This window comes from Diabrotica undecimpunctata, chromosome 2 (assembly GCF_040954645.1).
Source record: "Diabrotica undecimpunctata isolate CICGRU chromosome 2, icDiaUnde3, whole genome shotgun sequence".
In the NCBI taxonomy this organism is placed as follows: Eukaryota; Metazoa; Arthropoda; class Insecta; order Coleoptera; family Chrysomelidae; genus Diabrotica; species Diabrotica undecimpunctata.
This window is the reverse complement of record NC_092804.1, coordinates 12,040,957-12,113,045: the sequence shown is the minus strand read 5'-3', so window position 1 is coordinate 12,113,045 and position 72,089 is coordinate 12,040,957. Positions and strand designations below refer to the sequence as shown.

General features: G+C 33.6%; 5 protein-coding genes across 9 annotated transcripts in view; 2 read left to right on the top strand and 3 right to left on the bottom strand.

Moving 5' to 3' along the window:
• LOC140434195 (oxysterol-binding protein-related protein 9) overlaps window positions 1-29,771 on the top strand; it is a 249,344-nt gene extending 219,573 nt beyond the window's left edge. For both annotated transcript variants that reach the window (XM_072522278.1, XM_072522279.1), the window contains 6 exons: window positions 4,460-4,596; window positions 17,099-17,288; window positions 19,862-20,121; window positions 20,201-20,595; window positions 23,486-23,713; window positions 29,283-29,771. In XM_072522278.1, coding sequence (XP_072378379.1) covers window positions 4,460-4,596; window positions 17,099-17,288; window positions 19,862-20,121; window positions 20,201-20,595; window positions 23,486-23,713; window positions 29,283-29,369 — 1,297 coding nt within the window. In that variant the 3' untranslated portion in view covers window positions 29,370-29,771. The remainder of the gene's footprint in view (window positions 1-4,459; window positions 4,597-17,098; window positions 17,289-19,861; window positions 20,122-20,200; window positions 20,596-23,485; window positions 23,714-29,282) is intronic.
• A 2,644-nt stretch (window positions 29,772-32,415) lies between these two features.
• LOC140434194 (A disintegrin and metalloproteinase with thrombospondin motifs adt-1-like) lies at window positions 32,416-52,957 on the bottom strand. 2 transcript variants are annotated; one of them, XM_072522276.1, is made up of 11 exons: window positions 52,683-52,957; window positions 50,063-50,237; window positions 49,564-50,001; window positions 46,242-46,453; window positions 45,935-46,126; window positions 44,030-44,158; window positions 43,585-43,840; window positions 37,572-37,796; window positions 37,387-37,504; window positions 35,186-35,361; window positions 32,416-32,722 (listed from the first exon to the last, which is right to left on the bottom strand). In XM_072522276.1, the coding sequence occupies exons 1-11, from the start codon at window positions 52,925-52,927 to the stop codon at window positions 32,471-32,473; spliced, it is 2,418 nt and encodes an 805-aa protein (XP_072378377.1). In that variant the 5' UTR covers window positions 52,928-52,957; the 3' UTR covers window positions 32,416-32,470. The 2 variants fall into 2 exon arrangements, with proteins under 2 accessions (XP_072378377.1, XP_072378378.1); XM_072522277.1 differs by having other exon boundaries at window positions 43,585-43,837.
• Window positions 52,958-59,784: 6,827 nt separating this feature from the next.
• On the bottom strand, window positions 59,785-61,415 carry LOC140433195 (AN1-type zinc finger protein 1-like). Its single transcript, XM_072521235.1, has 2 exons — window positions 61,035-61,415; window positions 59,785-60,215 (listed from the first exon to the last, which is right to left on the bottom strand). Exons 1-2 carry the CDS (start codon window positions 61,413-61,415, stop codon window positions 59,826-59,828), a joined length of 771 nt encoding a protein of 256 aa, XP_072377336.1. The 3' UTR covers window positions 59,785-59,825.
• A 45-nt stretch (window positions 61,416-61,460) lies between these two features.
• Window positions 61,461-61,994, bottom strand: LOC140433196 (anaphase-promoting complex subunit 13). Of its 3 annotated transcripts, none has more exons than XM_072521236.1 (2): window positions 61,885-61,994; window positions 61,461-61,670 (listed from the first exon to the last, which is right to left on the bottom strand). In XM_072521236.1, exon 2 carries the CDS (start codon window positions 61,668-61,670, stop codon window positions 61,461-61,463), a length of 210 nt encoding a protein of 69 aa, XP_072377337.1. In that variant the 5' UTR covers window positions 61,885-61,994. The 3 variants fall into 3 exon arrangements, with proteins under 3 accessions (XP_072377337.1, XP_072377338.1, XP_072377339.1); XM_072521237.1 differs by having other exon boundaries at window positions 61,779-61,922; XM_072521238.1 differs by having other exon boundaries at window positions 61,806-61,917.
• A 1,081-nt stretch (window positions 61,995-63,075) lies between these two features.
• On the top strand, window positions 63,076-71,800 carry LOC140433194 (uncharacterized). Its single transcript, XM_072521234.1, has 5 exons — window positions 63,076-63,446; window positions 63,707-63,886; window positions 66,371-66,496; window positions 69,668-69,969; window positions 71,454-71,800. Exons 1-5 carry the CDS (start codon window positions 63,303-63,305, stop codon window positions 71,695-71,697), a joined length of 996 nt encoding a protein of 331 aa, XP_072377335.1. The 5' UTR covers window positions 63,076-63,302; the 3' UTR covers window positions 71,698-71,800.
• The last annotated feature ends 289 nt before the right edge of the window (window positions 71,801-72,089 follow it).

Below are 72,089 nucleotides of genomic sequence, written 5' to 3'. Positions count from 1 at the left end.
CTGTTTGATAGAACTACTACGACCTTTAAATTTCACCATACATTCATCAATATATAATCGACTTCCAGGATTGGCTAGTTCTTTGAAAATTTCATTTAGTCTATCTGTAAATGGTCTTATCTTATACAGTACTTCAAAGTTAGGTGAACCTCTCTCTGCAGCTGCTGAATTATCATTTAGATGGATAGTTTCTATTAATTTTCTGAACATGGTTATTTTAAAAGCTTTTTAGATAACAGGATTATTCAAAAAAAGATCACTTGGCCAATATAAATCTTTGTCTGGTAAAGGGTGCAGTCCTTTTAAAATAAAAACACCTAGCAATGCCTTTATATTTCTTCTTAGCTAGTGTTTTTAAAATTTTTGCTGTCTTTTTGTATAGCATATAAATTCGTTTGAGCAACAAGTTGTTCTATTAGATCACAAGAGAAGAAATTCTGGTATTTCTGGAACATCTGTTCACAGGTCAATTGTCCAGTAAAATTATTTAGCGTAACCGCTGAACTCTGTTCTTCCAAGACACTTAGATTTTCTTGTGGGTCATTCTCAGATGTTCTTTCAGTTGTGGAATTTACATGAACGGATGTAGAAGGAACAGTTTCATCAGCTTTGATGAAGCAATTTCTTCAAGCAATTGCCCAATTCTGCTATCAATAACATCTCCATCGGACGTACCGGACTTACAGAAGTAGATGAGGATGGTATAAAAATGTCATCATCATCATTAGAGTCGAGATCAACATCAGACCAAACTTCTTCTAAGACATCAAAGAGTTCACGTTCTGATAATCCCCTTTTTGAATTCATAATGTTAAAATATAACAGAAATTTTAATGTTTCTGGCGCACGACTTTTGCGTTTTTTTTTTATAGAATTAGACAAGCATAATAATTTTTCCACCAACTTCAAAGACAAAAATCACTATCTTTTCATAAATTTGTATAACAAATTAAAATGTATTTATTATTATTAAGTACCGATTCGAAATACATTTCTCGCTTTCTATAAAATCGTTGTCTTCATTCTCGCGTTGGTCGTTGAAACTTTCCTGTTCCAAGTGTTCTTTTCAACAATTCATTTTTTATAAAATACATTCATAATAAATTCATAAAAACATTCTCCAGTCATCCACGCGGAGTCTGAATGGCCAATACCCCAACGCAGAGGTATTTTCAAATGAATACTGGCTGGTACTCTTTTATATGGAAATATACAACTGTCCTTCTGTCGAAACTGTCAAAAGTACCGGAAGGCATTATTTTTCGTCATTAGATATTGTGGTATATATTGTTTTCGAACCTTTTCTTACGATTACACATTTTTCTTTTGGTGAAAGAAAAAAGGTGACTGGTTGCAATTAACAATTTTTTGATTCTGATAGAACTTCCTCTAAATTATTTGCCTTTCAATAGTCGGAAAGTTTATCCAACCTCTTTTGGTTGGTCTATCATACTTTTTTCTGTTATATTATTTGCTCGAGGTTGGTCAGATTTTGACATACTCGATGAGAGAGCTCCGGATGCCTGACGAAGAAATTTTCGTACCAATCACGACCTGGAATTCCGTCTTTAAATTTATTTGCTCGTTCTAGAGGGCGAACTAGTTCTGCAACATATCCCAACAGTTGATTTTTTGTTACAGAGAAACCAACAGTTTTTAAATATAAAATCCAATTTACTATGGTTTGTTCTTCAGCTGCAAACAGGACACAGTGGGCTCCACTTTTAGCTCATTTTTCATATTTGTTATGAATTTTACTAACTGGACAACGTAGAACGAAACACATTATGTTAAACTTACAACAAATTTCCACTGAAGAACAAGTTGCAGATGTAATGACCAAATCTCTAACGAAAATAAGATTCCAGATCCTTCTTTGCAAGATGAGACTGATGTAGATGTGACAAACCTTTTTATAAGGGGAAGTGATGAAATTTAGTATTAATAAGAATTTTTACATTGTATTCGTATTATTCTAAGGTCACTGTCAAGTTGGTGTGCTGTACGAGTTTAAAATCTATCAGAACGGTATTCCAATATTTTTGAGCATATATACAAGTATTCGCATAAATTCTCGTAGTATTTAAAAGTAATGTATCCTAGTATCATTTGTTTTACAGTGTCCTAACCGAATGATAACAGATAAATGGAAATAGAGATGATATTTTTTCACTCATGTGGATATTGATTTTATCTTTATTTTTAGTATTTATTATTAACATTCACTACAATATACCTGTAGTGCTTTAAAATGTGGGTCACTAGAAACTGCTATCTTATCAGAAAACTAATATTTTGTAATTTGCTTCAAACGAACATAAACAAAGTTTTTTATAGTTGGCCAAGCGTAAAAGAATTCTCTACGTATCGTGCGGAATTTGGGGTAACTGTGTTCATATATATTGTATTAATTATAATATTCTAGGGATGTATTTTCCCTTCGATTAATATTTAACAAGAGCAGAATAACACAAACTACATAACATAAACAGATCCATTTCCCAGGTGCTGCTATTCTCCCAGTATTAGTTAAAATGATCAGTGTGATCATTTTAATTAATGGACACAGGTTAATTAATTTTGCATTATAGGTTCCATATACAGTGTTCTCTATACAGGAGTTTTTTATAGAAAATTTTGTTTTTTTTTTAATTTTTGTAACCAACTGACTGAGATATGGTCTTCTTTGCAAGAGATTTACAAGGACAAATGCAATTAGCTTCCTTAATTGGATTTGTCCATAACTTTCTATCTTGGGTCTTACCAATATCGATACCAGACATGTCCTTCCTAAGTTTTTCTTACCAAGTCTTCTTCGGCCTCTTTCTCCTACTCCTTCTTGGAAGTTGGAACTGAGCAACTCTTGATAGTGGGTCAATATTATTTCGACGTTGAAAATCCCTAACCATCGTAACCTATGTCTTCTAATTTGGGCACCCTAGATATTTGTGTGCAGTCTCTTCTTTTTCATCTCTTTAACATGTTTTGACCATCACCAGTTCCCTTTATTTTTAAAACTTCATTCTTGATTCTATAGATAGATATATCTTTAGACTGTTTAAGTAACATTTTGAAACAAATTAATAGAAACGCTAGAATGCGAAAAAGAATTCCAAGTGCCAGAAAAAGTAGTAAGATTGGTGAAAATGACGATTAGACAAACCATTTGTGCTGTGAAATGCAACTTTACAGTCTCAGAAGAATTCGAAGTGAAAAAGGTGTTCGCCAAGGAGACCCGTTGTCTACATTGCTATTCAATATAGTTCTAGAAAAAATTGTAAGGGTTAGTGGGATAAATCCGGTACTATTGCGGTATATATAGCAAACGCTGATGCGGTTCTCATTGCAAGAAATGGAAAGTAACTTTCAAATATAGCAAAAAGACATTCGGGAAAGCTCTAAAATGGGACTGAAAGTTAATATTAATAAATCGAAGTACATGGAAATCTCGAACAAAAAAGAAATAAACACCAGGGGATCCTTTAAATTGGAGGTGGAGGATGGATCAATTATAGAATTTGAGAAGATGGATGAATATATGTACTTAGGTACTCTTATTGATCAGACATATAAGGAAGAAACTGAAATCAACCTGAGACTGACCAAGAGCAACAGGTGTGCTTGAGCCATGAGCAAAATAATTAAGGCCAAAGATATATCTCGTAATACAAAAATAACAGTATACAAAACTATAAGTAGACCCACAATACTATACGCTGCCGAGACATGGACAATGAACAAAACCATACAGAACAATTGGGAGCATGGGAAAGAAAGATACTTCGCAGAATGTTTGGTGGAAAAGTAGTAGAGGGAGAATGGAGAAGACGAACTAATGCAGAAGTGTACCATTTGTATGCTAACCCTACAATAAGAAAAGTGGTGAAAAGACTAGAATGCTTTGGACATCTAGAAAGAATGCACGGTAATATATTAGTCAAGAATATTGCTTGGAGAGTACCTGAGGGCAAAAAAAAAGATAGGAAGACCAAGAAAAAAATGGAGAGATGTAGTGATGGAAGATATCAGAGAAATGGGAATCAGAATATTGGAAGCTGATAGCTAAGAACAGAAAACGATGGAAATTATCCATCCAGCAATGGGCCTAAAAGGCTGTACATACATAACTCAATTCCTAGTGTTACTTTTCCCTGCATACCATAATTTATATTCTTCGCCTAGTCCTTTCGCTGTTTATCCTTTTCAGTTCCAAATGCAAGCAACTTGTACTCCGTTCTTTTAAGTGCATCTACTAATGAATGGAGAAGACACCACACTCCCACTTGTAAGAGTTGCAAGATTACAAGACCTATCCTGATCTTTCTTATAAAATTAGAAAAAAATATAAATAAAATACATTTCTATAAAAATTCGGATTTTAATATTTCATAAGAATATAGATTATAAGTTACCTAATTACTTCTTTTTTATAATGATGTATTTGTTCTTTTTCTTGCAGTAGTATAAGATCATTCGACAATGACGCCCAAACCCCAGTTCCTGTTAATAAATCTCCCATCGACCCAGTTGGAAACAGCATTAGACAAGGTAGTATTAGAAGATCTAGATCAATTATGGAGGACCTCGATTATGATGGTAAGTTGGTATAATTGTAGAAATAATTATAGGTTTCACGAAGATTGTTCATCATAAATTAATCTACTTACTACTTAGTATAAATAATACTAAAATACTAGATTCTGCAGTAATCTATTGAGTTAGGTTTCCTTTATAAGATCTCCTGTATGACACACATCATCATCATGCAACCACTTCTGTCCACTGCTGGACATAGGTCTCTCCCATTTTTCGCCACTCTTCACGGTTCTGTGCTTCTTGTTGCCATTTCTTGGATATTCGTCTAATGTCGTCCATCCAGCGTGTTGGTGGTCGTCCTCTGCTGCGTTTGTCTTTTCGTGGGCGCCAGTCAATTAGTTTTCTGGTCCATCTTGTGTCTTTCAGTCTCGCTATGTGACCTGCCCAATTCCATTTCAGCTTAGCTATACGTTCGACGACATCACTGATACCTGTTCTTTTCCTTAAGGAAAAGGAAAAGAGTATGACACACATTCACAATGAATTCATCCACATTTTATTTCATACAGTTCAGGTAGAGTGATCGTAACATATTTATCATTATCATTTTTAATCCTACGAGAGTTAACAAACTTGATCAAACCCAGGTCGCCAAGGCGAAAAGTTGTTCAAATTTTTTTAAACAAATTGTAACAATACATTTTTTTGGCCCGAGAATAAGTTTTTTGGATCATTATGAACAAAAAAGGTCTATTATAAATAACTTAAAACTTAAAAAAACGTAAAATGACGATTTCCGAGGCTCAAAAACACAAGTAAAAATATTCTTTTTGAAATCATCGAGTGCTTTAATTCAAGTTCAAGCCTTTTTCTATCAGCTCTCGGTATCAGTAAATACACCTCAAAGGTTGAATTTCTGGTGGAGTAGTCATGCTTAGGTATTGCTAGAAAAACATGTAGGTGTTTACGAATTAAGCAAACAGTTTCTAAAATATATAAAGAAGGAAGAGTTAAAATCCCGTGATTTTTAAAGTAGCTTCTGCAATGTGTTATTCTACTGAGGCCAAAAAGATACCGTATTGCTCTTTTTTTGTAATTTAAAAATAACATCAGATTGAGCAGCTGTACTGGAACCCCAAAAAGGAAGACTATATCAACAGATCTTATTGCATAACAGGTTGAGGCTAATTTTTTACTTAACATATCGATATAAAGGTACTATTTAAGATTGCTGTCTATAAAAATGCCAAGAAATTTTACAGAATCAACGATACTGATCTTGCTGTTATTAAGAAGCAAATGCTGAAGAGCTCCTTTATAGGATAATGCTACTGGGACAATTAACATGCATTGTGAAACCATACGATTCGAATATATTGACCAAGGATAATTGGGTAGCACAAGCAACAGCGTAATTAATATTTAAGTCACCGCATAGAATTTTTCTGCTTTTATTGGGTAGGTCGTCTAACAAATTCAGCAGGTTCTGAAAAAAATAGATCCGTAGAAGAATCAGGTGATCTATAAATGCAAATAATGTATAATTAAGATTCTGGTTATAAACCAACGAAAACTCAAAAAAGGCTTCATTTAACAGAGAGATTTTGTTATATGAGAGAAATCTTTATTTGTAAAAAGAATTAAGGTGCCACCATGGGCTGAACTTTCTACAAAAAATGCAAATCCTAATTCCTCTAGAAACAAAAATAATTCATATTTAAGAAAGGAGATAGAAAACGATGCGAAAACTGCAGAGGAATAAGCGTAATATCATCAATAGGAAGATTATATGGGAAGATACTGCGAGAAAAGATAGAGCAAGCGATAAAAGGCAAAATCGGGGAGGATCAGGCAGGCTTCACGGCAGGAAGATCATGCATAGACCACATATACATACTGGAACAACTGTTGGAAAAGAAAATAGCAAAAAATAGAGATATACACTTGACATTTGCGGACCTGAGAAATGTACAAATTAGAAATACAGACGGAACTTATAGAAGCTACAAAGCTCTTTATAAAGAAAATAAAGTGTCCATTAAAATGGGAACAAGAATCATAGGAGACTTCACCACAACAAAAGGGCTCCTTCAGGATTGTTCCACATCTCCAACCCTATTCAAAATATACTTAGAGAAAGCCTTGACTACATGGAAAAGAAAATGCGAAGGCATGGGAGTACCGGTACGGAACGAATACCTATATACGTTAAGCTTTGCAGACGATCAAGTAGTGATTGCACAAGACCAAGACGACCTCAGCTACATGATGAAGAAACTACAAGAAGAATATGCCAAGGCTGGCTTAGATATTAACCTCGCGAAAACAGAGTACCTATCTACAAGTGAAGAAGACATAGAAGATCTACAGATTGATGACAACGTAACAATCAAAGGAAAGGATAAATTCAAATACTTGGGGTTTATAATCACGAAAAAGGTAACAACAGAGGAAGAAATTACACAAAGATTAGGACAAACAAGAACAGCAATCCGACAACTTAACTCAGTATGGTGGGATAGACACCTAAATATGAAGACAAAAACACAGATTTATAAAACATTAGTGCGAAGTATTATGACATATGGGGCTGAAAATTGGATCATAAACAAGAACAATAGCAGTAAGATAGTAGCAACAGAGATGGAATGCCTGCGAAGATGCTGCAGAGTAACAAGAATGGATAGAAGAAGTAATGACGAAATAAAGCAAAGAACATCAATAGAAACAGACATACTAACATATATAGAACAAAAAAGACTAAAGTGGTATGGACATGTAAGAAGAACTAGCGACAGCAGATAGATAAAGAGAATAACCGAATGGAGCCCCATAGGAAGGAGGAAAAGAGGACGACCCCGAAAATCCTGGAGGAACGGAGTAGACGACGCCGTAAGTAAGAGAGGCCTAAACGATGGAGTATGGAACAACAGAGAGAGATGGAAACGGTTGAGTGAGGGAAGGCAGCGAATACTGTAGAATCCCTAAATATTTATATACAAAAATAATTCATCTGTTTTATATCTTATAGAACGAATATTAATCAGAACAATGCTAAAGTTGTCATCACTAAAATCATTTGAGGTTTCTAGTCCCACAGAACACGTCGTATACAAACAAATTAAAACGGAGAACTTTATTATTTATTTCGTTGTTACTATTTACTTTGTATTCTTCCATCCTAATACATTTTTTAATAATAGAACTATGTATTTGTCAGAAGTTGTAAAACAACAAGATCCCTTGTTAGTTTAGCGTTTGAACGCCTTGAATATTTTTCGGTTACAAATTATTTTTTTTAAGTTTTAATTATATTTATTTCACTAAAATAATATTCATACTATCTAATTTCTGTAATTTACTGATAAGCAAAACTATTAGCCATTAAAAATACTGTTTTTATGTTAATTGATGTACTAGTGTAATATTTTTTAAGGTAAATACTTTGTATGGTTTTTTTTTAAATTGAATAATTTAGTTTTCGCGATATTTTATCGACAGAAAGTTAAACAGCGAGAACGCTCGGAATGATTGTATGCATAATTAAGAAACCATTTATTGATTAGTTTCATAATATGCGGGATATTTTAATATTACTATAAACTTACATAATACGTTTCATGTATAAGAAGTAGTAGTGTTTTCAATGCCATTTACGATTATTTCTTAGTTGAAATTATGGGCAAAAATTTAAACGCGTGAAATATGGCGGAGAAATCGTTCTTTTTTTATGTGCTATCTCTATATCTTCGACGGTTCTTAACCTTTATGTCCTTCTTCGTAGATTTGTCTACCTGGACAGTTATGATCTTTTTATCTTTACTGAAAAGTGCAGATAGTGCTCACCTATTAATTCAAACCATCTCCAATTATATCCCAGTATCCAATTTAATAATTTTTCGAAATTTCATCATTTTTTGTAGACTGTTTAATTTGCTAAAACGGGTATTTGTTGAAGAATAAAAAATACTGAAGCTTCGGGTCCTGATCAAATACATTTTTTTTATATAAAAAAAGCATTTGGGTGTCTTGGTTATTTACAACTAGTCACAAAAGATTAGCCTAACGAGAAAATTTTCTTTATTAACAATATTTTACTAATATACGATTTTAGTAATTGATTATGTTCTGTAAGTAAAAATAGATCTAGTTTTTATACTAGCTCATCATGCCAGACTTTATTTTAAGTCTGAGCACAGAATAATAAAACAATTAGAATGCCCACATTGCCCATTCTGTTAAGCGCATTTCGTTCGCGCTGACAGAATCAGCCATGTTTTAAATAGAATCAGTGTTGTTCAGTAAAATTTTATCTGGTGTGCGTTAGAGAGTTCAGTGGTAGCGTGTGTTAGGGTGTTCACTGTTTTGGATTTATGTCATATATAAATAATGTAAATTTAAAATAAATATATTATTGATAATATGTATAAATTATATATAAATATAATTTTTTTATGTTAATATTAAATTGATTCTTAAAATCACGAATTTCATATTTTAAATTAGAAAATAGTCGTACTCGAGTATATAACTTTAGCAAATATCTTCTTTTCATGACGCCATCGCCTTTCGAAGGTTTGCGATCCAAATGGCACTTGTAGTTTTGAAAACTGCTGCGCGAAAGATTTATGCGGATGAGCGGTCGAACCATCTCCTTAGGTCTTTCAGCCACGAGTTCTGGCGTCTTCCAACTGATCTTTTGCCCTGTACTTTTCCTTCCAATATGACTTAAGTAATTCGTATCTTTCGCCTTTCAACACATGACCCAAGTATTGCATTTTCCGCTTTTTAAATATTCTTAGTAATTCTTTTTGTTTACACAAGCGACGAAGTACCTCAACATTAGTAACTCTTTGTACCCATGGAATTCTCAACATTCGTCTGTATATATACATCTCAAAGGCATCTATTCTTCTTTCTATTTCAGAATCCATCGTCCAACTTTCACAGCCATACAGTAAGACAGAAAAAACGTAACATCTGATCATTCGGATTCTAAGCTGCAGACTAAGGTCTGTTCTTGTTAAAAAATATTTTCATGTCCATGAATGCTTTCCTTGCTTGTTCGGTTCTTGATAGGATTGCTTTTTTTGGATTACACTGACTATTGATATTTGCTCCCAAATATTTTATAGAATTTACCTGTTCTATTATTTCACCCTTGGCATACACATGTACTTTTATTGGTGTCTTTGAAAATACTAAAGTTTTAGTTTTGGAAACGTCTAGAGGTAAACCGAACATTTCGCTGTGAACTACCGCATTTATTATTATATTTTGTAGTTCTTGTGCGTTGCTTGCTATTAAGATGGTATCATCAGCATATATGATGTTGTCTATGCTGATTCCGTTAATCTTAATTCCGCCTTGGACCTCGTCTAAGACTTCTCTGAATATAGACTCCGAATACAAATGAAATAGTAGCGGTGATAAGACGCAACCCTGTCTCACTCCTCGTCGGATTTGTATATCTTCGGATGTTGTGTGCTCTATTTCAATTGTTGCCGTTTGGTGCCAGTATATTATGTCTATGGTTGCTTAACAAATATGAAAGTGTAAAATTTTTACAAGGGTTAAAACGATTTTTTAAGCATCTGTATAAAATTATCAACGACATTATTTTGCAATATAATTTATTCAAAATTTGCTTGAAAACTTACTTCTATAGAAAATATGAAAAATGCATAATTATTTTTTGGCATCCTTAAGTTGCCATGTATAACCAAGGAGCCTATTTTCTACCCTATATTTTAATTCAGTATACTCCAAGTATAATATATCCAGGAATAGAAAAACTAACCTGGTTTAATTTATTTACGACAACCATAGACATAATACGCAATATTTTATGTCGTACTTTTAGTTGAAACATAGATTAAATTATTTCAAATTTACTAGATTATTGACCTCTTAAAATTTAAATTACGGTTCTGTCGTAGTTTGTCACAAATTTCTTAATCCAAACCTGTGTTTTTCATTTTAAATATGGCGATCGCATGCTGACACACTTCAAAGGCGGCATCTGAGAATGGGCATTCTGATTGTTATTTATTCTGTGGTCTGGGCAACATCCAGAAAAACTGCTGGACATACTTTTTTTCCTCTATAGCTTTTACTATTTGATAGTAATTCTGAGGACCTGGTCTAGGTATTTAGTGATAAAAAAATCAAACAACTAAAAATATATGTTGACTAGCTGATCCGGCAATTTTATTTTATTTTATTTTGATCGATTGGTTAATAATTTATAAGATTTAAAATTATAAAAGATAAAACGTTCATGTATTTAAAAAACAAAAAATGTCTTCCCATTGGAGATTCGAATTCTGGTCATTCGCGTGAAACTTAAAAAAGTAAATAGATGTGAACATAGCAACAATCGTCGAGATAAAAAATATTCTATTAACCCAGTCTGGTTAAAAAAAAAAGGTCGAAACATTTTTCGCAGATATCTGAAGCTTTTAAGACATAGGTGGGGGTTACTAGATGACGAATAGATGAAAAAGTACTCGTATTTTTACCTTGCGTTTTTTTTTTAACAATAATTTATGGTAATAATGTATGGTCACAATTTGATTTTTTGTCTATAAATTTTTTCCCTTATATTTTACATAAACAATATTTATATCATTTTTTGTATCAAGAATATCTTTATTTTCCCGTTTTTTAAATTAAAATTGATAAATAATTTACGGGGATATTTGCGAGAAAAGCAGTTTTTTTTTGCACTAATTTATAAATTTTATTAATTTTTTTATTAACAAAATAAAATTTTATTAATACATTTGAACATCGAGGAATTACCGTCTTTTAAATTTGTGCGAAATTTCCCCCTGATTGGTCAAATAGTTTAAAAGTTATTTAATTTATTTATCCCTGAGGCTAAATATTTAAACTATTGAACTTGCTACAAAATAAACGTTTGAAAAAGGGGTATGTTTTTTGACTTATAAATAATTGTAATAACTTCTATATTCTTCAATCTACAGACTTGTAGGTACAACCATTGGATAGCTGGTACAAAAACTCACATTTAAAAAAAAACCTATGACCAATAGGAACGAAGTTAGAAACTATTTTTTTAAAAATCATATCTCCATTGTTTATAAACATTAGAAGTTAAATCTGCACAAATTTTGAATGAAAATCTAAACTTTATATTGAAACTTATAGCTATAAAATTCATCCAATTTTTCAAAACTTACAGTCCTTCGAAACGACAGTACTTTCGAAAGATCGACATAGGAAAGTCAAGGGGATAACTGTTTCAGCTCCATTTTTTTTGAGATCTGAACTTCAAATTGAAACACGTAGGAAAAATTTACATTATCTCGGCTTCCATTACAGCTAGAAGCCTCTTTTTTTTAATCTGGGGTAGCTCGTCGAAATATGAATAACTAAATAGTTTTCACTGGCTGGGAAATATGGGACACCTCGGAAAAATTGAGTCCATTTGAAATTCACCGTAAAAACTTTTTAATTTCTGTCGCAGTATTAATAATGATGACATAAAGAATCCTATGAAATTTGCTAAATGTGTCTAGCATCATTAGTAGAGCAAGTTCAATAGTTTAAATATTTAGTCTCAGGGATAAATAAATTAAATAACTTTTAAACTATTTCACCAATCGGGGGGAAATTTCGCACAAATTTAAAAGACGGTAATTCCTTGATGTTCAAATGTATTATTAACATTTTATTTTGTTAATAAAAAAATTATTAAAATTTATAAATTATTGCAAAAAACTGAATTTTTGCAAATATCTCCGTAAATTAATTTTATATTTTTAATTTTATTTTAATTTTAATTTAAAAAACGGGAAAATAAAGATATTCTTGATATAAAAAAATTATATAAATATTGTTTATGTAAAATATAAGGGAAAAAACTTGACAAAAAATCAAATTGTGACCATAAATTATTGTTTAAAAAAAACGCAAGGTAAAAATACGAGTACTTTTTCATCTATTCGTCATCTAGTAACCCCCACCTATGTCTTAGAAGCTTCAGATATCTTCGAAAAATTTTGCCGTGAAATCGATGATTTTTGCATAACCAGACTGGGCTATATTATTTATGTTGAGCCAAACAAAACACTTTTACAGAATTTCATTGAAATCGGTTCAGTAGTTTCGAATATTAGCGTGGACGAACATCGTGACACGAGATTTTTATGTATAAAGTATACATCTGTACTTCGATTTATATACGATTTATATGTATACTTCGTATAATGTATACATCTATACATTATAAAAAAATGAGATTATACTTAAAGAGAATGTAACTATAATCACATTTCTATTGAAGTGAAGCTATAATTTGGCATAAAATATCTTTGCTTTGATGAAAATCGATACAGTCTAGCAGATTTGATTGCCGTCATTAATATTAAATAAAGATTTTCTATTTTAGCTCGGGATTTTCATCAGCTGATACAGAAATCGCGAACTTGCCATCGTCGCTGGCTTGCTCGTCGGTGCTTTATTTTCTAAAAGAACCTTAATACAAACAAACGCAGATGTTTTGTAGGCGAAAATATAAGTCGTCTAATAAAAAAATAAATGATTACTTTGTACCTATCCTGTCGCTTTTATTATTTTACGTGATGTGTTTTTCTTGACCTCTTAATGGTAGTTTAGCTTTTTTCTGGCTCTATACATAAAACTTTCTTAATGCAATCCAAAGCTTTTTGCGTGTAGGTTTGTAATGGATATAAAGTACATATAATGGAAAAATTTAACGATAATTCCTTCATATATATAATGTTCAATAGTGTCAAAACTGCTTCCTTATCTCTAGATAAGCAGATTGTTGTATTCTCAGAAACTTGAAAAACAACTTTTTCTACTCACAAAATTGCTGAATTTTTCAAGTAGCTTTGGACTAATTCTGTTGTAGCTAAGTCGTTCTAGTAGCTTGAACGTCGCCGATAGTAGGACTATTGGTCTGTAGTTCTTAGGGTTGTTATCATTTGATTTCCCTGGTTTTAATATGGCAATGACCTTCGAGCGTTTGAGTTCCTGTGGTATGGTACCAGTCTTCATAATGTCCGTGAAAAAAATTCGGAATGAATATTGTCAAAACCTTGGGCTTTACCTGACTTTACATCCTTGAGAGCTATGGTGACTTCTTCACAAGTGAAAGGGCGGGAGTATTCGGTTTCTGTAGATTGGAATTTTAAAATTTTGAGCTCTCGTTTTACCTTGATTCTGTGTGGCTTGTCTTTCGTGACTTTTTAGATGTCGATACCAGATGTGAGGCAATAATGTTTAGGTTAATTGTTGTTATGGAAATTCCGCTTCCTAATTTTCTTAGTAGTGACCATGCTTGTCTACTTGATGTTTGAAAATTAAGACTTTCTACAGTTTCCGTTCATTTCTGTTGTCTTGCTGCATCTAGGCTATGGAGCAGTTCATCGACTAATTCTTGATCGCCGCTTTCAAGAAAATTTTGGTACAGTTCTTCGCTGTTGTGGGACCAACCAGGAATATATCTTTTCGATGGCCTCTTGGTATATGCTTTTTGGGCGTGCTTGTTACGGCTCCAATGAATATTTTGTAATTTCTGATGGTAGACTCTTAAAGAGTGTGTCGAGAGCACCCACTTTTTAATTTAGGTTCAACACAACAAGTATATTTCAATATGTACGAAAATTTACATAAGAAATTCGGCTTCGATGAAAAAAGTTGGTACAAGCAACTTCTGATTTAACAGAAATTCCACTTCCAACTATATACAAAATAGTTAAAAATGAACCCTAACATCGCAAGAAGCGATGGGACTACAAATTTTCAAGACTTATAGATACAGACAGATACACTTATAAAACTATTGAAATCCAATATATAAGACTGGTATAGAAGCATCGAAATACCAGCAATATAAATATTAATAAAGAAATTGGAACTAACCAGTCGTAGCATGAACTGCTGTGAGAAAACTCTTAGAAATTGTATAAAGAAAATGGACTTTAAATTTAAACCAATAAATAAATAATAAATTGCATTAAGATACCACAGGAAGATAGCTTCAGAACAATAATAAATAAACGTTAAGCAGTTATGGAAAGCCAAAGAATAGTCAACGGGCTTAATATATACCTAGAACAAATTACTAAATGTACGCAAGGAAGTAGGCGAACTTACTATTTAGACGAAACTTGGTATGATACAAAAGTATGAAGTTAGTTGCACGTATTTGCTCAAACTAAAATTTTCTATTAAAAAACGTACATGCACCATTGATTTACAGCATAACGTCCCGCATGCGAACTGGACATGTGAAGAAATGGGTGCATTATGCAGATCTTGATAGACGCCCAGAAAATCTGGAATTACCTGAAAATATTAAAGCTAATGAATAATGATGACAAATTAATCACGAAATCGAATTCAACGGTATAAATATAGCTCGTTCTCGGAAATTATATCTAGGATAAGTGGCTTGGCAAACGTATTAGATCGTAATCGTCAAAGGAATAACGTCAATAGTCAACTTGGTATAATTTACAGGGTGAACGTTAACATAAGTCTAAGTTAGTTTTAGTAATGCATGTGTTGTCTTATTATACAGAAAAAATATTCTCAAAATAATATAGGAACATTATATTCAGTCATTTGATAAAAAAGATTAGAACTAAATCAATACTGAAGTTTTAATTCGCTCGTTGACATTCGAAAGCGATATTTGGAAATTCAATCGCCAAACAGAAAAGAAACTTTAGTAATTTTCCTCTAATCGTGCATTATGTGGTCTTACGCGCTTTATAATATAACACGACTTACTTTGTGGCGTGAAAAGTTAATATATCACAGATGTTGACTCTATTTAGCTATAGCAAAATATGTAATTAACGAGACAAGTGCGAAAGATCGTGAGTCACCAGCCACTATACTATAACAATTTTCAATTGAAGGTGATTCATTGGCAAAATCGCTGTTAAAGCGAGCAACCGATATTCCCCTTATCAACTGTGCATAGGTGTACCAAAATAATATTTTAATTATTCATTATTTATTTAAACACGTAAATAATTACGTAAAAATTAAATGTAAGACCGATATAATTATTAAATTATCATGTTTGATTTGACAGGTATCTTATATCTGTCATCTGTAACAAAATAAAGTAAAATTTTATTGTTATTATATAGTGCCTAATACCTACAGTATTTCGAAAAACAGAAAACTTTGCAAAATAAATATATTCCATTTATATAGAAGGAGAACTACAAAGCACAGAAATAATTCAAACAGCGACTCGTCCGAAGAGAAATCCCCAGTCACATTTAAGTCTTTTATTATTTTGTCGAAAACAGTGTTTACCATCCCGTCCAATCTCCATATTTTCTCTTCTTCCTTGATCACATGGGTTACAACATTAGTCCCATCATCTTTCCGTATCCGCTCCATTGCAAGTTCTAACAAACTTTGGACATCAGAAATTTTATAAGGCACCTTTTCACGAGCTACGTAACCCTTTACTTGAGTTAAGATTAATTATATCGGGTTTAACTCGCAATGGTAAGGAGGAAGTCTTAAAATAGTGATGCCCTTAGCACGAGCTATTCTATCTACAAAATGTTGGCGATATCTGTCACGATCCTGTCTAATGACAGTTATAAGCTCAGCCTTAACCATGTCCTCGGAAAATGGAATTCCTTTTTATCCTAACCAACTCTTCAAAACTTTGGGCGTCCATGTCTTCTTGAAAATCCCCCATTTTTTGGATAAAAAAATTAGTGCACTATCGTCTAAAAAGTCACTATCACTACCTATAAGAGCGACAATCAGTCGTTGCCCTTCGTCCGTTGGTACTCGTAACCGTGTTGATAAACTCTTACAGTAGTATCTTTCCAGATCTTAGATAATGTGTAACCAGAATTCACCCACGTTTCATCCAGATAAATCTTTTTGTGGGCAGAACGAACCTCTCTAATATAGCAAAGATATCTTCATCGCCATGAGACTAAATCTTCTCTTTCTATTAAGACAAAATTACGGGATCGTTTGGCATACATAAATTCTAAATCTTCTTTTATTATTATCCCTAAGTCAGTCTTAACCGTCGAAATATTCCACGAACTGATTCTACCGATGCAGAGATGACCGAGAATTTACGGAGTTTTCGTCACCCGGTAAGCGGTTTTCCAGAACAGTTCGTTCTCATCATATAAGCCAGTAGGGGCGGGTCAGTTTGGTTAATTTTATGATCCGTGCTTTCGAATTGATCAGAGAACACGTGATATAGTTCTGTAATATTTTGATTTGATAAAATTGCGATTTTATAAGGTTTAGATATTGTGTCCTGCAAGAAAGTGGATATTGTTCAGTTTATCGATAGGAGATTTTTTTATGAGACTTGGATGCGTATACACCCAAGGAAATTCGAAGAAATTTATTTCGGATAAAATCAAGTGTTTTTAAATATGTTTTTTCGGAGGAATTGTAGGCAAAAAATCCGTTTTGATCGGATTAGTGATTTGTATATTAGTAGTTGATTTGAGTAGTGGGCATTATAAATATTTAAAAAACTTATTTAGTTTTACTTTTGTTTTAGCTTTATATGAAGAGAGCGACGAGAATGGATTGGAGTTGGAGAGCCACGGATCCGTCATTAGACACCTACTGTCGCAAGTTAAAATCGGTATGGATCTGACGAAAGTTGTTTTACCGACCTTTATATTAGAAAGAAGATCTTTATTAGAAATGTACGCAGATTATTTTGCACATCCCGATATGTTTATAAAGTAAGTAAGCTGAAAACACTTTTATCACTGTAATATTAGACAAAACTAAAGAAATGGTTATTATTCTATTTACTTCAGACTGTTGCTATCAGCTAAATTAAAGCTATTATATTATCTAGATGCGAAGAGCTCAAAAGATATATGAAGGCAACAAGAACAAAAGAAGCATGGAAAACGGTAAAAAACCTGAGAACAAACATAAAAGAAGCAAGTGGAATAGATTTAATATAAGAAAGATCTTGGATCGAATATTACTCTCAACTTCTGACTGAAACGTGACCGCAGTTCACGAACACCATAACAACAATATATGAAGTGGAATACGATGAAGACGATGAAATACTGTATAAGAAGTCGAAGATAAATATGAATTCTAAAGAATCGAAAAGCATACGAACCACTATAATGCAAGGAAAGATCGTTGAACGACGAAGCGTTAGACGTAAAAAAATTTCTAGGCTGCGAAACCAAGAAATGGTTCGGAATGACATCGATCATTATTCCTTCTTCTTCTAGTTCCATGACCGTTATAGATCATATAGATTTTCCATACCATTGCCTTAGATTTTTCAGCCATGATGTTCTTCTTCTACCAGGACGAATGATCAGATGTAAAAGATCATATTTTTCAGGGTGTCTCATAATGTGACCGAAGTATTCCAGCTTGCGTTTCTTTATTATATTGACCGGTTGTGTTGTTTGGTTCAGCCGTCTAAGGACCTCATCATTTCTAACTCTGTCGACCCAGCTTATTTTCAGTAGTCGTCTGTATACCCAGATCTCAAAGGCTGTCAAGCGTCTAAGAATAGCCTCAGATAGAGTCCACGCTTCCACTCCATACAGCAGGACGGGGAAGATGTAGCAAGATGTTATTCGAACTCTAAGGTCAATGCTAAGATCGTGACTGCAAAGTACGTTTCTCATTTTTACAAAGGTAGCTGGGGCTTGTTCTATTCGGCTTTTAATTTCTGCGGTTGGATCCTAGCTCTCATTGATATTACTGCCGAGATACACGAGTACTCGTCTACTCTGTCCAGTGTGGCATCTCCGACTTTTATACCGTCATCCTGTATATAATTTTGTTTACTAACTATCATATATTTAGTTTTCTTAACGTTGAGTTTTAATCCATACTGATCACAAGTCTGTTTTATTTAGTTCATTAGATTTTGAAGGTCTTCTCCGCAATTAGCAAGCACTAAGGTATCGTCGGCATATCTAATATTGTTGACGGTTACTCCATTTACAATAATACCTTCGGTTGTCTCCATTAAGGCTTCCTTAAATATTTCCTCCGAATATAAGTTAAAAAGTAAAGGCGACAATATACAGCCTTGTCTCACTCCTCTTTTTATATTTATTTCATCCGACAGTTTTTGTTCAACCTTTATTCTTGCCACTTGATGCCAGTATAGATTTGTAATTATTCGTAGATCTTTATCGTCCAATCCAGCTGTTTCCAATATTTCTAGCATTTTGTTATGTCGGACTTTGTCAAAAGCCTTTTCAAAATCGATTGCACAAATGTACACATTTTGATTTATATCTCTGCATCTCTGTACTAGCACCTGTATACTAAACAAGGCTTCTCTTGTACCCAAGCCACTCCTAAACCCAAATTGAGTATTACTAATTCTGTCTTCTAATAGCGTGTAAATTATCACCGCATATCTTTGGACGATGTTTCTTAGGTATTGTGACAAACGTCGACTTTAACCAATCAGTTGGTAATATCCCAGTGTCATAAATTCTCTTAAAGAGATTACAAAGAGCTTTAATTCCATTTTCTCCGAAAAACTTCAGTATTTCAGCACTTACTTCATCGAGGCCAAGTGCTTTTTTATTTTTTGCCGTTTGTATTCAACGTGTAACCTCACTTTCTGTTATAGATGGACCTGATATAACAATCGTGTATAGTGTTCTACTTTCTCATCTTCAAATAATTCAGAAATGTAGTTTTCCCATTCTTTTAACTGTTCATTGATGTCTAATATTATGTGTCCGTTTCTATCTTCTAAACTTTGGGATACTTGTTTCCGTTTGTTTCCAGCGACCTCTTTTAATTTCTTGTGTAGATGAAATGTATCGTGTTTCTTTTCATATTGTTCAGTTTCATTACATTCTTTACTATGAAATTGTGTTTTCGCGTGTCTTATCTTCTGCCTGATTATTGCGTGGATCCTCTTGTATTCGTTTTTATCTTTATTTCTGACTTCTCTTCTTTGATCCATAAGTCTCAGTATTTCTTCTGTCATCCACCCTTGTTTTTTTCTTGCTTTTAGCGCACTCAATTTTGTTTCTTGAACAGTCTTTAAGATGTCTTTAATTCTCGTCCAGTTTTCCTCAGTACTTTCCTCTTTGCTTGATGTTAACGTCATTTTTTGTTCTAATATACTAGTTATTTCTTGCTAGTAATTATTCCGTGCAGCAGTTTCGAAATTACAAATAGCCATGTTAATCATCAACCTCCACAGGAGACGTTGAAGCAAGAAGAATCATTATTAAATTCTTACATTTTATTTTATTATTGCTAAATATTATATGTATGATATTGACAATTTGCTATTTTTTAGTATACCAAACATTAAAGACCCTAGAGAACGTATGGTACAAGTAGTTAGATGGTATCTATCCTCGTATCACGCAGGAAGGAAGAGTACTGTAGCCAAAAAACCTTATAACCCTATATTAGGCGAAGTATTTAGGTGCCATTGGGACGTTCCGAATTCCGACAATGGTGCAGACGATAGTTTAGCCGAAGACGGTCCCGTACCGTGGTGCAAGAGGTCGCAACTTACATTTGTTGCTGAACAGGTGTCCCATCATCCGCCAAGTAAGTTTCGTTTTATAATAATTAATTATTTAGATAAGTAATAATTTAGATATTATATTGATTGAATATGATTTTTTAGTATCTGCGTTCTACGCCGAACACTACAATAAACGGATCAGCTTCAACGCGCATGTGTACACCAAGTCTAAATTCCTCGGCCTTTCAATATGTGTGTACAATATTGGACAAGGTATCGTCAACGTTATCGACTACGACGAAGAGTACATCTTGACATTCCCTAACGGTTATGGCCGATCTATACTCACTATACCCTGGATCGAATTGGGTGGTACGGTTACCATTAACTGTCCAAAAACGGGCTACAACTGTAATATAGAATTTATCACAAAACCCTTCTACGGAAATAAAAAGAATAGGATTACGGCTGAAGTGTTCGGGCCAGATGAAAAGAAACCTTTCCTAACTGTTTCGGGAGAATGGAGTGGAATCATGGATTATAAATGGACTGATAGAGTAAGAAGTGTTTGTTGTATTATTTAAAATATCAATATAAATAATTTATATAGCTACTTATTATTGAACTGTGGAAATCCTCCTCCTATGTATCATCTCTATTGATGTTGGCGACCAGTATGGTGACCAGTCTATTGTGGGCTTGGTACATGAGAGCGATTCCTTTAGTTCTGGTCCACTCTTATATTCCTGAGCCTTGATTTCTTTCTTAGTCTTTTTTCTCAATAATTAGTTGTAGCTGTTCGTATTCCTTGTATATTATATGTCCGATATATGAAGGTTTCCTTGACGTTGTAAAATTCATTAAGGTAACACGCCTCAGATGGATAGGTCATGTAATCAGACGAGAGGAAGATGCCATAGTCAGAAAAGTTTTTGACCGAAGAGGGCCGATCGGACAACGAAGAAGAGGAAGACCGAGACTTAGGTACCAAGACAACCTAGAAAATGATTTGAAGTCTATCGGAATTAGAGCATGGAGAAGAGTTGCCAGAGACAGGGGCGAATGGAGGATTGTTCTGAAGAAGGCTTTGGCTCATAAAGAGCTGTAACGCCACTGATGATGATGATGAAGGTTTCCTTACTTTGACGATTTTCAACAGATGTTGGCGAGTATTCATCATTGACAGTACTTCTACGTTGGTTGTTATTGTGGTCTAACTAATTCGCAACATTATTCTGTGCAGCCACATTTTAAAGGCGTTTAATTAGTTGATGTGGCCTTCTTTGAGTGTCCAGGTTTTATAGCCCTATAGAAGCAGTGACCATATACAATCTTTTAGTGGTCTTTTATTCGCTCCGTGCGTGACCATGGTAGGGGTACTTTGAAACGATGCCAGCGTGCGTACCGGCGAAATATGACAAAATTGGACCTACCTTTTTAGGCATAAATGTTATCAAAAATGTGTGCAAATACATATTGCGTATTTAATTGTGCTAATAATAGCAAAAATAGTAAGTGTAGTTTTTATAGGTTCCCAAAGATTACATATAAATTAGAGAAAAGAAAAAGATGGATCCGTGCTATTAATATGAAAAAGTAAATATCACATAACTAGGAAAAATTTAAATAATTTACCTTAAATGATATTTTATAAGGCTTCAAGCTAACTGCAGAGTGCCTGATGACTTTAGCTTTTATATCATAACTTTTACTATTACTGTTTTTAAATATATGCTCTTTCACGTGAAAAACTTGATTTGCCAGTACTAGATTTTTCCTTTTCTTTTCCGTTTATGGTTGAAAAGATATATTATGATGAATTTTGAGAAACCCTGTTTTTAATACTACATTTATTTTGTACATAAACTGAAAAAATATAATTAAAAAGTTAATTATTAATAATTGTCAATTTCGCATGTATTTAACAATGTCAAACATATGTCATATGTTTAACCTGAAAATTGGTATACAGCGTTCCACGTTAAGAAAATAACATTGCCGAGATAGGGCCATGTATTTCTTATGGACGATAGAAGCGCAGCGTTGCCACGATGAATATATTTATACTCGTTGCCACGAGTATAATTTGTATTTTCGTTTTCACAGACATGAATTAAATAATTGTTTTTTAACGTAATTGACCAAAAGTGTCCATTCGAAACAAGAGATGAAAAGCAGGGAAAATGATTTTAATTAAATAAATAGTATTTACAAAAGATAATTTTATTTTATCTTATTTTAATTATAGTAACGACAGTTTATTTGTTTTTCGGTAAGAATATCATATACCATGAATCATAGAAATCAGTAGAAAATATTGCTTAGTTAAATCATGCACTTTGTCGGCTATTAAAGATATAAAAGCAAATAAACGGACCGCTTGGAATGCGTATATCTAATTACTAATTGCAACTTAAAATAATACGGTGTGCGTATGTCAGCGATTTTATGTCGTTCTCCGAGACTACATAATGATAATAAGGCTTTGTGGTTCTTCAGTTGTTATTCTGTCTTTACAGTTAAATGTTAATTGAAAATGGAAATTCGAAAAATATATCGACAATCTAGTAAACCGCATGCCTGAGAGTTTTGGCAACACTGATCTCCATAAGCCTAATGTTATTTTCTTAACGTGAAACGCTCTATAGGTCCAAAACTGTCATATGAAGGCGGTAGGTGTCGCGTCAGTCACGCACGGAGCGAATAGTCTCATTGGTATGACCAATTTTACGTTACAAAGTTTTTCTCATGTTTATGAATCCTGCCCTTGTGATTTCAATTCTTCTCTAAATCTCCTTTGAGCGATCTAGTTGACAATGACTGATTCCATTAACACTTTCATTAAGATTGTGATGAAGTGATAGGTGTGTAAGTCTCGGCTGAAAACTAACGTTTTTGTTTTTATGATATTAATGTTCAACTCCATTCTGATGCTTTCTTCTGTGAGTATATTCATTAGTTTCTGGAGCTATTCTTTATTTTCTGCTATGATCGCCGTATTATCTGCGTACTTTATGTTGTTTATCATAATGCCATTGATTCTTCCTCTCTAGGAATAGTGGCATCTTTTTATGCCGTCTCCACTTATGAAGGTTGGCTTTGGCTATAACCATTGCAAATTCGCCAGTTTCTTCTGCTTTTCTTAAGAGCGTCTGTGTGTTTAACCCGGTCGAGTCGTGAATGTTTTTCAGCCAGGATATTTGTCGTCTACCAGGACCCCTTTTTCCTTCGATTTTACCCTTCATAATCAAAATTGACAAGAAATAGATATTTCAAGAAATTATTTTATTTATCATTTTTAAGCAAATGTAATAGCGTGGCTCTACGTCCGTGTACCGTTCTAGGGTTAATTGTAAATGTAAAAAAAGTAGAAGTTTTTAAATTAATAAAAATGTCAATATATACATTTTTCCGCTTTTAGTATATTTTTATATATTTTTCTTTTAGGAGACTGAAGAATACGTAGATGTTAACCAATTAAACATTATAAAGAAACAGGTCAAACCGATTAGTCAACAGGAGGAAAATGAATCCCGTAAATTGTGGAAAGAAGTAACGGCTGGTTTGAAATTTAACGAGATCGATAGAGCTACCGCTGCTAAACAATCTTTGGAGCAAAAACAGAGAGACGAAGCTAAGGAGAGGAAAGAAAGCGGGCAGGAATGGCAAACAAAGGTAATTATTATTCAGTGATATATAGAAGTAAAAGCTATTTTAAAACATAAAGTAGATTTTTAAAGCGCATACTGCCCGATCTCTGTAGCTATTTATAGTTAACAAATGATTACGCATATATCGGCTGGAGTATGTTGAAGTAATAATTACTTGAATATGAATACAAAAGTTCCTTCTTCTAGATTTATTTCGCATTTACATTTAACACACATTCACACTTACATTTCAATCACATTTCACATTCAGTTTCACATTTCACTTTCACATTTCACCTTCACATTTCACTTTCACATTTCACTTTCACATTTCACTTTCACATTTCACCTTCACATTTCACCTTAACATTTCACATTTCACTTTCACATTTCACTTTCACATTTCGCTTTCACAATTCACTTTCACATTTCACATTCACATTTCATAGTCACATTTCATATTCACATTTCATATTCACATTTCATATTCACATTTCATATTCACATTTCATATTTACATTTCATATTCACATTTCATATTCACATTTCACATTCAGATTTCACATTCCTAATTTCGACTCTGTTATATTCTCCAGGTTTCATAACGTTCGAAATCCATTAAAAATCAGTTTTCTTAACCAAGATAGCCATTTTCTCTCAAATGCCTGTTTAAACCTCCTATATCCTACGCATTTTTTTCTAGGCCAGCGACTAGTATTCTCCCTATTGGATTTCTCTCGACTTTCGTCTTCTCCTCTCTGACTTTCCGCACATCCTTGTCAAACGAGGCCGTCCTCACGTCTAGGACCGACCAGAAAACCATCTCCCGATTATCGCTTATATTTTTTTCTTCTCACATCCTTCTTGGCAACCCTCGTTTGGGGTTGCAATACATACAGAAAAGGAAGTGAGTTGTTGTTTTCTTTTTCTGTGGTGAATTTGATTGGAGTATTGTAGGATACAGGATATGCAACCAAAGTTTATAGAAAACCAACCCACATTAACAGATATTTAAATTACCACTTAAACCAGAACATAAATATCAAAAAGGGAATTATCAAATCATGATGGGATAGAGCTCAAAACACCTGCTATAATGAAAATGCATTTCAGGGAGAAAAGAACCTGCTAACAAAGGTTTTAACTAAAAGAAATAACATTCAAAACGACCAATACACTGAGGTTTATTCTGTTTGTAAACCAATCCTAACAACACACAAAAGCGATCAAACAACTACGTCTATAAAATGCTATATCTGTGAATGGAACAATCTCTATGTGGAAGAAAAGTGTTGTCTTTCGGATAGACTAACCACTAAAGATAAACGAGCACGAAACGTACATCAAAAACAGAGAGTTCGACAAATCACAGATATGAAAACATGCCTGATCTCTCTATTATACAGAAGATGGATTACATATTTAGTCTTACTCTGTCAAACGCTTTCTTTAGGTCAATCAGACACAGAAATGCTGGTCTATTATACTCTAGTGATTTCTCAGTAATTTCATTTATAACGAATATTGCATTTGTACACGATCTTTCACTACGAAAACCCTGTTGTTCATCTGCTAAACCTGTGATTTATTAGCACTTGTAAAATTTTAGTTGTAAGTTTTAGTGTAGTATTTAACAAGTTCTCTGGCAGTTTTTTTATCTCCTTTTTTAAATATTATAATTATTTCGCTTGTTCTCCATTCTTCCGGTATTTTATTCTGTTTTATAATTTTATTAATTAATGTTGTTATTTATTCTGTCATGAAGGTTTAAGATTGATGACCATAATTATTATTGTGACCACATCCTTCCAACTAACCTTCCACTGCTCTAACAACCATTACAATTAAATTCCTAGGTAACATAGAGATTAATCATTCAAAAACTAAACATTTGACAAATTTCTTTGAAATATTCAACAAAGATTATCTGGACCACTGTTCTTCGAGCAAATTAAATATCCTGGATTATAAAGTTGAGTTTGTATATCAAAAATATTAGCAAAAGACTGTAGACTCGATGTTGATATGTATGTTACGAGCAAAGCCCGTAATCGGAAAATCCTAGCATTTTACGGAAATTATTTTCCACTTCAAGCATTGTACCCCCAAACTGTACAATGTCGGAAATGATGAAAATTAAAAATCATTATCGAAACGCTCATCGATTCGAATCGATTATTATTGACAAGCGACACACCAAATCAAAAATCTAACATTTCTTGTTAATTATTTGATATTTTTATATTTTTTATTTATATAAATAGAGTTTTTTTTTTTTTTTTTTTTCGAATCGACAATGTGATAAAATGCTGTGTCAAACTAAAATATAAATAATAAGAAGTAATTGTTCTACAGTGTGACAATGTTAGTAAAACATTTCAAAGCTTCAAGAGATAGATACATCACTGTAATACCGGGAAGATGTTTGTGAAACATTTCAGATTGTCAAGAGATGTGTATGATAATTTAAAATATTTTAGTCCTACAATCCAGAAGTCAGAAGCCCTGATCACAGAATAATAAACAATCTGAATGACAACTCCGCTTGAAAAAATAAGTACGCGCATCTCGTTCGCGCAGACGGAATCAGCCATGTTTTAAACGGAACCAGTGCTGTTCAGTGAAATTTTATCTGGTGTACATAGAAAAATTAACCTGGTTTAATTTATTTACAATAAATTAACCCGGTTTAATTTATTTACAATAGATTAAATTATTTCAAATGTACATTATTAATCTCTAAAAATTTAAATTACCGTTCTGTCATAGCTTGTCACAAATTTCTCAATTCGAGTCTATGTTTCCGCTTAAAATATGGCGATCGCGTGCTGACAAACTTCAAAAGCGGTATCTGAGAGTAGACATTCTGATTGTTATTTATTCTGTACTCTAATTAATTAGGAATTTATAACCTCATTGATGTTTGTTGGTCTTTAATAACAAATAGGGAATAATAGTAAAAATCGATATCTGTCATATTCTCCCAAACTTTGACGCATGGCTACTTATTGAAATTCGAACATTGTACAGCAGTTGCTTTATACGAAGTCAGACGATTATGTCTATTTCGGAGATTGTACAGTAAAGAAGTATAAGGAAAAAGACAGTTAAAATTTGATTTCACGTATAGTGCGTCTGTGTATCCGCTTATACGTATTTCGCCCTAAAAGGGCTCTTCGGAACGAGTATTCACAGTCGCTCTGAACGTGAAAATAAATCTTTTCTGTCTTAGAAAGCAACTCAAACTTGGTTTCGTATGGACGCAAATAGCGACATCTGATATTGTAACGATAATATTTTGCCCACCATAGGGGTATTACTCTTAGGGGTAGAAGATGGGGGATAGACATTCTTGGGGCGAAGATAGGGTAAGCAAAATAAACGCTACTTGTGCGAACGGGCACTCAGGGGTTAGTTGGAGAGCTGGGGTCGTGGATAAGTAAAAGACAAGGGGGTTTGGATTGGGGCAACTACAGAAAACTGAAGTAAAGGGTCATAAATCTCTTGGGACAAACATAATGAAAATAAACCGGAAACACCTCAAGAAATTTAATATAGGGCGCCACCTGAGGTGCCTAATTATACCTATTACAACCAGCTAGTTGTAACTGGAGATATAATTATTAAACATAAAAAACCATATCTTTTACAAATGGAAACTCAAAAAGAAAGGGTTAGTTAAAAGAAATAAACAAATGTTAAGAAACAAAATTTAACATTTATTTTTGTGTCACCACAAACAGTTACAAAACATCGAGAACACAAAAATGCTCAAAAAAGACAATACAAAAATATAATAATAGCTGCAAAATACAAAAATACAAAAAAAAACTTACATGTGTCATCTGTTTACAATTTCCAGGAGTTGGAGATACAACAACAACTTACAAAATTTACATGTAAGTTAACCTTTCTTTTAAAGAAAACAAAACAAAACAGTATCAAAAATAATAAAGCTAGCTGTCATATGTTAACATTAAATTTAAAACAAAACTGAACAAATAAAATGACAGCTAAAAGTCAAACCATAAAATTTGCTACTTATTAATTATTACAAATACTTTTATCCTGTATGAAAGCAATTATTAAAAAAATTTCTGTCTTTACTTTAAATTTACACAAAAAAATGTTACCTGGATTTCACTATTTCGCACATAACTCTGAAACTTGTTACATCTCTGGACTGAAACTGCAAGAACGAAACTCTGGAACAAAGGGAAACCATTTCCATAATCTGGAACGAAAATCTGACGTGGTTGGAGTTGAATCCTGGACACGAACACACGAACAAAAGGGACTGGATCTCACACTGCAAATTGGATCGACCATTTGAGGCCGAAGCCGGCACTGACACAAAACTTATGCCTCTGCCTCTTAAACAACCGGAACAGGTGGAATTAGACGATTAACTGCTACTAAAATTGATTTCCATAACGTAAGACGAAGATTTCCCTGAACAGGGACAAAAACAGAAAACTACAAATTCAACGTGAATTTGGACATGACGCTGGACCACTGGAGATCACCGCTCTTCACCGCGGCTCCAACGAAAGTGACGAAATTATCCTTACAAATTGCTCGCATAAGTTAGAACAAACAAAGCACTTAGGGTATAAACTAAACACAAAGGAAATTAAGACGTAATTAATTTGAAAACGCAATATCGGGCGGTTTGAACAAAGAAATATCGAAGAAATTTGCGCCTGTGACATAAACAAACAATAAAATGAATTTATTATCGACGGCGGCGACCTAAAAAGAACGAAAGATTATAAATTGAAGGATACGAACTAAGAAACATTGAAAAAATTCTTCGTTAATATAATGCATATATAAGTGGATTTCAATTAACATATATACGAGGGGACTTCAAAATAAAATGCTACAATATTAAAATCCGTAAACTAATTTTCGAAACCAAATTCATATGTTTGCTTTAATCTGTGCCTTCTAAGAATTGCAAGGCAAAGCAGACGTTGATAAAAATGTTATGAGAGACATGGGGAATCTAAATTGCATTCCACAACATATCTCCTCAACTAAGCAAAAATCCTTAGCGAATTGGTTTCTAGTACTCGTTCAGAGTATATCGGAATAAAAGGAAAAAGACTGTTAATATTTGATTTGACGTACAGTGCGTCTGTGTATCCGCTTATACGTATTTCGCCCTAAAAGGGCTCTTCGGAACGGCTATTCACAGTCGCTCTGAACGTGAAAATAAATCTTTTCTGTCTTAGGAAGCAACTCTAACATGGCTTCGTATGGACGCAAATAGCGACATCTGATGTTAAAATCTGTAAACTAATTTTCGAAACCAAATTTAGATTTTTGCTTAAATCTGTGCCTTCTAAGAATTGCAAGGCAAAACAGACGTTGATAAAGATGTTAAAGAAGTATAATGCTAGAAGTGGACAAGATTTTCGGTAAAATGCTAGGATCAATTTGGGACATTGCTCGTAACATGTATATACAAAAAAGCTATCCTGAAAAGATTCTAGAATTCATATTTCAAAAGGAAAGAATATATGGTATACATATACTTAATTGTTTGGAAGTAATTATTTGTAATTATTTTTATTTTATCTTTGTTTCAGTTGTTCTACAGAATTGGAGAAGATGCGTTCACCTACATAAAGCCTTTGCGACAGAGGATATTATCCGGCCAACCAACGAACACTTGAGAATACGAGTCGTATCGTATTTGTTACGAATAATATTGTGCTTTTTCTAAACTTTCCTGAAAAAACCCACTTTCGCCTGAGTTATTATTGTTAGTGAACTGTGATATATATTATCAACATGAGAGATGTATTTTTTAGGTTATTCGCTTGGGCCGGGCCGAGCTACTGAAAAATACTCGACACACAGAGTTTTATGAGGTTTTTATACATTTAAAACTGATTTTTGGTGAGTGATTTGAGTTATTTTTTAGTTATAAGTGGAAAATATGGGGAAATACAATGTGTACTATAAAGTTGTTGTTGATTCTATCCTCCAAAAGTGAACATCGCATTTTCATGAATTAATCCTTAATCATTAAGAGTTTTATTGTTTTTTCTCTATTAATAAACGTTTATAAAGTATACTTAGTTTTATTTTGATAGTTTTTATACCTATACGATTAAAAATACAGAAGTAGGAGAAGAAATCTTAACATCAGATGTCAATGAAAAGTGGAGCAATATTCAGAAGGAATTATTTAAGGCTGCAGAAGCAAAATGTAGAGATAAAAAAGGCCAAGGAAAAGTGGTTAACAAATCAATGCATAGAAATAGAAGAGTATGACAGAAAATCTTCTTCTTTGAGTACCGTGCCCAAGTTTTAGGCGGGCACGGTGGCGTTTTAGGGTTTTAGGCGATCTTGCGCGGCATGTAACAATTCATCTGCTGATAAGCCAGTCCATTGACGAAGGTTTCAGAGCCATGAGTATTTCTTCCTACCAATTCTTCTTTTTGAGTCGATCTTTCCGTTGAGTATCAACTGCATTATCCTGTATCTGCTTCCTCTCATTATATTCGAATTTTCTCTTTATTATCATCTTTATTAAGTTTCTGCTTCTCATATGTCTACTCAGTCCAAAATAGCATTTGTTTGCTAGGATTATTCTTCGCTTGATTTCTTCCGTCATGACGTTCTCCTTGGTGATCAGGGAGCCCAAGTATGTGAATTTGTCCACCACTTCAAAGGTAGAATTATCAACCGTGAATTGGTGGCCGATGTTTCTGGCTCTATTGTTGGGTGTTGATGCCATTATCTTAGTTTTATTTTCATTTACTTGCAGGCCCATATTTTTTGAGGCGTGTGACAAGGTGGTATACATTTCTTCTAGCTTGCGTGTTGTGCGGGCAACTAGATCAACATCATCTGCATATGACAAAATTTGGGATGATTTATTAAAAATGTTTCCTCTGCTGTCTATTTGGGCATCCCTGACCGCCTTTTCCAAAGCTATGTTGAAAAGGAGACACGCCAGCGCATCTCCCTGTCGCAACCCAACATGCGTTTAAATGCCTGTGATTGTTCGCCCTGTATTTGGACTTTGCAAACAACTTTACGCATTGTAGCCTTAACCAATCTTATCAGTTTATCGGGGATGTGGAATTCATCCATGGCTTCATACAATTTATTTCTTAGGACACTATCATAGGCCGATTTAAAATCTACGAAAAGATGGTATGTGTCGATATTAAATTCATTGGTTTTTTCCAGTATTTGCCTTAGCACAAAGATCTGGTCTGTTGTTGATCGACCAGGCCTAAAACCACTTTGATATTCTCCAAGAAGCTCCTCTGAATATTCACTCAGGCGACCATATAAAATACTCGAAAATATTTTGTATGCTGTTGGGTTTTGTATATTGACCATATACAAAACCCTTATACAACCAGTGTTGACATATGGGTCGGAGGCATTGACCATTTCCAAGGCAGATGAAAATCTCCTGCTTATATTTGAACGAAGGATCCTGAGAAGAATATTTGGTGGCATCTGTGAAAATGGTGTTTGGAGAAGGAGGTACAACTACGAGATATATCACAGTTATAAACATATATTTGGTGGTAAAGACGTAGTATCCTTTATAAAAATAGGAAGACTAAGATGGGCAGGACATCTGGCAAGATCACAGCAGAACAACCCTCCTAGAAGAATCCTTATGTCACAACCTGTGGGAAGTAGAAAAAGGGGTAGACCAAAACTCAGATGGAGGGATGGTGTAGATGAGGATGGTAGACAAATAGGCGCAGCAAACTGGCAACAGTTGACAATGGATAGAACTGACTAGCGTAATAGACTTGGGAAGGTCGAGGCTCTTTTATAGGGCTGTAGCACCAATGGTGATGATTATCATCTTTATTAAGTCGCCTTCGCCTTGACCTACTCTGTTCAAGAATTCTCTGTTTGAAATGTGTTGAACCCATGATATTCTGAGCATTCTACGATATAACCACATCTCGAAGACTTCTAATTTGTTCATCATGTTAACCTTCATAATCCAGGTTTCACATCCATACAGTAATACAGGATACACATAAGATTTTAGGAACTTAATTCTCAGCTGGAAGTTCAGCTAAGAATTGCTCAGAATAGATCTAAGTTTCATAAATGCTCCTCTTGCAATGTCTATACGAGTTTTAATTTCTTCATCCGGATTTAGTGTCTTGTTTATCCAAGATCCTAGGTATTTAAAATGGTTAACTTTTGTTATCGGTTCATTATTGACAATTAGTTGTATAGCGCCGAGGTCTTGTTTACTAAACACAAGTAACTTTGTCTTTGTTGTATTTATGCTTAGTCCGTTATTAGAGCATTCTTTAGTGACTCGATCTATAAGGAATTGAAGATCTTCGATACTTTCAGCCATGAGCGCGGTGTCATCTGCATATCTGATGTTAATAGTTTCTCCCCCTATTCGAACTCCACACTGCCCTTCCAAGGCTTCGTTAAAAATTATTTCTGAGTAAACGTTAAACAAAGTTGGCGACAATACACAACTCTGTCTAACACCTCTTTAAATACAAATTTTGTCTGTTTCTTTGACGTCTACCAGAATAGAAGTTTCTTGATTCCAATGTAGATGTTGTAAAAGTCTCAGATCTTTATCATTTATTCCAATCATGTCTAGATATTCGAACCATGCTGAACCCTATCAAACGCCTTCTCAAAATCTATAAAACAGACGTAAATAATTTAGTATACGACAAATTTTTCAATAAAAAAAAAACAACAAACATTTTAAAAGTGTATTAAAAGGATTAAATAATAATTGATCACAATTCAGCCACTATATTCTGTTCGCATTTTCACTATAATATCGTTCCCTCAATCCTGGAATTTCGATATAATCATGGGACTCCCATTCTTCATCCTGTGGAGGTATGTCGTCACCTTCGGATAATGTTGTCTTTATCGGGCGCCCGTACGAATCTACAGATAAGTAATCTTTTATATCTTGGGAGACGTGAGCATGAGGTCTAGCATTCTGAAGAAAAGATAGGTCTTCTAGGTGATCTGATAATGTTCTGATTTGAAAATTCTACAAAATTAAGTATTAAATTAACGTTAGATGGCTCTTAAGTAGTTGTCAACTAATATTTTAACAATAACTGTACGAACCGTTAAAAAAGTAAACTCATATTAAGCTACTATCTCTTTTTTAGTTAAATATTTGTTGAATAGAAGTTGTTATATCTCCGATGGAAATGTACAGCTGGTTCCTAAAAAAACTGATATGACTCTTAAAGCGTATTTTGTAGAAAATTGAGCAGTGTATTTTGAAGGATAAATACTTATTTACATAGTGTCACTGTTACTGCTAAATCTTAAAATTTGTCAGATAACTTATTCTGTTCAACATCAAAAAATGGCTCCACATGCTAGCAAAGAACTAAAAACAAGAATTGTAACGAAATTAGAAGATTGTTGGTCACTATCTGCCGTAGCGAACCATTTTAACGTAAGCAGAACAACAGTTTTTAATATTAATAAAAGAAGGAAAGAACAAAAAATTCGAAAGAAAGCAATGTTCTGGAAGACCAAAAATATCTACCGCTCATGAAGATTTTGTTGAAGTTACCAGTTAAAGTTACTATACAGCGTTCCACGTTAAGAAAATAACATTATACTTATGGAGATCAGTGTTGCCAAAACTCTCAGGCATGCGGTTTACTAGATTGTCGATATATTTTTCGAATTTCCATTTTCAATTAACATTTAACTGTAAAGTCAGAATAACAACTGAAGAACCACAAAGCCTTATTATCATTATGTAGTCTCAGAGAACGACATAAAATCGCTGACATACGTACACCGTATTATTTTAAGTTGCAATTAGTAATTAGATATATGCATTCCAAGCGGTCCGTTTATTTGCTTTTAAATCTTTAATAGCCGGCAAAGTGCATGATTTAAACAAGCAATATTTTCTACTGATTTCTATGATTCATTGTATATGATATTCTTACCGAAAAACAAATAAACTGTCGTTACTATAATTAAAATAAGATAAAATAAAATTATCTTTTGTAAATACTATTTATTTAATTAAAATCATTTTCCCTACTTTTTATCTCTTGTTTCGAATGGATACTTTTGATCAATTACGTTAAAAAACAATTATTTAATTCATGTCTGTGAAAACGAAAATACAAATTATACAACCCTGAATCGTGCTTGTGTTCATCGTGGCATCGCTGCGCTTCTATCGTCCATAAGAAATACATGGCCCTATCTCCGCAATGTTATTTTCTTAACGTGAAACGCCCAATAGTAACTTTAACATCCTAATATATAAGATTGAATAATGTAAACTAAATTGTAACCTATAATTTTTAACGGGTTTTTACCCAGATATTTAGTAGCTTAAAACATGTACACCTAGACACTGATGATGGACTATGGATTCCGAAAACGTTTTGTTTTCATGACATAGCCCGATTGGGTTTTTAATTATATACCTTTTGTAAAGGATTTTAACAAATTTTTTGTGATACATGGTATACAGCCGGCTACAGGAACTTAGTTTCCTTGTGGATTTTACGTATGGAAAGATCCCAAATGTAAGATCACTGAGTACCGTTGGTTCAAATTAGACAGCGATGATCCTACGAGAATAATAGCTAGAACTTCTCACAACGTCATGCAACCTTGGCAAACATTCGCACTTGTGAATAAAACATGGGGTGCACAAGCCATCAGAGCATTTAACTACAAAATTGATGCGTTACCGAATGCGTATACCGGGCCTATAAAAATAAAAGAAGAAAAACGCAAAAATCTACTGGACATGTGTCAGTACCGGAAACCCGAATACCGAGAGTTTTACGAAAAATTAGAATACCATGGAACATTATTTTTAAGTTTAAATTTAAGGAGCATTAAACTGTGTACTTAGCATATAAAACATATTAATAAACATTTTGAATTGATTATAGTTTATTATTAATATTATATACTTTTTTAAAACCTAACTAAGCCAAAACATCGCATAGTAATCAGGTGCAACACTGTTATATTATATCCAGTATATACAACATTGTTGCTGGGATATTTTTTTGAAATAATTTTTTTCTGCTTACTTTGTGTAAACCTGCATAATTTACTTACACATCTATAACTTTATCTTGTTGTTAAGTGAAATTGATTTTTTTTCAGTGCTTATTTTCATAAATAACTTGTCAATATGATTTTTCATCTCTTGCATAATCTCAATTCGGTCGCTTACAACATTGTTGCGACCCACCATTCAATTATTACAATGTATGAATAATTAACATATGTAATCAATTGTTTGTTGTTTGTTTGTTTATTTTATTATTTGTCTGTCATAATAAATATAATATAATGTCAGACCAATCAAATACACTGCTCAAAATGATCAAATCTTACTAAGAGTGTTATCAGTTTTTTAGGATCCAGCTGTATAATACGTTTTTGCTGATAAATGGTTGTTTTTAAATTTTTTTTTATTTTGGTTATAAAATATATAATTAAAACGTACCTCTGGTAAACAATGATGTTGCAAACAATAGAAATCTCTATTTCCCACTGAATGACACCATGTTCCATCAGGAAAATAAGGTGAAATTCCCAGATCGTTCAGTTCTATCCTTGGAGTGTAGAATATTCCCGAATCGGCTCTTTTACAAAAAATAGCACATCCCATCCATAAACGCCCTAAAAAGAACTGTTCATGTATATACTTTTTAAAAGAAAAAAGTAGTATCAATATAAAAATAATAAATAATTATAATAATCTTATATACTAAAACGCTAAGCCCTTTTCTTGTCCACCACTTTACTCAAAAACCATATTAGATAATTAAAATATTTTTTCGGAATATTATTAGTATTACGTATGAGATTGTCAAGATATACTTTTGGTACAAAAATTCACTTCCGGTTTTGAGATGACCGGAAGTTAAAATTTACTTTAAGTTTTAGACCCCACAATGTATATATGGATCGAAAGGTCTCGCCGAGACGAATCTAAATATGTACTTCCGGTTGCGATCCGACACCGGAAGTGACCCGAAACGCGCATAAAACGTCAAGATAGAGCAAATCTGACACCGGATTCGTGATCAGCATGCAAAATTAACTGCTAAATGATATCCATGTCGACATTTGATGAACTAAAAATTGCATTCCGGTTTTGAGGTCGACTTCCGGTTTCGTTTTTATTACTCAAATCAATAGAGAATTCAACGTAGAGTTCAAAAATGTAAGTTCACGAAATTATCATTTATAGTTTTTGAGTTATTGATAAAAATATTTTTACTTCCGGTCATTGTATATATTGTATATTTTTCTCGCAAAATAAAAATTTCATTTAAAAAACTCGATGTCGAGTTGGTCCGCTAGTATGAAATTAAAGTTTTAATTCGATATTAATGACTATTTCACTAGACTATTTTTAACTGATAAAACGTCATAGCAACGCCACGTTTCCTACTGACAAAACTCCTTCCTGCCCGTGACTCATCGAGTTAGAATCTATGGAGAGGGCATCACGTGACTAAAAACGACCTCACTTCGGCCATATTGTTTTGCCACTTTTGACAGATCGTATATGTTTATTTACGTTTGTTATTTTTCGAATATTTTTAGTTTTATAATACTTTTATAGAAACTGTAATAATATATTGTGATAGTGCATAATAATGGTTTCTTGTTCTCAACGTAGTTGCAGTGGCAGAAGCAATATTAATAAAAAATCTTCAGGAATAACGTTCTACAGGTTAGTATACAAATATGTAAACAAAGGAATGGCCCGTACTTCAGAGAATAAATTAATAGTATTTGACTGTATTAATTTATCTTTATGTATAATATATCGTGTTTTTTGTGTTTACCGCGGGATAAATAAATCATAGTTTATTAAAAATGTATTGCACTTTGTAGATTATAATTAAATCTCCTGAATAACTACTCATATTTTTATAGTAGTTTTAATATTATTGAGTCCGGCCATGATCCCACCGCCATATTGGTTTCACAGTTAGCCACGCCTACCTACGCCGTTTTTAATACACACGTTAATATGCTCATAGCTTCTCCATAGATTCTAACTCGATGCCGTGACTTCTCAGCGGCAAAATTATGACAGATCCGTCACGAAGGTGTCTGGTAATTCCATTGTTGTCAGTATGACAAACTTCATTGATGCGTAATCAATTTTGGACAGGTATAAGGAATCCAGACGAAAAATCAAGATTTGCATGCCAATCAGGCGAAGAAATAAAAAAATTGGTTTCGGAAAATGTCCCATTGAATACGCAGAGGTCCAGAAGCTTTATTTGGGCCCAATTTGCAGAGTTCCTACGGGTGAGAAATTTTACTCTTGAAAGATGTACTGCCATAACGAAACTAGCATAAATTTTCGAGGATTATGCCTTTAACATGAAAAAAGGCAATGGCGAAGACTATAAAGAGTCGTCTGTAAAGTTAATGTGGAATACTACAGCAAAAATGGAACAAGAAAAATATTTTACGGAGTACGGCATAAAAATCTACCCTTCCACAGATATATCTTTCAAATGTGCAAGATTGGCCGGAGATACCAAGCGGGGGCAGCTTTTTTATGATAAATTAATAACATCGTTTCAATAGAGGACTAATAAGTCTGTAAAATTAGTATTAAATTTATATTGGCATAAAAAATAACTAAATTAGTACAGATATGTGTATTAAAAAAAATACCTTCTTCGTGTGGTGATTGAAGCCCAGTCCCCACAGATTCCAGTTCAGGCAAAAGCTTCGAGAATTCTGTACATTTTTGTGATGCATAGTTTACTGCAGAAATTTTTCCTTTGCATACCTAAGACAACAACATAAATAATATGTAATTACGAGTATATTTAGTATAAAAATTCATATTTTACTACCTTACTATCGTTGCAAAGTCCAAATTGCACACTCGATCCTTCACACCCCTCGTCAGTATTGAGCGGAGCGGGATTATTGCAAAGTCTTCTTTTTGAAGTATTCCCTTTTGATTTTTCTATACAACCTGAACTGCACACACCTTCTTTCCATGGACCCCATCCTCCTGGCACAACTTTGACTGGTTTGGGAAGAGCTTTTTTGACACAGGTGCCACCATAGCAGTACTAAAATAAAAATTGCTAAATTTTTTAACATGAAGGTCCTCTATATCACTCTATTCGCTTGTCTTTTTCTATCGATTATTTATTTTTGCAACAATTTTTTTCTAAAGAGCTATTGATGATAGGTAATAAATTCAAAAATGAAAGCAAGTTTTTAACTCTTTCAGTCACGCTCCAAGAAATAATACAAATAAAAATATGAAACTTTCCAGACTTTTTCTATTATTTTTAAAACATAGAATTTGGCTATAGCCCTTTTGGTTTTTGAATTATTGAATGTGCTTCTACAAAGACAAAGTTACTTTAAGGTGTGGTTTAAAAGGTGTGGAAGATGATAAGGAGACAAAAAACAGAAATGAATGAATTTGTACGCATAGATAACATTACGGAGGAACAATGGACTGAGCATTTCACGAAATTATATGGAGAAGGAGAAGAAGAGAACAGAGAAAGAATCGTTAACGAAACTCACTATAGAGTACTAATATCAGAAGAAGAGCTACAAGAACGAATAAAAAAATTAAAAAACAGAAAAGCACCTGGTCCTGATAAGATAAACAATGAACTGCTAAAATATGGAGGAACAACACTACGCAAATGGCTCCTAAAATTATTCGTAGATATAATATAAATATCGGAGTAGTACCAGCGGAATGGAAGGAAAGTCCCCTGCTACCGATACGTAAAAAGGGAGACTCGAGAAATCCTGAAAATTATAGAGGAATTAGTCTGATGAATAGTACATTAAAATTGTTAACGGCAGTCATAAAAGATAGAATCGAGGAAAAAGCGAACATGGCAGATGAACAACAAAGCTTCCGGAAGAACCGCAGCACAATAGACGTCAATTTTATTATCATACAAATAATAGAGAAGTATATTGAATATGGAAAACCAGCATACATGTGCTTTGTAGATTTAAAAAGTGCTTTTGACAGGGTGAAGCGAAATGACATCTTAAATTTATTACAAGCTGAACAAATAGATCATCAGATAATAAGGACAATTAATGAAATTAACAAGAACAACAAGACCAGAGTTATAATGCCAACGGGGGAAACAGAATGCATAGAACTAAAAGAAGGAATCCGCCAAGGAGACTCGCTCAGCCCATTGTTACTCAATATGGTGATGAATCAAATAATTCGCGAAGTAAGAAAACGGCACGGATACCACATGGGAGCACATAAAATCACGATACTATGCTATGCCGATGATGCAGTACCTACTAATAGCTGATAACGAAGATGACCTACAAAAGCAGCTCCACACCTTCAATATCACAGCAAACAAACTTAATATGAGAATATCAGTAGAAAAACTAAATGTATAGTGATCAATAAAGAGCCGCGTAGATGCAAACTAGAAATAGATGGCAAAATTGTAGAACAAGTAATGAAATTCAATTACCTAGGAGTAGAGATCACTAGTGACAGGGATATAAGAACAGAGACCACAAGGCGAGCATCAAAAGCGGCAAGAGTAAGTGGTTGCCTCCGAGAAACCATATGTAGAAACAAATGTCTGACCACAGAAAGCTAAATGAAATTATACAAGACAACAGTAAGACCAATCCTAGCATATGCAGCGGAGACAAGGACCGATACAAGAAAGACGAAACAACAAATCAACAATATCGAAATGAAAGTATTAAGATCAATAGCGGGCATATCATTAAGAGACAGACAAACCAACAGAAGTATACGCGAACAATGCAAAATTCAAACTATTAACAGGTGGATAAAAACAAGAAAAAAAAAACTGGAATGAACATGTAAACCGAATGGGACCAGATAGATTAGCGAACATCTGTAAAAACAACAAGCCGTATAGCAGAATACCCGTTGGAGGGCCGCCAAAAAGGTGGAAAGATAATGTACAGTCAACAACGACTGAAACAGAATAAGAGGCAGACAAACAGGAGTAATCCTAGTCGCGCGAAGAAGAAGAGTAAGAAGAAGCAAGAAATCAAGCTTATCAACTCTTTCCATGTTTTGGTTATACAACCTAATTGTTTGGAGTACATCAATATATATTGTTTATTATTTTTGTACCATCTTTGGCAATTACCCAGTTGCCCTATACCAGCAAAGTTAGATACAATAATCACTGATTTATTACCAAACCAATTCGTGATGACCATTGTTCTTATTGTTTGACATCTCACTTAAGAGCTGCTTAATTTTTTAAAATCTAATATAAGTAATATAATTTTTCAAAGTAAATTAGAAATAAATAAAAACTAGAACAAACTTAATTACCGAAAACTTATACTCTCCCAATTTGTCTCATGAAGTACGGTTATCCCTCCTGAAGGACGTCGATGTTTACAAAAATTTACAAAGTTTACAAGAATGCTGAGTATGTATTTAAATAAAAAGCATAAATTATTAAGCTTCTAGTTGCAATCAAATCAATTGTGTATATATTTCAGGTTTTAATTATACCTGTAAATCAATCACAAAATACGTGTATGGAGGATCGCGGGAAACGGACGTAATCATTTGGTACTGCGTTTGCTCCTAGGTAGCACTATGATTCATAAATGAGTAAATACACTTTCCTTCTACTAGGAACACTACCTTATTTCGTAAGGTTAAATGCCACTATTTGGCAATATGATGCTTATTAAGTTTGTGTCCTCGTAGGAGGACACTGTGACTGAAAGGGTCAACGTTTTAGTAAATCTCATATATGCTCCTATTTCTTGAATCGTTAAAAAATAATAGATATTAATAAAATAAAACTGATGATGCAATGGATATTTCAGAAAGCCATAAATGGAGAACAGCTCCCAAAGGAATGGACGGAGGCATATATGACATCTATATTTAAGAAAGGAGATAGAAAACGATGCGAAAACTACAGAGGAATAAGCGTAATATCATCAATAGGAAGATTATATGGGAAGATACTGCGAGAAAAGATAGAGCAAGCGATAAAAGGCAAAATCGGGGAGGATCAGGCAGGCTTCACGGCAGGAAGATCATCCATAGATCACATATACACACTGGAATAACTGTTGGAAAAGAAAATAGCAAAAAATAGAGATATACACTTGGCATTTGTGGACCTGAGAAAGGCGTATGACTCTGTGCCAAGGTCAGAACTATGGGAGGCAATGTACAAATTAGAAATACAGACGGAACTCATAGAAGCTACAAAAGCTCTGTATAAAGAAAATAGTGTCCATTAAAATGGGAACAAGAATCATAGGAGACTTCACCACAACAAAAGGGCTCCTGCAGGGTTGTTCCACATCTCCAACCCTATTCAAAATATACTTAGAGAAAGCCTTGACTACATGGAAAAGAAAATGCGAAGACATGGGAGTACCGGTACGGAACGAATACCTATATACGTTAAGCTTTGCAGACGATCAGGTAGTGATTGCACAAGACCAAGACGACCTCAGCTACATGATGAAGAAACTACAAGAAGAATATACCAAGGCTGGCCTAGATATTAACCTCGCGAAAACAGAGTATCTATCTACAAGTGAAGAAGACATAGAAGATCTACAGATTGATGACAACGTAACAATCAAAGGAAAGGATAAATTCAAATACCTGGGGTTTATAATCACGAAAAAGGCAACAACAGAGGAAGAAATTACACAAAGATTAGGACAAACAAGAACAGCAATCCGACAACTTAACTCAGTATGGTGGGATAGACACCTAAATATGAAGACAAAAACGCAGATTTATAAAACATTAGTGCGAAGTATTATGACATATGGGGCTGAAAATTGGATCATAAACAAGAAAAACAGCAGTAAGATAGTAGCAACAGAGATGGAATGCCTGCGAAGATGCTGCAGAGTAACAAGAATGGATAGGAGAAGTAATGACGAAATAAAGCAAAGAACATCAATAGAAACAGACATACTAACATATATAGAACAAAAAAGATTAAAGTGGTATGGACATGTAAGAAGAACTAGCGACAGCAGATGGATAAAGAGAATAACCGAATGGAGCCCCATAGGAAGGAGGAAAAGAGGACGACCCCGAAAATCCTGGAGGAACGAAGTAGACGACGCCATGAGTAAGAGAGGCCTAAACGATGGAGAATGGAACAACAGAGAGAGATGGAAACGGTTGAGCGAGGGAAGGCAGTGAATACTGTAGAATCCCTAAATATATATATATATATATATATATATATATATATATATATATATATATATATATATATATATATATATATTGTGACAATTGGGGTTTATAGAAAATAATTTATAAGTTATATACTACATAATATTAGATATAAAAAAGTATTTGATTATTTTAAATAAGTTATATACTAGAGAAATTTATAAAAATATATTTATGTGAGGGCATTTTAAGAAATTAGCATATAATAATTGTAAAAAGTTGTATTTTAGTAATTATAATGTGGTAGATACATTTAAGTGAGCCATGTGACTAGGCAACCAACTATACAAACTCTGTCTCCAAGTTGACATTTTAGGAAATAATTGGGAATATAAAGTGGGGTTATAATAATATATTGTTTGAATTGTGTATTTTATTAAATTAGAGTGTTAGTTACTAATTTGAATGTTTATTCTGATCTGAAAAGCCTAAATGTCAACAAAATTATCAATGGAACATTAACGAATTCTCCAGAGTGCAGAGTGTGACGATTGTTTACGGTCGAACATTCTGGAATAATGATTATGTCGGTGGATAGAACAGATATTTTTTTTCGAGAACATCGATATCGAAGAAATAGAACAAATTGGAACATGATCTCTTACCAGATGGTTCTGGAATATCCAAAAGGATATAAATACCCGTGATTTGGATTCAAGATGGCAGTTTTTAGTCAGAAGTCAAGCAGTTTATTATGAAAGTTAGTAGATTAGTTAGTGAAGTCAATTGTTCACAGTTTTAGTAAGTCAGTCAAGCAGTTTAATAAGAAATATGAAAGTTAGTTGGAGATAGTCCAATTGTTTAATATAGTGAGTTAAATGAAGATTAAAAATTATGCATATATTTAATGCACATTTATAATTATACACAAATAATTATTGAAGATTATAAAAGTATATTAGAAGAATATTGGATGGACATTGGAAGGAATTAAAATTATATTATGATTGGAGATTAGTATAAATCAACTTATAATAATTGGATATTGGTATATTGAAAAGAAGAATAAATATAAATGGTGTTTGTTGGTTTGCTTGGTGGTATATAAATGCTGGTGAAGAAAAATATATCTTAAATTGGTAGAAGCTGATAATTGGAAAAAGTAATTTTACAAAAACAAGGATAACCGAAGTACGAAGACATTCAGTGATGATTAGAATCTATATAGTGGAAAACAGTTCATTTAGGCATTCAGTGAAAGAAAGGTACAAAATTTTGTTAATATAATTTAGTTAATGTCATAACAATTTCAATTTTGAAGATAGTTTGTTTAAATTTTACATTGTCTATAGAATTTAATTAGTTTTATAAGAGTATCAATTTAAAGATAGTTTATTTTAAATTTACATTGGCTAGGTTAGATATATATGTGTGTTCCATAATAGTTATAATAAAGATAATTTAAAAAAGTACTTACAAACTAATTCTTTGAGAACCGCGATAAAAACCCTATATATTATATTATTAAAAATACTCATTGCTCATCATTCAAACAAAAAACACATCATAACAATATATATATATATATATATATATATATATATATATATATATATATATATATATATATATATATATATATATATAAAATAAAACTACCTTGAAATAAACCCGAAGTTAAAATAACATACCTGCCCATAACCACATTGAGTGCCTTCAAGAGCAGGTCCCGCAAAGTAATGTCCACTTCGATGAGGTGTTTTACAATGTAAATTATAACAAATTTCGGAAAGGCCTTGGCTGGGTAGTACTGTAGCATCCTTATCACGAAGAAGTATCTCACACTGTTTTTTGGCAGTAAATTTTTGACCGGGTGTCCGCAGAAATTTGTTATGGTCCAGATTTTTATTAGGTTTGGATGTGTCTTCTAAACATTTTGCCCAGCTACTTAAATATAATATAAAATACTCAGATTAGTATGATAACGTCGCCTTATTCAATATAGAGTAATATCATATATTTTTTATTAAACTACATGATAATCTACTAATTTAAAAGTGTATCTGGTAAATTTCCTGATGAAATAAATTAATTTTGATACGGATAAGGATATTGTGTAGTTCCTAATACCTTTACCTTAATTTCGTCATGACATCTGCACTGCATCTTGACCATTGAGTTTCACCGTTGGTTCCTCTGGATGGCGACATAATGTAACCTTCCTTGGGACAGCTGTTTTGAATACTATCATGGTGCATGCCTAAACTAAAAAGATAGTATTATTTTTATTTGAAAATATAGCTACCTTCCGGAAAGGACATGAATTTTCTGTCCTTTCTTTCTAAAAATCATAAGACAGAAAGACAGGATTATTAGCTAAATTTTGCTGCTTACGGAGTGGACACGCTATGTAGCGCCATCTACCTTGGATGGAAGAAAATAGACCATTTATCCATTTTTGTTTTTCTTGAATGCCAATTTATTAACGAAATTTGCGGCAAGCATAGTTGGACCCTGTTCTGCAACAATGGTGTAAGCCACCGGCATGTTGTTCTGAGATAATTAGCTTTTTGTATTTCGTTATCATAGAAAATTCCCTTACTGAGATTTTTTTCTTTAAATATGTTTTAGTCTTTTACAATAATACATATAAACGGAAAATATCGAAATAAAACAATAACCTTTAATTTTTGGTATAAAAAAACAATAAAAACTGGGTTACATGATTGTTGCAAAATTGAGTAAGTGATCATAGTTAATTGTGTCAAAATAGTTTATAATACAATTTGATACAAAAGATAATCAGAAAGCATTTTTATTGAGAAAAAGTAGATACAGTTATTTTTATTATTCACATACAACGTCAAATTGCTCTTCATCAATAGTAAAATCTGGCATCTGTCCATGTCATCGTCTATGAAATTTTCACTTCCGACTTTATCTAAGAAATTATAAAAGACTTTTGCATCTGTAGGTACCAAATCCAAGATGTCTTTCAGGTCTTTTATTTTTTCAGCAGAAAGCTGTCTACCATTTGGCCACAGTGGAGGCAGTTCTATTTTTCCAAGTAAAGGTTTTCTGCCCTTTCCTGCATTTTCGATGTTAACTTGCGATGTTAATTTGTTTAACTGATGAAAATGCTGTAGGTCTAATGCTGTTCGGTCTAGTGAGGTTACGGTAAAGGGCTTTTCGGTCCAATGAGTTTGGTTTACTGCTTTCAGTCTAATGATTTCGGTCTAATTGTCGTTTATTGCATAAAAACGCATGTATTGTATAACGCAATTAACTTAATTTGTCTTAGTTTTTCCCCCAATGTATAATGCAGCAATAAGCAACAACGGCGTAACCCACTACATTTTATAGCACCAGGGTATCAACCGCTAAGTTTATTTGTGTAAATAGTAAACTACAGCATATTATAAAACAAATGATTACTGAGATCTATAGCCAATTTGTCCTAATAAAATAATTGATTCATGTTCTGTTTTGAAAAAGAATTATTGTAGTTTATGTTGATACATATACCCATTGAATATTTTTCAACAACAATGTAAACCGCACTGTGGATTACCTGGTTGTTGTAGATTTATGCATTATCACTAGTTTGACGAATGTGGATTAGAACTTTGGTTAATAGATGTCGCTAAAGTACCAGATACGGCTTCTACCATTTTTGCTTTTTGTCAAACCATTCGTAATAAACTTGTTGGCATGTATTTTACATTTGTAAACAAATTGTGGGTTACACCATTGTTGCAGAACAGGGTCCAGTTATTCTTCTTAATCGCCTCCACTGTAATAGTTGAGCGATCAGATATCCAAAACTTATTCATAGAAAAGGAGAGATAAAGTAGACAACTATGACTTCTTTCGCATTCCACATAGGATTTCTTGGTTGGTTATTTTATCTGCACCAAAACATATGTCGACTTGCTCTCTTTGACATTTTACTTATAAACTTTGCTTTACTTCTAAATAAATATTTAAAACTACTAGAAAATCATTATATAAATTGCTTAAACACTAAAGAAAAAGACTTACTTGTGCCCAATTTCATGGGCAAGTACATAAACACTGGTAAATCCAGCGCTGGGATACGGTTTTCCAAAAACATTTGTGGTTCCAAATTCTGCTATTACACAAGCATAACGATCCAAACACACTCCTCCTACAGTAGCCAATCCCATTGTTACGCCACTTTTTCTGCCGTTGTCGTATGCAAAGAAATCTAACCTAAAATAAAAATATAAGTATACATACCCATATGTAAAATGGCATATCTTACACTTACAGTTAAAGTTAAATAAATAATTAAAGCTTGTTTCAAAACAGAACCAAGATTTCTTACCCTGAAACATATAAACCCATATCCCAATGTCCTGGATTATCGTCACCTTTTGGATTGATTTTCTCCTGATACGAGCAAAAACTGTCTAGAAGTTTGTTACGTTCACCACCATAGTGCTGCATATCTGCTGGTTGACGTTTCATTATATCTATTCTTGTTAAAACTAACTCCAAAGACGTACCTAAACTAGGATGGTGGTACAATGCTTGAACCTAAAATTTTTTATAGATTACTTTATATATAAACATCATCTTTCAAATCTGTTAACAAAAAGTAATTAATCCATAAATTCTAGATTTAAATATTATCAGGGTTAATAACCATACTAAGCCATACTAACACGATTAGGGGAGTGGTAGGAACACTGAGACGCAAAACTTTCAATGACAATAACTTTTTTATTAAATGCTACTTTAAACTTATATTATACCTCTATATTTGGTATATAAACAAGAATTGAAGAATCATGTCGATCTTGATAAAAACTAAAGTTAACACATCAAAAATATTAAAACTAGAAATTACTAAATGTCTCACTGTTCCTTCCAATGTGGGAACACTGAGACGCAAAATGTCTCTTTTAATACATGTGGTACATCTGGGACAACTGGAAAAAAGAACATAACTGCATAGTATGTCTTTTAAATCAGAGAGTCATTAGAGTTAAATTCAACAAAACATAATTCCTATTATTGGGACAGCGAACAAGGTCTTTGAAACACATTGGTTCGGGACTTGCTCATCAGAATCACTATCTAATACGCGCCTAGTTACTTTTTTCTGTTTTGATGTTTTTTCTTTAAATTTAATCAGTTCAATTTTTCCGAGGTATTCGTAGCTATCATCGTCTTTCCTTTGCGGTTTTTTTGCCCTCCCCAGATTTTCTTGTTGAAGCTTTAGGATAACACTTAAAAACGGTTGGGCTAACAAAGGTTTTCGTGGTATCAGTATTACTTGAACATGGATTTTCTACATCTAGAGATTCATTTATATTTTCAACAGCAGCTTCAATTGCAACAAGTGGCCTGTCTGTCACAAAACTTGACAAAAAATCTTCTTCAGTGAAGACATGCCGATTAAATGGAAATATTCCGGTTTTTTGAAAAGCGCTTGTGATGCTAGCTGGCGTCATTGCTCGTGGATATGTTGTGCCCACACAGGCTGCTACGTTATAAATTGTAATTGTCTGACCGGGATGGTTCATCATGCGTACATCTACTGCAGCATTGTAGAAAGTTTGAAATGGTTTTAATAAACCTACGTCCAACCGCTGTAATCTGTTCGTATAGTGTGGCGGTATAGTTAGGATCGTAACGCCATTATTTTTACATAAATCGATTGCCTCAATCGATAAATGACTTTGATGATTATCCATTAGCAATAGAGAAGGGTTTTCTCTGGTACTACCAGTGTGCTTAATAAAATGCTTAACAACTTGCATAAAGCACTCTGTGTATTTCAGTATTCATCCAACCTGTATTTGAAGCTAGTCCTAAAGTTCCAGGGGGCGACCCGTTTATCAAATAATCTTTAAAGTGTACTCTCGGGAATACCAGAGCAGGAGGAATAGCTGCTCCAGATGCTCCAACAATACAGCATGTTGTTACGAGCGTTCCACGTTCGCCACTTGTAGTCTTATTAACCTGTCATATACCTCTTTCTGCAAACACATTTTGGGACCTTTGAACGCTAACGGTTCCTCTCTCATCTAAATTATAGATGCGACTACCATCTTCAAACGCCGAGAAACGCTTTAAGACAGTTTCAAGTTTACTGAAAAACATTTCAACGTTAAATTTATTGAAACCGGTTGCCATTGCAAGACTACAACCTTCTAGACTCCGGAGTGATAAATTATTGGAATGACGTTTCTGAAAGCCTTTTATTCGGGCAAGTAAAGCAATTTTTGATGTATGCCAGTTTGCTGGAACCACTATATTATTGTAGGCTGCGGCTTCATATGAGAGTTTTCGGGTATCTTCTCTTGATAGACCATAAAAGATTTTAGAACATTTAATTATAAGTCGTTCTCCTGTTCGATAGTAAAATTTGTTTTACTTTGTAATTGGTACATAAACGGAAATTCTCGTCTTGTTGATGTTTTTTATAATATCTGTGGACTGTTTGGAAAGATAGTCCTTTCATTCGTACTGCTGGCCATATAGAGGTGCCACCTTGTACAAATTCAATAGCCTGTCTCATCAGATCTTCAGAGAATTTTCCTGTTTTCCGATTTGTTTTATTTTTTCTTGGCATTTTCTTTCTGTAAGAGAAATTATTTTGCAAATGATCTGGCTTATACAACTATAACGGAACAGTGAAACAGTAAAGGAACAATTAGACGCGTCTCACTGTTCCATATGCTGTGTTGTCTCATTGTTCCATAAAAATTCGTTAATAAAAGTCGATTAAAAAAAACTAATAAAATGTATACAAAAATCATTTGTTTTAATTTAATTGTCTTGCAAAATGGTTTACTTTTTAGTTAAAATAACTTACCTTGTCTAAAAAACTTCAATTTCCGTGAAAACACGGGTCACGTAGATACGCTATATTTGCTACGACGCGGCGCACCTATTTCGAATGGCCAGCGATAACTAAAACATTTCTTGTTGAATTGAATCTCAACAGTTTCTTGTTTGCTTCACTTCAAGGTGGCAATAGGCATGTTTATTTAGTTCTACCAGATAACACCGGACGTAGTAAGCTCTACCGAGTTTGTCTCAGTGTTTCGACCGTCTCACTGTACCTACCTTTCTCCTATACACAATCATCCCATCCTACACAACATAAATTGGTAGTCTACCATAGCATGTTACATAGATTAATAGAAATTCGCATGTCAAAAACCAATAATAATAATAACAGCAGAAAAAAATGGGACCACGAACAAACAATAAATAAGATTTTAAATCAAAAACTACATAAGAAAGTCCTGAAATTAGTATTTCCACCAGCAGAGAAAAAACTCATTACATATACAGGCAAGATATCAACAAAAATAGCACACAAAAAACACATAAAAAAGGAATAACATCAGCTTTCAGAACCAACAACTTAATCGAATATATTGAGAACGGCAAGTTCCAAAAGAAGAAACACTTACATAGTAGCAGTATACAAACTTAAATGAGGCGAATTCAGTTAAAGACTATAAAGTGTAAACGCATGCCAATGCGTCTGATGGCTGTATTTTAATTTCTGCCTTTCTTTTTTGTCCCTATATTTTTATTTCTCCATATAGTTTCATTCAAGTACTGTACGTATTAACTCAGAATTCATCAGAAAAGTCTCAAACAAAATAGAATACATAAAAACTTACCGCATTCATGTAAGCCAACAACATATCCTGCAATTTCTTATCATCGTAATTAAAATAAGGAGCAAATATTTTGTAAGCTGCCTCATCGAAAAACATTGCTAATTCTAGTGTTAGCGTCGGTATTTTGAAAGAAGCAGCCTCTGAGTACGATGGAAAAATATTATCCCTAAAGTTATAACCGTTTTCAGCATCGAAGATGTTATTTGTTCGTATATGTTCATTTTCGGACCAAACATTCGGCACGATGGGAAAATAATCTTCCTCGGTGTGTGGAAAAGCCGGAAGAAAACTAGCTCGTTTTACTAAATGGGGAATTTTAAGCGATTCGTCTTGTAGAAGCGTTTCCATAAGAGGTTCTTTGATGTTAAGCACTGATTGTAATCGTTCTGTTAGTGGCTGAACTTCTAGAGTAGTGTTTTCCAAAAAAATTAAACCTTGCTAAAAAAAATTATAGGTAGCCATTATAAACTGATTAGGTACAAACTAGTTAGGTACTTACAACATTTTTTGACGAACAAATACTCATCGATGCCACGGTAATACCATCCTCATGCAAGTAATGACAACTTCTAGGAACATGATTGAATACGGAAACGCCATCTTCGTCATGGACATAAGTTGTAAAGTTATGACCCAAAATGTCTGTATTTCTTTTAAGCTTTAGATCGATTGGCCTAAAATAATAATCGTCAATACAAGATAAAAACCTAGATGGTCACAAAAGTTATTTTCAAAAATAAATAAAGTATGAGGAAAAATTGTTACAACATGAACTTAATAACATTTATAGGAAGATTGATAGGTGAAATGAGGAAGAAAATTTCTGTTCCTATTTCCTCTTTCGCTGCTGCTTCAATGTCTTCCTTTATTCTGGTCCAGTAGTAGTCTATATCTGTCTGGCCTTCTTCATTTACATTTTGTTCTTTCTTCTTATCGTTCTGCAATTGGTGCATCTCTCAGCTTTTGAGCATTCCATTTCTTTCTGTCCATTTTATTTTCACCTTCATTTTATTCCATTTTATTTTATTATAAATTATTTCACTAATGACAAATATGAACAATTTTAAGCACTATACTCTGCTTTCACATCTAACACTGGAAACTAAACTAAATCAAAGGACTTAGTCCTCTTGAGCCTTTTTGTTAAGCCCATTGTCCAGTAGCTGAAAAGCTTTAATATTGGAATTATTATAGAGCCTTTTTCCATTGTTTTCTTCAAATCTTCCGATTTCTTTACTGACCACATCAACGCCCGCGTCTCTGTAAGACCTGAGACAAGAAGTAAAACTTTTATGCTCGTGAATCAGACAACAAACGGTAGAGTGGAATCGGCGGGAAGGCGTTTGTATGTCACTATATTTCTCAAGAAAAACAATTATGAAACAAGCAATAAAACAAAAGGTCCCTTGTCCATGGCAGGCCTTATGGCCAGGGAAGGGGGTGCTAACAATACCTAGGGAGACAAAAACAAAAGTTACAACAATCTGCTGTCGATTGCCATTAAAAATAATACATGGAATGTTAAAAGCATGTACATGTAAACAACTCAACAGAAGCTGTTCTATCTACATCAACCCCAGTAGCACATGAAATTGAAGTTGTTCCATCTACATAAACCCCAATAACACCAGCAATTGTACGACTTTTCCCAAAGCTGCCCCGAGATAAAATATTAGAGCACGAAAATCCTGCACTAAGAAGGATGCGGAGTTACCATACCACAGAGTGAAACTTCGGAATCCGATGAAGGCATCGTTTATGCCAGTTCAAATGAATCGGACTTCACAGAAATTGCCAAATATGAACAGAATGACTATATTTTAGTGAAGTTTATTACAAAAAAGCTGTGTAATTATTATGTGGGATAGATGACTGAAATATTTGCTGTGGATTCAAAGTTTAAAGTTAAATTTGAAAAAAAAATTAAGGGCAAAAGGACAAGTTCAACTTTTCAGTTTCCAGAAACGGAGGATATTTCGATAGTCCCCATTGAAGATGTAGTTTTAAAATTACTAAAATTAAAATCCTATGAACAATTCAAATTATAGCACTTGCAGAACGCAATCATTTATTTCTTTTTCAAATTTGATGGATAATTACAATGTAAATTAAAAATTAATAGTTTCTTGTTTGAATGTCTATAACTTAGGCACTGAGGTACTTATTGTGTTTTTTCACGTTTTTATATTTTATTGTGTCCTTTCAATAATAAACTGTATTTTTTGGTTTGATTTCAAAGTATTTTTAGGTAATTTAAATGCGCTCCTTCTTAGTTCAAAGCTACCTCTATTAGGGGCACTTTTAAACATTTTTCTTATGATATGTGTAAAGTTAATTTTTTTGTATGTTCAGATAATTTCTTGGTAAGTTTCAACTAAAACTTACTCAAAGTAAGTCATAATACACTTCAAAAGAAAAAACGTTAAAAAGTGACCCCTTTACCCCTACGAGAAGTAGTCGTTTCGAAGCAGTTGAAAGTAATTAGTAATTAACAGTCGTTCTTTAAATACACCACGTATAGGTAAAAATAGTCAAAACCAACGAAAACGCCGATTCAGTTATTGAAAATAAGTTACCCATTTTTTCCTTTCTTCCTTAAATTATCACTGAAGAAGAGTTGGAGTTCGAGAATACCAGTTATCAAGGTAAAATTTTTATGTATATAATTACAACCCGCTTTTAAAATTTGTTTTAAAGAACTAGCATTTGCCACACCAGAACGTTTTGTTGCAGAAACTCCATGATCAAAAAAAGGTTTTTAAATATCTAAAGATGTAGATGTGTAGAAATACTAAAACATGTAGGAACTCATGACAAAAATATTCGCATCATTAAAAATTTGTGCTTGTATCAAACCCCTAATGTAAAAATTGGAAATAGTATAATATAAAATATCTATATAACTCTATAAGTGTTGTATTATATCCTCAACGTCATTCAATTTATACAAAGACAATGACAGCACAAAGACAACAACATCGTAAAAATATTGATGTCGTTCGAAGAACTACATATATTGAAGAATGACTCTTACGACTAAATGCCCTTAGAGATTTTACCTACTTTTAAAGCAACTGATACAATTAATTAAATTATAAATAATTTTTATGAATAAATACCTTTGAAAAGCCAAAAAACTGTAATCAATTTCTTCATCGTAACCATCATATGCATCAACAGCTTCTACAGATAGTACTACCGGCAACTCAACAATCTCATAATCCGGTATCCCTGCTCTATCACTCGTTTGAAAATAATACATGAGTTCATCTTCATTCATAGCATCCAATAGAGCTTCCCTTGGAAACGAGATCACCAGATTTAAATTGAAAAAAATGCTGAACAATAATATCTTGTTAAACATTGTTGATTCAAAAATTGAGCAAACTTTTCATTTGTTTATATTGCCCACGTTATATAGTAAATTTACGAGTATCTTTACAGTTATTTAAATTCTGCTGGTACGTTTATTTCTAAAAATTATTAATTAATGGCCAAATAAATCAGTGGCGTTCTGATAAAATAAAACAAAAGTTCCAAACATTTAATTTTATTATTAATACTTTTTGATAAATGTTAATATGTTCTAAAACTTTGGGGTCCAATGAAGAAGATTTCAAAGCTTCTACGTTTGGTGCAATAATTTAAACTACGGAGAATCAGCATCTGTATCATTAGCAACTACTGAAAGATGGAAAAGTAAGTTAGCATCTCACTGTGCCCGTTTTTCTGAGAAAGATATAGTGAAGTTTGATGAAAGTGATTAAAAATCAATATCCATAATATAATAGTCTCCCGTTTTATACCGCTGTCGCGGCTTTGGGAGTATAGCAGGGTAGTCTGCTATATCTAGGGCCTACGGTATACAAGGAAGGTAACGTGGCCAGTGCTACGCTTCAACCGTCTATTATTACCCCTGGTTTTACCCAAGGTACTCATTTTTATTCAGGCTGAGTCGACCTGGGGCCTATAGACATTTTTAGAATGTCTAGATGTTCTTGCCGGCGGTGGGATTCGAACCCCGGACCATCGGTTTGCGAGGCAAACATCCTACCGCTTGCGCTACGCAGGCCCAATATCCATAATGCTCTGTATAAATACGACTTTTTTCGTCTTTAATGGGGAATATAGAAATGTTTGAAATGTACCTTGGTCGTTGAATTTGGCAAAACCGCCATCCCCTCTTGCTTAAGCAAGATTTCTCTTACGTGACCACAATGATACTATAGATCACAGTCATTTTCGGTCACCATCGCCGCCAATGCTAAAGACTTAACTGCTAAAATGCACCCTTCTTAACCATGAATTTGCCGCCACCCTGGTTGGCACTCAACGTCGGTACGGCATTTACTCATTCACGTATTACTCACGTATTGTCGCACATTTTCACTGAAGGATGCTTAAGCCTTCTCCCCTATTCCTCACTGTTTTTCTCCCTCTCTCTATTCATGCTCAACTTTTACCATTATTCACACCCTCTTACCTTTCAACTCTCAACTGAACACCCTATATCTTTCTTCCTGTTTTTTTTTTATAGCGCTCTCTTTACATATCCTTGGATTTCTTTTCACCCATCCGGTCGTGTTAACATCTACACAATTTCCCTGATTAATTTTAACCTGTCTGTTAGCTCTCTCTCTCTCTCTCTCTCTCTCTCTCTCTCTCTCTCTCTCTCTCTCTCTCTCTCTGCCTCTCTATCTCTGTGTCTCTCTCTCCCTCAAGCAGGCAACCATCCATGACATGCTAACTGAATGTTTAAACATTGTTCGACATTTCGCATTACAAGCATTTCTTAGTTTTGCTTCTCCCATTGACACCTAATTATCTCGCTCTACTCACTTGAATGTTCCGTCCCTTTTCCGCTGACCCTTGAGAATTATGACCCCAGTCTTACTCATAGCCAGCTCTAGATCATGCATCCTTACAAATTCCTCGTCTTGTACGCATGTACGCTACGCACCAAAAATCAGGTACTCTCTGTCTCACGCCTCCAACATAGCGAGGTCATTCGCAAGTGCAAAGGGTATTGTTAGCTCATAGTCATATGTCAGGTTCCACACTAAGGGTCACACCAAGGGTCACACTAAGGGACTAACACACCATTTTTTCTTAGGGTGCCTGTCTGTTCCGAACGTTAGTGATCATTATGGCTATGATAACTTTGTTGGTTGCTATACGGAATAGCTGTGTTGAGGTCTTTCTATATCATGCTCTCAGGTTAGCAAACCAGGATATTCTTCTTCGTCCTGGGGTCCTTTTTCCTTCAATTTTTCCTTGTAAAATGCATTGGAGTAGCTCATATCTGCCTTGATATCTCATTATATGTTCCAAATACTGCAGCTTACGGCCCTTCACGATGTTGACCAAATCCGTGGTTTTGTTCATCCTCCATAGTACTTCTTCATTGGTAACTTTGTCCATAATATCTTCAGGATCCTTCTGTATAACCATAGCTTAAAAGCCCGAAGTTTTGATAGAGTTTCCGCCTTCAATGTCCACGTTTCTACTCCGTACAGAAGCACTGAGTACACGTAACATTTAAGGAGCCTTATTTTTGTTTCTAGGGTGAAGTCATGGCTTTTGAACATAGAGCTTATAGTCAAGAATGCACTTTTTACCTTTCCAATGCGACATTTAATCTCTTGGGTATTGTCCCACGACTCGATTATAGTTCTCAGGTAGTTGTACTGTGAGACACGTTCAACCAATTAAGTCGGTAACTGGTAAATGGTAAAAAGCGCTTGGCTGTGGTGTCTCAGTGTACTTCATGCCAATCACCGGGTGAGAATAGCTCTCGGATAACTTCAAGCTTCCAGTCCAATGGAGTCTCATACAAAAAGTACAATATATCTACCGCATAACGATATTGTATCCCTAACTTTATAGATACTTATCATCTTTTCACAAGATTTCCTCTAGTGTCTCTTCTTGCATTTTGTTGTTCAGTTCCTTTTTTTAATATTTTATATCATGTTCAATGTAATAGCTTTAAAAAACTAGTGATTATTGGAAAATTGTTAAAACCTCGGAGCTTCAAAGGAGTGGTATAAAAAAAACTGAACATGGAATGACTTGATTGAAAGATAGTTCAAGATGGCATGTGATTTGTGTTTAAAAAGACAGCTACATGCAAGATGACACTAAAAGTCTCCTTTTTGGTAATCCCTTAGTATGGTAAATCATGAGGAAAAACCAGGAAAAATATCTCATGAAACTATCTCGACACGGTAAGTATTTGGTCTTACATCGCAATCTTAAACCAATTGCGTCGCAAATTCCTCTCGAGGATGCAATAGGATCAATAATAAAATTAGAGTTTAATGATTAAGATTAAAATAAATGTAAGGCCAACAATAATAGCTTGAAGCCCCAAACTATTTCCGACACGTGGACGCCAATGATAATCCTTGTTAGGGTGGGGACTGTTCAAGGACAAGTAATAGGGTGGCGATTGTACAAGAGTACTACCACAGTATAGCAGCAAAGAATTCTTTATAAAGCAATATACTGTGCTACTACCATTACCTTGTCCTTTTAAATAGACACATATCTTATGTATTTCTTCTTATCCTTTCTACTGCAGTGTTAGCTTATCTTGTGTTAACCTATGCCTATGTATCTGTTAACACGAAATTTATTTTTATTTTAACTGTCAAATTTATTTCAGGTGTTATATTCGCGTATTTTGAGTATGCGCTAAATAAAATATGGATTTCTCTTTCTGCTCTGAAGTTTTCTATATCAGTACTTATTTATATTAAAAACTCTACAGAAAAAGTACAACTACGCTCAAGGGTTTATATTTTTTAAAAACATAAGATGACCTCACCAGGTGCAAAAGTAAACCTTTATCTTAATTATGTAAAAATACAAAATACAAACAAACCACTTTCGATTGAATCAACACAAAACAAAAGTAAAAACGAAGTCAATTATTACCATCCTAAAATATATCGAATTGAAACATTTTTTTTATTTATTTTCAATACAAATCAACTTGCCGTAAAACAAGGTTATACTTTGCACCATTTTTTTTTTAGTTTTATTTTCCTAGAGTGGATATAACGTCACTCGAGAGAAGATCTGAACTGTCTATTATAAATAATAATAATAATATAAATATTATACAGCTTAATATTGCATAATTAAGAGAACAACCTAGTTTTATTAGTAGTGCAAAATATAGCCTAGTAAAGTGATAGATACTTTGCACCACTCGACATTTTAATAATATGTGCATATGAAATGCTTGCTGGTGCATAGTAATTCTATAGGATTTTAAACTTTGCAATAATTAAATGCAAAAAATATTCGCCAGTCCAGTTTTTTTTTAATTAAAATCTAGATACATTTATGAAATAAGCATAAATGTAAAGAACGTAGGTTATGGCGCCAATTACATTGTCCCACGAATACCATATTTCGTCGCATCTTTCTGACCATACCCAAAACTTTAACGATTTTGCCATGGCATTAATCATCGCTCCATTATTTTCTCTATTGCTTTTATCACTCCAGGGTAAACATAATTCTTCACAGAAAAATAAAACGTACTTACCAATATTTTTTTAACATCATCTAATTCAGAGTTTTTAACTTTTTCAGTAATATTTCTTCCAAGAGAACCTGAGGCGAGTTGTTCATTCAATTCGCTTTCTTCTTACATATCTCGCAGTGCACCTCATTTATTTAATCATCTGATGAATCCCTGTCTAGTGGTAAGTGGTCGTCCAAAACAATGTCCCTCTCTGAATAATCTACGATTGCCGACTCAATAGCTTGATGAGCTGTGGAAGTAGATGCATCAGTTAGATCTTTTAAATTAATTTCAGAATGGGCAATACTTTGTCCTGCTGAAACAGTTATTTTCTTTTTCTTCCCTCGTATCTTAAACTGTGTGGTTTCCTGTCTTTTATATTCTAAATACCGAATGAAAGTGTTTTCGATATCCGACGAACTTGATTTATTATTATTTGTTGTATCACGTATCAGTTATCACATTAGGATTGCTTAGTTGTTTTTAATCGCTTCAAGAGCAGGGTTACATCGAAAGGAACGATACCACATTTCCTAAATCCTGACTTTAATATACCATGGCTTTTTTTGTATTTTTTCGATTAATGACCGTAAAATCGTTAGAAAATGATATTTCTCAAGTACATTTGATCTACTCCCTACATGAGTTTCTTTAAATTCAGATAAAATGTCCCTCCAGGCCTTTTTCATTTGAGCAAATAATGCAACATCTAACGGTTGTGTAACTATAGAATAGTGTTAAACCAATTTGCAAATGTCTGTGGCTAGAACCAACCAATGCAGTATTTACATATCGCGTACCAGGTGGGTTATGTGTGAATAGCTGTAGATCCAGAGTACAGATAGGCAACAAACTCTCAGAATCTTTCGAAATAAGTAGTAGCTTGAAACAAGGAGATGCGCTGTCACCTCTTCTCTTTAATATCATCCTGGAGAAAGTAGTACGAGCAGCACAACTTAAACAGAATTACTGACAGTAAATGGATCAAAATTACTACTAGCTTTGACATTGTGGGAAACACAAACACCAATGTGAAGGAGACTTTTAATAAATTGGAGGTAGAGTGAAAGAAAACCGGTTTAAGGTTAAACGAAGAGAAAACCAAATACATGTGCATCAACAGATAAAAGGGATTTCTACCCCTCCCCCACACCTTAAGAGTGTTGGTTTTAGGGGAAAACCTTGGAGTAAAAGTGCTAAACTTGTTTGCATCTTTTTTAGGGTTCAAAAATTGACATTCTCTGCAAAATTCAGGTTGTTGGTATGATTTTTAGAGATCAAATTTCTGACGACTGGACTATACCTTATTGCAACAGTATTTATTCATTTTTCAAATCCAAGCTGGGGTGGAAGAACCAACAAATGCAAGGGCATTATTTTTTTAAAAGGTGGAGAAACTATATATTAGTCAACTGCATGTGGATGTAGAAGGCAAGCCTCTACATTAAAGATGGACATGGATTTCTCTAGAAAAATCACTATAGCTTGACTCTCTGTGCATATACTGATTCGCACAAATTCAAAAATCATCGTGTTGATCGGTTAGATGACATAAATCTGTCATGTCTGTCTGGAATACAGGGTATATTTTTCTAGTGCCGGTCTGTAATATACCAATCTCGTATTACCCCTTATAATGTTTTTAGGAGTGAAGTCCATTGCGGCTTCCATAGTTCTAATAGTATTACCCTCTAAGCCCCTATAATTTCAAGAAATGTAGTTTTTGCACCTTACTTAATTTGAGGATGGCATTTTTTTCGCTGCAACTCATACCATTGATGCATATGTAATGTTTGGTTTTACCACTGTTAAAAATTAATTGATTTATAGGATTCCACATGATCTAGGTTTCCTGTTTTGATCCTATTGGGGCATGGTGCTGTGTTGTTGCCATCCTTATATAGCTTCTCTATGGTGTTTTTGTCAGTATGATGGGTAATATAAATTGAAGAATCAATCAATGTCTTCTTTGGAACTAATAGACTGAGCATATGCCAGGTTCACATTATTCCAGTTGATTACTTAAATGCCACTGGAATAATGTGAACCTGCTCTGGAATGTACCATTCCAGTGATCAATCCAGTTCACTTGATTTACAGTCTATTTTCATTCCACTAGTCATGAAAGCATTGTCAAAATAGTGTTACCAATCTTACAGCTAGTGAATGACAACACTTTCATGATCGGTCCAGAATGTAATCAATCAAGCTGTTCTAGTGGAGCTAGAATGAAAATATGCTGTTGTTCCAGTCATTCCACTACTCGACTGGAATGCAACTGGAAGAATGTGAACTGGGCATAACTCGCTGGATTACAGAACTGGAATAATGTGAGCCAGTCTTTATGCTGATATATTTTTAAATTGTAAGTTAAGTGTTGGGTTGATTTGTAGATGGAGTGTGATCTGGATTAAATCTTGAATGTCCTGGTCTTCTCCTTTGGAGTTAAAAAAATCACATACTTGAGTATGCTACTAGTATATGTAAATAAAAATATGTGAGTATGCTACTAGTATATGTAAATAAAAATATGGATAAGTATGGTGACTTCTTTATTTTTATTTATCTCGTTGCTTTGTGTAAAAATATTGTTTAAAACATCTGTTTGTCACCTACTAAATCATTTACTGATTATATTTACACTCAAGATGAATTCAATTGGGATTTAAAAAAAAAAGTTTAAATCAATGTGCATCGTTTTAATACAAACAAACATAATTTAAAATTAACAATCGACATATTGAATGAGTAGAGTATCTCCATCAATAAGAATTTTATCTCCCAAAAGCTTTTTTATTGTAACAGACATATCAGTTGATATACTAACAGTATCCTCTTTTGTGAAAAGTCTCAATTTTTTCTCATTAGCTTTGTTATTGTTATTCTGCAGTTTCATTTCTTCAGCTATAGCATCAATAGCTCTTCCAAGACTCCATTGGTTAGAAACAAACACAGGAAAAGCCTTATCAAGATAGGATACACTGAAGTACACACGATCAATGGTTGGAATTGTTTTAAGACCTGTAGCCTTATTTTTTATTTTCATAAGCTGCACTTTGTTCGCCATTTCTCTGTTTTTTGGTTTCTTTTTGGCATCAACTAGATTTTTTTCTACCTAAAACATAGAAAAAAAAATCATTTTTAAAAAATAGTATAAACCCTGTTATTGGACGTAATTTATATTTGAATGGTATTTTAAAAATATATGAAATCTAACAACATGTGAAAATGTTTTTAACATGTCTTAAAAATTTTTTAATATTGTCAGAGATATTAATAATAAACCACAATAAGGGTCTTAAAGGTATAGAATCTTTAAAAGATGAGTACACGATAATCTTACCAGTAGATAAGCCAATGCAGCCTTTATCATAGATAAAACTAAATATTAGAAGAAAAATCAAGAATTAGTCACAAATAGACTACATAAAACTATGAAAGGACCCAATCAAATCCTTACAAAACAAAATATACCCAATTTTATCTCAGTTTAAGGAATATCTGACAGACTACCAATAAAGAACATTAACACCACATTACAGCAAGACACCACATCTATACACAGTTCCAAAAATACACAAAGCCATTGTACTACTCAAACAAATCTGCAAAAGCATGGGTTCTACTTGCAGCAGACAAAAACCTTGTCAGAAATAGATTATATAACTGCAACAACATACTACTTAGTTTGACATCACCAGCTTATCTACAAATGTGCTCTGGACAAAACATTGAAAATATATAAAACCTTGGCTAGCGATTATTAGAAGATACAGGATCAGAACAGGATCAAAAACGCACAGTATGGAGGAGATATTAAATTATGTGTTCTCCATGATATGGCCTTATGGACTAGACAATTCTTGATAGTTTATACTTCAAATTTTAACATTGGATACCTTTGAAAAAACTGAATTATGACAAATAGATTTACCTGTTTATCAACAACTGCTTTAGCTTCATTAAAAATCCTTACAGGAGCTGCATACTTCTCTTTTTCTTTGTTCAAAGTTTCCTCATCTTTTTCTTTACACTCTGCCAAGTGTCTATGTTGAACACAAAAGTGTTGTTTACATCTTTCACATATCAGAGCAACAATGCTCCGTTCTTTACACTGAGGGTGAGAACAAACATAAACATTTTCTATTTTCTTTAGTTCATCCTCAGAGAGAAATTTCGAAATCTGGCATTCTTGTGCATGGATAGTAAAATGGTCTGAACAAAAAGTTAATCCACACTTACAATTTAATGGAAGGAAATCAAGTTGTTTGCATTGGGGATGTGCACATTGTTTGCCAATATCTGGCAATTCCATTATGACTAAACTTATAAAATTAGTGTAATGATTATATTCAAACTATTATTGATGCTCGCTTAGATGAGACAGCATAATATCACTCCACTTCTGTTCTTGTTCTTTCAAAGTCAGATGAATATCTCCAGAATCTGCTTCCGGGTCTGCTAGTTCCCAAGTTGGAACTGCAATATCGTCTTCTGGAAGTGTCTCTGATCTCCAAGCGTCGTCAATTAAATCAACGTAGTATCCTTCGATTGATACTTGGCTGTCCATCTAAAAAATGCATTGTAATCAAACTATAAGTATAATTTAATGAACAAAGGATATTTAGCAGATTTTGTACAGTTTATAAATATAATATGGAATGGTTGGAACAGTTACCAATTAAAAATTTAATCGTCTGTCTACCTCTTTAAATTAAATTTATATAGGGAAAAGAACTATACACAGAAAATTTTAATTTAAAAATTAATCTAACTTAACCTACATTCACTTCAAAATTCAACACTTTTTTCGTTATTTCAAATCCTGCTTTATTCTGAACCCTGCTTTTCTTTTTTTTCCATTCCACAGCACACTCCCACCTAGCAGTGCCAGTCCTATATTGTCAAGTAAAACGACGTTTGGAGCATCGCCTAGTGCCAGGGTGCGTAACTATATATATACGTGACGGTAAATTCAAAAGGCATATAAAATTACCTAGGATCGTAAACTCATTAGGAAGGAAAAATCAATATAATTCTAAAATAACAAAAAAATCCTTATTTTATACAATATGTATATATTTTTTGTATACTATTTGGGTTTTCTTGTAAAGTTGAGGTTATATTTTTATTTTTTATTACATTAAAATGACAAAGTGGTTAAAAAAATTAAAGAATAAAATATAGAATAAATTATTTATTTATATAAATATTACAAGAAATGTTATATGTGTTACAAGAAATAATAATACAGTCAAAGGGCAGTATAATTTACTGTTCTTCTTAATGTTGTGACAAGGACTTTCAGTATTTAAATAATTGTTTTATTATTCTAATGTCAAGTTTTATATGAATACAAGTCTGATGTTGGTGTTCTTACCTGGTCGTGGTAAAAACTAACTCGGAACGGCTATTCCCTTAATGCCCATATGTCCAACTTTTATTATATCCTCCTCTCTTTAAAATAACTAGCGCATACCACAAATCACCTAGAACGTTCTAAATAAGGTATAAAATTGCAGAATCCATAAAATAATATAATAAAAATGTACATTTTAAAAAGTTTTATCTCTTTGTATTTGAAGCATACAACATACGCATTACAAGGACATGGCAACTCTGCCATGCCAACGCAATATTTCGTTCTGTGAAACTTAATTGACAGCTAATTTGAGGCTCTCTTCACTGGGACCAAATGTGAAAAACGTCCCCATATTTAAACATCGTCGAAAATTGTTGCTTTTTGCACCACTTATGAAAAAAACAAAACAACATTAATGAGTAATGACATAAACTTACAACGAACAACGCGCAGGAACATGGAGGTAAGATCGTTTCTGCCCTCTACTCGCAGGAACGAGACTAGCAGTGCCACCAAACGGAAGGGTGCACAAATAAAAATCTGCGTTGTCTCGGTTGTCCTTAGCTATCCTTGTTACGTTCTTAATCTACAACTTCTAACATTATGGATTTAATTTATTTGTGTTCTGTGTTTCCATTCAATGAAAAAATCCGAATGATAAGGAAGTTTTTTATTTAAGTAGACATGTAGTAGATGTCGTTATGGTACCGAAGTATATTATACGTCATTGGAAGTAACAACTCATATACGAGGGCTATTTCAAAAATAAATTTTAAAAGTTGCCAATGTTGACAAACAATTAAGTTTGATCGATAGAAATGAATTAAATAATTTTTAATAATGTACGTCCCAAGACAATGTACTCAAAATACCCAAGGTCATATAGATTATGGAATTCCACTTATAGCGAAGTCTGCAGATTTTCGAACTAGCTATACAAGAGGGCACAGTTTTATTCCTTCTGTTCCCCAGGAGTTCGATTGTGTAGGTAAAACGTGTTTATATTATTATAGAGACAGACTACATATCCAGTGGAACTATACTTATGTATCTTCGGTATGAAAATGATTTTTGGCCATCCTGAACTAATAATAATACCTACATATCTTTGATTATTGCCTACTACTAACGGTAGAAGAAGTCTTAATCTTTTATTTAATACGTTAATATATAACAATAGTTCATCAAGAGATATATTTAATATATAACTTTTTAAATAAAATTTATTTAGTTTCTTTTTACAGAGAGTCCACACTAAAATAAATCCGGAACTATTAGCAACTGATATATTAATTAAAAACGATGTACTTTCTACCAGCAAGCGGGACTTTTCTATTAAATTTAAGGAAAATGACGTGTTGGCCAATTATCCAAGAGCTACCGTTAACCAAGAAGTACAGTATATCAGAACACTCCAAGAAGCAGTAAGTAGAAAATAAAAACATGTAGATTTTTTCTACGTTTTTTTTTTTATTTTATTGAAGACGTAATTAAGTTTATTTATTAAGTGTAGTTGTAAAATTGAGAGCTATGTGAATGGTTTTAACTTATATTTAACGATAAATATGATAAATTTCCGCGGTCAGGTAAATGAAAATACTAAGTTCTCGGAAAAACGGCGTTGAGAATTTAAAACACGACGTTTCTCGACGTAGTGACTACTACTTCTCTAGTAGTCATAGTAGAGACACAGACACATTTCCTATCAGTCGGGTCGTCATAATTCTTCTTCTTTTAAATGTGCCTATCTTCTAGAGATGTTGGCGACTACATTGACCCATCTTATTCTATTCACAGCAGCTCGAAATAGATCAGTTGACGTTAGACCAGTCCACTTCCTAAGATTAGCCAGCCAAGATATACGTCTACGTCCAGGGCCTCTCTTACCCTCAATCTTGCCTTTAGAAGTCGGTATTTATCATTACGGATGATGTGGCCGAAGTGTGCCAATTTTCTGTTTTTTAGGGTGTTAATAATTTCTTTGTCTTTTCTTAGCCTCTGGAGAATAGTTATGTTACTTGTGTGGTATATATATGAGACCCTCAACATACGTCGGTAGACCCACATTTCAAATGCCTCTAATCGTTTTATGGCATCTTCTGTAAGGCTCTAGCTTTCTACATCATAGAGGACATTAAAGATGTAACATCTAAGAGTTTTTATGCGTATATTGATACTTAAAAATAAGTTGCAGAGAATCTTCCTAAGACTGTTGAAAGAGCTTCTATCTTTTTCAATACGAGTTTTTATTTCGTAGCTGCGATCAAAAGTATCCTTAATATTGCAGCCCAAAGAGCATATTTTTTCCAATCTTTCTAACGGTGTATCGCCTATTGTAATTTGGGCGTTTACGTTGGTGTTCTTACTAATGATCATTATTTTTGTCTTCTTGCAATTTAGTTTTAGTCCGTATTTGTTACATACTTCTACAACGTTATCAATCATCCTTTGAAACCCCTGCGCACTATCTGCCAGCAACACTGTATCATCTGCATATCTAATATTGTTTATAAGTTGGCCTTTTACAGCAATCCCATCTTCTGATTCGTCCAAGGCCTCTCTAAAGATGTTTACAGAGTATATGTTAAATAATGCCGGTGGCAATATGCAACCCTGTCTAACTCCTTTTTCGACTGTGAAGATCTCGAACAGTTCATTTTCTAATCGTACTGTTGCTTTTTGTTGGAGATATAAGTTTGAGATCAGTCTTATATCCTTACCATCGAGTCCTGATGTTTTTAGAATATTGATTATTTTCCCATGTGGGACTTTATCAAATGCCTTCTCGAAATCAATGAAACATGCATACACATCGCAGTTGACATCCCTGGCTCTCTGTATCAGAACTTTCAAACCAAAAAGTGCTTCCCTCGTTCCGAGTCCTCCTCTGAATCCAAATTGAACTTCACTCAGGTGTTCTTCTAATTTGGTGTATATGCGCGAGTGAATGATAGCAAGGAGTACTTTAAGTACATGGCTCATCAAACTAATTATTCTATGTTCTTCACATTTTCTAGCGTTTGGTTTTTTAGGATGTGGAATGAATATTGATAGTAGCCAGTCTTTTGGTAAGTAACCAGTCTCGTAGATGTTGTTGAATAGTTTCGTAAGGGCTGTGATTTGGTGTGCCTCTAATAGCTTTAAAATTTCACCATGCACCTCATCAGGTCCTGGTGATTTCCCATCTTTAATCCACTTAATGGCCATAGCTACTTCTTCGAATAATTCTTGCATATATTTTTTCCATCTTCGTAATTTATCTTCAAAGGTAGTCAAAATCTGGCCTTCAATGTCTACAACTATGCCTTTATTGCGTTGTTTTCTGGTATTCTGTACCACTTTATTTTTTTTGTGCATATGGAAATCGTCATGTTTGCTTTGTAGTGTTTCAACTTTCTTACATTTCTCCGTCAGCAATGCTTCTTTTGCTCCTTTTATCTCCTTCAGTATATCTAGCCAATACATTTAGTATTGTCTTATGCAGTCATAATTACCCTACAAAAAACGCAATGTATCAGATTTGATACAACCTTAATAATCATGGAATTTTGTCGACAATAGTGTACCTACCTTCAAAGTAAATAATAAAATATATAGCCTTGCTCTTACCCTTAGATTTGACTTAAACTTTAGGTAATAGTAATTTTAGGTACTAGTAATATCACTCGCTCCGATAGTCACCTTTATTGTCATGTGTATTAGGATGTATCTAATATGCTACACAGCGAAATGACGGAGTTGTTGTTTTAAATTTAATATACGTCGCTGAAAACTGTGTTGTAGTAAATCTGCTACATTGCGCAGTACTAGTAAAGGGTTAAATATATTTTCGGTAAAGTCTACCTTACAAAGTTATTTTAATACAATAGCGTTACTTTATAATTGATAACTATTTTCAAATTTTTTAGTTGACAAAAAATACACCACCTTCTGTTCCACCTAAAATATCAGAAATGAAGGAAAACTATCAAGGAATTCCGTATAGAATGAATATAAGAGAAGTAATACCTCCAGCAATCTCAGGAATTTGCGAAGTAAGATATTTTTTATGTATGTAGGTAATCTTATTAAAATTTTGTCATTATTTTGGCCATGTGCAAGAAGTAAAACATATTATTGTTCACAAAATGATACAAATTTTCAAAGGTTTAGGGCTTGAATAAGACTATCCTTAGTAGTATCCTTCATGGTACAATGAACATATGTGTTCATTGTACCATGATTTTAGTCGATAATGTAGATTACAGATTTTAAACAAGTCATTTGACCTCGTGAAACTTTCCACATTCAAACCTGAAAGATCTTTTGTGTCTACGCTACATATGTTTTAACCAAAAATATCTAGGCGTCTAAGAAAGCTTACATCCGTTTCGCAACTAGATACTTTGTTCTCTGATTAGGTTCTTAAGAGACCTGTCCCATTTATTTAAGGCGTTGGGGAGCAATTACCCTGTAGTTACAGATCATTTTCTCTGCCTTTTCGTAGAATCTCCATCTTGCTCTGTCAACGTTTTTACAGAGTAGTACTCTTAAGTTTTCTGAAACTCTAAGAGTATCGTTGTGCATTGAGCAGATAATTGTAATAATATTTTTGCTTGCCATTGCCTTGGATTTTGTCCTGGTCCGATAAAAGGAGTGCTACACTTTATTTCGCGTTATAATAACGGAACGTTCGGTTTATGCAGATCAGTGTTGCCAAAACTCTTAGTCACGTGTTGCTACTACACTTCCGATATACTAGTCATTCCAATCAGAGCCGTATTCAGCACTAAGTAGATGTAGTTAACTTTATTTCACTAATAAGCGGATTTGTATAGTTGAATACAAATTAATGTATTATAAATACTTGTTTCTTTAATTGGTTTAATTATTATGGCTCTGATAAAAATAGTTAAATTTTACTATTGTTTAATATTACATGTTTATTAAAGTTTTAGATAAGATTTAATTAAAAGTAATTTAACTAAAAAAACTAGTGCAACTTTTATTTCATTTGCATGTAAATAAAAACAATTTTTCCTTGTATATAACATGCATTTGTCTTAAAAAGGATGTTATATTATTGGAAATTTTTCGCACTATTACATAATTTTCACTTTTTGCCGAACAATCACTTACTTACTTTTTAGATTTGGCACTTTGTGTCCGCCGATTTTTACACTATCACATAATTTACTTACTGCATATTAACATCATCCCCATCTTCTCCATCATTCTTCCATCTCTATCACTGTCAGACATCACTGTATATATTATACATTATTAGTTATTCAAATAAAACATCATACTTCCATTTTATTTGCATTTGGTTGCAGACTCCACTTTCAAAATTGCTTCCAAGGGTTTCAAGATCAGCTGCTAAAGTTTGTTTTGTTGTGTTGCCCATTGCCCAGTCATCTGTGCATCATCAAACTTCTTGGAACTCATGCCGCGCATATTTTCAATGTACAAACTAAACAAAACCAGTGCCAAGACAGAATCCTGCGAGGGAATCGATTACTGAATTACCTCACTTCACTTGGAGAATTTTGCATAATTGTTTGGAACGTTCCTTTAGAATACATGTTATCTATAAGAGACTGTATTTGGCCCTTAAGACAGTTATATAAGTTTCTCCAAAAATTTATATAAAAACGGGATGTAGCACTCCGCGAGTGACCGAGGAGGGAAAGCATAGCTTTCTTATGGTCTACGTACGGAGCGATGCTTTTTAATTTAATTTAATTTATTTTATTAAAAACACGCATGAGACTGCATTTACTACTCCACGTAGTGTGTGGTTGCGCCAAGTGTGTGGTCTGCACTTACATGCGCGGTTTTATTGCGTTTCAGTCGTTTATATTTTATCATACCTCTGGGCGTCCTTAGACCTTCGCTCCATCCGTAGCCCACAATAAGAAAGCTATGCTTTCAATATTCAATAGGCAATTGGCCGTTTGCTTTTTGGTTAGTTACCTGGTTTTATTGGGTTGAGTAGTGCTATAATTTTTGGTCTTTTCACTTTGTTAGCGATTCGATCTTTGTTTAGAATATCGCAAAAAAGTAGAGCTAGAAGTCTTTAAAGGACATGTTTAAAATTGTCCTTTTATTTACAAAAGCACAAAACATCAAAGTTAAGCTAGTACTAGATAATACAGAAATTGAACAAATATCTTTGTACAAATACCTTGGACCATGGATCACAGAAGATACTGATCAGACAAAAGAAATAAGATGCCGCATTGAAATTGCACGGTCAACTTTTAATAGAATGAGAAAACTTTTTTGTAATCGCGATATCAATATATCGCTCCGAATAAGAATGCTTCGATGTTATATTTTCTCCCCCCTTTTTTATGGGGTTCAAGCTTGGACACTTAAAAAATCCAACATTAAAAACCTAGAAGCTTTCGAAATCTGATGTTATCGACGTATTTTGAAAATATCATGGATGGATCGCAAAACAAACGAACAAGTTCTCGAACAACTAGGAAAACAATGAGAAGTTTTAAATTCCATAAAAATCAGGAAATTGGAATACTTGGGGCACATCATGAGAGGTGAAAAATACGAACTATTAAGGAATATAATGCAGGGTAAAATCAAAGGCAGAAGAAGCGTAGGAAGAGGTAAAATTTCGTGGCTACGCAATTTCGGTGAATGGTTTGGATGCAGTTCAATTGAACTATTCAGGCGCATAACCAACAAAATTATAATTGCCAGAATGATTTCCAATCTCCGATATTAGCGGAGACTTGAAAAAGAAGAAAATTATTCCTGTTCCCGTTACAACGAAAATGTATGCATCCGTTACACCAGTCGACGAAGTGTTGTCCCCACGCTGGTTGACTAAATATTTTGAAGTCCAGAGATTCGACTGTCTCAGGCCATGTTTCACGGCGCATTTTGTCAAGGGAATCAATTAATTCATCGGCAATCTCTTGATTCCATTTTTCAAGTATATAGTTATTTAAAAATGAAGCATTTATACTCTCAGGAAAATAACAGTTGGTGTTAATAAAAGCCACTAGAGGAGAATTTTTGCTTTTCCAGAATAGTTTCGTTACATTTTCTGTCTACCATGGAGATTTTATCGATCAAAAACTGCCTCTGAAGGAATAGAAGAGGTTCCTGAGATTCGGTCAGAATGACATGGTTGGGTAATGAAGTCATAGCACTTAAACGTAATGATATTTAAATTAAATAACACATTTTTAATGTTTCAGATAACTGGCATCGCAAAACCCGTCCAACGTGCGATACCCCCAAACAAAGTTGGAGCTTGGAAATATTTGGATATTTATATGACGAACAACAAATTACAGTTGATTCCTTACAACGAAGAGCAAATCGCGCAAGCACGATCTGATTTGCCGACATTCTACAATACTTCTGGAGTTTATAAAAAATCGGAAAAGAAACTTCCGATGCCAGCAACAGGAAATAAGTCAGTTTATGATAAAACGGTGTTCAAATATCAATTTCCGATTAGAAACTTACATAAAGGACAAAAAAGAGTGCCCCACAGGTAAGTCTCCGATGAAAATAAACAATATCCTATAAATATTGTCCACTTAATTACACATTAATATAATTAGTAGATATTGCCTCTACTACATTATTGGCGCTTCCTGTTTTTGTAACTGTTGCTTTAGTTTTGCTCCTTATTTTTTATTTTTCTTTATCTATCACAATTATATTCTCAGCATTTTTCTTTCTATGTTGTCATCAATGATTTTGAACTCTATTTTACTATTAATCCACATTTTCAGAAGAATTGATTTACTTGCACCTTGTTTTGCCATTTTTAAACACTTTTGATAAACACTTAAACACAACTTTACTGAACCAAAGAATACACCAAACTGAACTAACTGTATCTGATCGACAATTGCATTTTGTCTTTTGCTAATACAAATTCTGGTAATTTGTTATTTCTTAAGCTTTCGGGTAAAATCATTTTGATTTATGGTTTTATTTAATGCCGGCAACCGGCATTGCTAATACCAATAAGGGGTATACCTGAAAATATGCACTTTTAATAAATGCATATGTACTTATACAATTTATCCAAAATATGCAAATATGCACTTAATATGAGCTCTAGGCATCAGCCATGTTTAACTTTTTGGAGCTGAAAAGTCTGAGAGGTGTGGTTGTACCCTCGGATTGTTATGAAATTCTGATCTTTATGTACTTATTATAGTTGATTACATGTACATGTAGTACATATCGAAGTCTTGGCACTGTATGCTAGTCCTTTCTTAATTGCAGATATTGTTTGGTATTTGCTAGTGTCTTGAAATGATAAAAGTCTTCTACATCTTATTTTATGGGTTGGATATATGGACATTAAGAAAAACTATTTCAGACAGATTGAAAGCATTCGAATTATGGACCTACAGAAGAATATTACAAATAAGAGCTTGGTTTTTCACTTCTGCTGATATCTTTATTGATTTTCCACCTTCTTAGAGGAGATGGAGATGGAACATTAACAAGAAAAAGAAAGAATGCTACCTGTTGCCAGGGACTCTGAGGTTACATGCGATAGGTAATAGAAACGAGAGAGGGCTTTTGCTGTTTTTCTGCATATATTTCATTACTAACACAGCTTTCAGCATCCTTAATGACGATTATATACTTGGACATGACCAGACAATAGATATAGAAATTAGATAGATTATGTACTGGTAAATGGAGTTCGAAATGTTCGATTGGACTGATTGGAGACGAATACTTAGAAACCCTTAGATGTAGTTTAAAAATATCGCCGTATTCTTTAGTTTTCTGGACGGCCCCTTCATTTACGCTTTCACTTTGCTTCTATAGCTCCATCAAATCTTCTCCTTATACGCTGCTTCTATGCAGTTGAATGTATACTACTGTGTAATATTTATTGGTCATTCTATACCAACTTCCGATTATCTCATTCATTAAACCAAAAAGGCGTTTAAGCTACTACATTGTTTCGTTATTTATTAGTCATTTATGTTGGTATTTTTATTTCAGTGGAATGCAGTCAGAATACCAAGGCAGATATATCTATCAAACCTACTCGGATATGTATCCATACACAGCCGACAGTGGACAAATTTGCCATAACCCTAACTCTGATGCGGGACCATGGCAAAATTTGTGTCCTCCCGGAATGTACTCCACTGACTACAGCCATATTGGATCGGGTTGGCCGGTCAGAGCAGTTGTTAATGCTGGCGAAAAAAGACAACTTAGATATTGTCCCCAAAAATGTTAATTTATCTACATCCAAGAACATACACGATATTCACTTTAAACATCTAATGTAATTTGTTACATATATTTATATATCTAAACATTTATCAGTTAAAACCAATAAACAAATCACAATGACTATTATTGTTTTTGGCATAAATCGCTCCAAAATATCACCACAATGATAATTTCACTATGCGTGAGTTGTAAAATGCTAGAGTGTAATAGAGCGACAGTGGAGAGAAACATAATGTATAGAAAAATAGGTACGAATCCTGTTACTGTGAGAGATATGATTGTGAAGATGACGGAAAGTAAGGAGAGATGGAATAGTGTGTACAATTATATCCGAGAAGTCATTAAAAAGCAAAAAGAAGAAGAGCAACACCAGCCGAACCAACGACAAAAATAAGA

Coding starts and splice junctions, on each gene's coding strand:
- LOC140434194 (XM_072522276.1), bottom strand. CDS start 52,927: ATGTTTAACAAGATATTATTGTTCAGCATTTTTTTCAATTTAAATCTG. Junction 50,002..50,062: donor TTTGTTCGTCAAAAAATGTT/GTAAGTACCTAA, acceptor AATTTTTTTTAG/CAAGGTTTAATTTTTTTGGA. Junction 32,723..35,185: donor AACATCATTGTTTACCAGAG/GTACGTTTTAAT, acceptor TTAATTTTGTAG/AATTTTCAAATCAGAACATT.
- LOC140433195 (XM_072521235.1), bottom strand. CDS start 61,415: ATGGAATTGCCAGATATTGGCAAACAATGTGCACATCCCCAATGCAAA. Junction 60,216..61,034: donor AAGCAGTTGTTGATAAACAG/GTAAATCTATTT, acceptor TCTATGTTTTAG/GTAGAAAAAAATCTAGTTGA.
- LOC140433196 (XM_072521236.1), bottom strand. CDS start 61,670: ATGGACAGCCAAGTATCAATCGAAGGATACTACGTTGATTTAATTGAC.
- LOC140433194 (XM_072521234.1), top strand. CDS start 63,303: ATGTACGTCCCAAGACAATGTACTCAAAATACCCAAGGTCATATAGAT. Junction 63,447..63,706: donor TTCCCCAGGAGTTCGATTGT/GTAGGTAAAACG, acceptor TTCTTTTTACAG/AGAGTCCACACTAAAATAAA. Junction 63,887..66,370: donor TCAGAACACTCCAAGAAGCA/GTAAGTAGAAAA, acceptor CAAATTTTTTAG/TTGACAAAAAATACACCACC.